This window comes from Arabidopsis lyrata (genome assembly GCF_000004255.2).
Source record: "Arabidopsis lyrata subsp. lyrata unplaced genomic scaffold ARALYscaffold_3, whole genome shotgun sequence".
In the NCBI taxonomy this organism is placed as follows: Eukaryota; Viridiplantae; Streptophyta; class Magnoliopsida; order Brassicales; family Brassicaceae; genus Arabidopsis; species Arabidopsis lyrata.
Window position 1 is genome coordinate 14290944 of NW_003302553.1, and position 71717 is coordinate 14362660.

General features: G+C 34.6%; 6 protein-coding genes and 1 long non-coding RNA gene across 8 annotated transcripts; 6 read left to right on the forward strand and 1 right to left on the reverse strand.

The window, feature by feature from the left end:
- The first annotated feature begins 7938 nt into the window (after window positions 1–7938).
- On the forward strand, window positions 7939–19112 carry LOC9319777 (protein VACUOLELESS1). 2 transcript variants are annotated; one of them, XM_021033784.1, is made up of 14 exons: window positions 7939–8235; window positions 8352–8633; window positions 8884–9023; window positions 9093–9198; window positions 9280–9319; window positions 14268–14320; window positions 14429–14518; window positions 14614–14727; window positions 14853–14960; window positions 15060–15133; window positions 15207–15735; window positions 15818–15920; window positions 16037–16134; window positions 18748–19112. In XM_021033784.1, exons 1-11 carry the CDS (start codon window positions 8197–8199, stop codon window positions 15289–15291), a joined length of 1131 nt encoding a protein of 376 aa, XP_020889443.1. In that variant the 5' UTR covers window positions 7939–8196; the 3' UTR covers window positions 15292–15735; window positions 15818–15920; window positions 16037–16134; window positions 18748–19112. The 2 variants fall into 2 exon arrangements, with proteins under 2 accessions (XP_020889443.1, XP_020889444.1); XM_021033785.1 differs by having other exon boundaries at window positions 8534–8633.
- Window positions 15393–18897, forward strand: LOC110230103 (protein VACUOLELESS1-like). The gene is made up of 5 exons (XM_021032093.1): window positions 15393–15502; window positions 15606–15735; window positions 15818–15920; window positions 16037–16134; window positions 18748–18897. The coding sequence occupies exons 1-5, from the start codon at window positions 15393–15395 to the stop codon at window positions 18895–18897; spliced, it is 591 nt and encodes a 196-aa protein (XP_020887752.1).
- Window positions 19113–21746: 2634 nt separating the features above from the next.
- On the reverse strand, window positions 21747–25549 carry LOC9319778 (armadillo repeat-containing protein 3). Its single transcript, XM_021032202.1, has 2 exons — window positions 23558–25549; window positions 21747–22147 (listed from the first exon to the last, which is right to left on the reverse strand). Exon 1 carries the CDS (start codon window positions 25293–25295, stop codon window positions 23559–23561), a length of 1737 nt encoding a protein of 578 aa, XP_020887861.1. The 5' UTR covers window positions 25296–25549; the 3' UTR covers window positions 21747–22147; window position 23558.
- A 567-nt stretch (window positions 25550–26116) lies between these two features.
- LOC9321868 lies at window positions 26117–28323 on the forward strand. Its single transcript, XR_002333475.1, has 4 exons — window positions 26117–26274; window positions 26454–26513; window positions 26942–27028; window positions 28070–28323. It is a non-coding gene; the product is annotated as an uncharacterized LOC9321868 (long non-coding RNA).
- An 11945-nt stretch (window positions 28324–40268) lies between these two features.
- Window positions 40269–42919, forward strand: LOC9321869 (methylthioribose-1-phosphate isomerase). The gene is made up of 9 exons (XM_021033059.1): window positions 40269–40474; window positions 40552–40607; window positions 40711–40869; window positions 40970–41069; window positions 41242–41384; window positions 41584–41689; window positions 41953–42091; window positions 42186–42454; window positions 42565–42919. Exons 1-9 carry the CDS (start codon window positions 40403–40405, stop codon window positions 42628–42630), a joined length of 1110 nt encoding a protein of 369 aa, XP_020888718.1. The 5' UTR covers window positions 40269–40402; the 3' UTR covers window positions 42631–42919.
- A 3170-nt stretch (window positions 42920–46089) lies between these two features.
- Window positions 46090–48527, forward strand: LOC9319780 (proteasome subunit alpha type-6-B). The gene is made up of 9 exons (XM_002883667.2): window positions 46090–46253; window positions 46337–46431; window positions 46582–46663; window positions 46750–46846; window positions 46939–46997; window positions 47132–47214; window positions 47652–47747; window positions 47966–48025; window positions 48231–48527. Exons 1-9 carry the CDS (start codon window positions 46178–46180, stop codon window positions 48321–48323), a joined length of 741 nt encoding a protein of 246 aa, XP_002883713.1. The 5' UTR covers window positions 46090–46177; the 3' UTR covers window positions 48324–48527.
- A 7542-nt stretch (window positions 48528–56069) lies between these two features.
- Window positions 56070–59380, forward strand: LOC9319782 (F-box protein At2g14500). Its single transcript, XM_021033786.1, has 2 exons — window positions 56070–56389; window positions 56480–59380. Exon 2 carries the CDS (start codon window positions 58231–58233, stop codon window positions 59053–59055), a length of 825 nt encoding a protein of 274 aa, XP_020889445.1. The 5' UTR covers window positions 56070–56389; window positions 56480–58230; the 3' UTR covers window positions 59056–59380.
- Window positions 59381–71717: the final 12337 nt, after the last annotated feature.

A 71717-nucleotide genomic window follows, 5' to 3' on the forward strand; every position in this document is an offset into this window, starting at 1 on the left:
CCCAGCAGGAGGAGGGTCGACGGGGTAAGTAAGGCCCATTTTGACAGAAAATCCGGCACCGTGAATCCTTTCCAAATTAAAGGAATTCCAATTAACTGGCCTCTCCAAGACGGCCTTGTAGAAGTTGAGAAAATCGATGGATGGGACCGGTCAAATTTGGGGACCTGCGAGAAAAGGAAATGTTAAAACGCAGTTTGAAATAACATAGGAAATTTATTTAGTTAAGTCCTAGTTTCTACCCAAATTCAATGACCAGTGGACTCGAAGGAGTTCAGAAGAGCTCTGAATAGAAAAGTTATTTATGCGGAAGAAGAACCAAAACTTCCTTCAGGCGTTGTCCTTTAAGGGCAGGCTGTCAATAAGATTCCGATCCGTGATCGGATAAAGGGCATAATACCCAGAAGTTCGGGATTCGCGAGCCTGGAAAAGTTCCAAGAGTTCGCAAAGTCCCAACGAATAGCGAGCCTCCGCCGCAACAGTAAAGGTACACAAAAGATACCGGAGCATGTTGGGCGACATCTGAGAGAAGGCAATTCCCAGATGGTTGAGGTAGGTGAGAAGTATCTCGGGAAGGGGAAAGAATAAGCCGCACCCTTTGAAATAAATTTCATAGGCACAGCAGTAACCATCTCGCCCCGACTCAGGAGACTCGAAGGGCTCTGGAACTATCATCTCCACCTCAGGAGGGATGTGACATAGTCTGCGAAGATCGTCGAGAAAATCAACAGTCGATTCACTCTGAGGGTGAAGATCAAACTCATCTCCGGTATGGATTTGAGGTTCGGATCCTTCACCCATGAGAGCTTCGAGGTCATCAACCTCATACTCGTGAAATTCGGAAAAAAGGTTCGACATTTTACAAAAAGGATTTTTTACCGAAAGGAAACAATGACTTCTGTAATAAGAATGAAAGTTTTCTAGGTAAAGAAGATAAGATGGAAAAGTGATTTTACCTCTTAGAACCCTAAAGTATGATGGAAAACCGCCTCGAGAATATTGGGAAGTGGGACAGTTTTCCCCGTGGTATTAATATAAAATTAAGAAATTAATGATGACGGTTGTCAGGGATATCAAATCATCTGATTATCCAAGATCGGCGTAATAGCGTAAAACATGGAATAATTCCGGAATGCTAAAGATCTTGTAGACTTAAAAACTCATGTGTCTTGTCTTAAGGGCAGCTGGACAAGTAGTTAATTAGTTATGTAATGTAAGGAGATAGAAGTGAAGAGTTAAAACTCTTAGTCTTAGTTGTTGTGTACTTGTGTAATTGTGTTTCACTTTCTGTCAAATTAAAAGACAAGTCTAATTATCTGTTATGTCTTGGAGATTTTAGTTTCTAACATCTTTATACGGAGTTCATATCATGTATTTGTGTATATATGAAAATTGTTAAAAATTATTCTTGTTTACACTTAACATTCTGTTTTTTTTCTTACATATCTTAATAAATCAAATTGTTTTCTTTTTCTTTAGGTGAGTTAGATGAGTTCGAAAACAATCGATCGGTTTTAAAAAAGAAAATCGCCACCGCCTAATGATAATTTGGATGACTTGCAAAGTGATCCGGCTCATCGAAAAAGAATATTGGACTATCATCCTAATCAAAGAGATGATGTAAGGCGCATATATTTGACTAGAGGACCTTGTCAACCTCGTGGACATATTTTTCCACAAAGAAAGATAGGAGATGTTCAGAGGCGGTTTAATCCACAATGGTTTGATAAATATGGTGATTGGTTAGAGTCATTGGCGGAGGCACGTTGAAGTTAGTGGGTGCATTTGACACCATTAAAATTTGTAAAAACGTTTTAATTATATTAAAATTTTAATATATATCAGTTTTAGTATGAAGCTTGAACCCAACCAAATTTTTAGAACCCAATTCATTTGTAAGTTTGAACCCATTCTATATTTATATGTATAAATATTCAATCCAAATACCCAATTCAGTTTTGACCCAATTCAAATAATAAAAGCAAACATGAAGCCCATTTATTCAAATCATAGAGTCCATTAACTTTAATCAAACCCAATTGTAATATGAAGCAATAAAATAACCCAATAATGAATATGTCCTTTAATTGACGTTTGGTTTTCTCAAAAAAATTACTTCACGACGTCTTCATCTTAACCTTCTTTCTTGCTTCTGGAAGAAACTGTTGTTGTCAAATTTCAATTTTAGGTAACAAATTTTCAGTCTTTCGTACATTAAAATTGTTTGATATTTGCTTTTTGACAATCACTTAGCTTATAGTATGATCTGTTGCCAATTGCTATCGATTTAGTTTTGTTCAGTTTTTCACTTTTTCTTGTAGACTTAAAAATTCATGTGTCTTGTCTTAAGGGCAGCTGGACAAGTAGTTAATTAGTTATGTAATGTAAGGAGATAGAAGTGAAGAGTTAAAACTCTTAGTCTTAGTTGTTGTGTACTTGTGTAATTGTGTTTCACTTTCTGTCAAATTAAAAGACAAGTCTAATTATCTGTTATGTCTTGGAGATTTTAGTTTCTAACATCTTTATACGGAGTTCATATCATGTATTTGTGTATATATGAAAATTGTTAAAAATTATTCAAAACTCAAAAGAAAAGTCTGTGTGTTGTGTCCATTATTCTTGTTTACACTTTACATTATGTTTTTTTTTCTTACATATCTTAATAAATCAAATTGTTTTCTTTTTCTTTAGGTGAGTTAGATGAGTTCGAAAAAAATCGATCGGTTCTTAAAAATAAAATCTCCACCGCCTAATGATAATTTGGATGACTTGCCAAGTGATCCGACTCATCGAAAAAGAATATTGGACTATCATCCTAATCAAAGAGATGATGTAAGGCACATATATTTGACTAGAGGACCTTGTCAATCTCGTGGACATATTTTTCCACAAAGAAAGATAGGAGATGTTCATAGGCGGTTTAATCCACAATGGTTTGATAAATATGGTGATTGGTTAGAGTATAGTATAGAGAAAGATGAAGCATTTTGTTTGTGCTGTTATTTATTCAGAGATCACGTTGCAAAACGAAGTGGTAATGAAGCGTTTGTAACAGAGGGTTTTTGTGGTTGGAATAAGGCACAGAGGTTGGCTACTCACGTTGGTGGCGTGGGAAGTTTACATAATAATGCCAAAAACAAGTGTGACTACTTGATGAGACAAGGTCAGTCTATCATACATTCTCTACATAAGCAAGCTGATATTGTCAAAAATGAGTATCGTATTAGGTTGAATGCTTCCATTGACACTTCAAGGTTCTTGCTACACCAAGGATTAATTGCCTTTTCGTGGTCATGACGAAACAGAAGATTCAGCAAATAAAGAAAACTTCTTAGAGCTTGTGAGATATACTGCTCGGCAAAATGAGGCTATAGAAAAAGTTGTGCTGAATAATGCTCCTAAGAACAACCAAATGGTGTCTCCTCCCATTCAAAAGGATATTGTCAATTGCTTTGCTGAAGAAGTGATTAAATTTGTTATTCAAGAAATTGATAACGATGTCTTTGGTTTGCTTTTGGACGAATCTGCGGACGTTTCCGATAAAGAGCAAATGGCTGTGGTTTTGCGTTTTGTTGATAGATATGGGATCATCAAAGAAAGATTTGTTGGTGTTGCTCATGTGAAAGATACTTCTGCGATATCTCTGAAACATGCTATTGATTCTATGTTTTCAAAATATGGATTGAGTATGAAAAAAGTGAGAGGGCAGGGATATGATGGAGCTAGCAATATGAAAGGAGAATTCAGTGGATTGAGATCATTGGTTTCAAAAGAATGTAGCTCTGCACATTATGTTCATTGTTTTGCTCATCAACTTCAATTAGTTGTTGTGGCAATTGCAAAAAAGCATATTGAAGTTGGAAACTTTTTTGATATGATTTCAGTTTTGATGAATGTTGTTGGAGCTTCTTGTAAGAGAAAAGACAAGCTTTGAGAAATTCATAGAAAGAAAGTAGAAGAAGGAATTAGTAATGGTGAAATTAAAAGTGGAACGAGACAGAATCAAGAGCTTTCACTTTCAAGACCCGGAATTACTCGTTGGGATCACATTATAAAACACTACTTCGACTTGTTGAGTTGTTTTCTTCCATCATTGAGGTTCTCAAGTATGTACAAGATGAAGGCAGTGAGACTACCAAAAGAAGTCAAGCATATGGCCTCCTCAAATATTTTCACACGTTTGATTTTGTCTTCTATCTTCAGTTGATGCTACTTCTTCTTGGACTCACTGAAAACTTATCAATGGCTCTACAACGAAGGGATCAAGATATTTTGAATGCCATGTCATTGGTGAAGTCCACTAAACGATTGTTGCAAAGTCTTAGAGATGATGGGTGGGATTCTTTTATGGAGAAAGTTAGTTCCTTTAGTGAAGAAAATAACACCGAAATGCTCAATATGGCGGGAGACTTTGTGGATTCAAGAATTCCAAGAAAAAGAACCAATATAAGCAACTTGCATCATTATAAGGTAAACTGTTTCTACACCATTCTAGATATAAAGCTTCAAGAGTTTAATGACCGTTTTAACGAGATAAATTCTGAATTACTTGTTTGCACGGCGTCCTTAAGTCCGATTAATTCATTTAGTGAATTTGACAAATCAAAGTTGGTGAGATTGGCTGCATTTTATCCGGATGACTTTAGTTTCGTGGAGCGAAAATCTCTTGATCATCAATTGGACATATATCTTGATAATGTGCAACACGATGATAGATTTACTAATCTGAAGAGTCTTGGAGACCTTGCTATGGTCATGGTGGAGACAAGGAAACATCTTTCACATCCTTTGATTTATCGACTTATGAAGCTATCTTTAATTTTACCCGTCGCAACTTCAACCGTTGAGAGATGCTTCTCAGCAATGAACATTGTGAAGACAACGTCGCGAAATCGTATTGGTGATCAGTTTTTAAGTGATTGTCTTGTGTGTTACATCGAAAAACAGGTTCTTGAATCTGTGACAAATGAGAAAGTGATCGAACGTTTCCAAAAGATGAGTGAGCGTAGGATACATCTTTAAGATGAAGGTCTTTGATATATCGGCATTGTAATGAATTTTCATTGGATGTTATTTATAATTACAGTTTTTATCGGGTTGTATATTTTTTTGAACAAACTTATTTTGACACCATCAAACAATTTTCCTAGATCCGCCACTGTGCATGACCTTTTCAATGGCGCCAATGAGCTGTTCAAAGTTCTTCTAAACAGAACACGTTTTATTCTTTTGTTTTTCCACTCTTTCAATTATTGATTTAACATTTTTTTTTTGTTAACAACTACTCCTTCCGTTTCGTTTTACTTGTCGTTTTAGAGTTAAAATTTCGATCCATTATAGTTGTCGTTTTAGGTTTTCGATGCAAATGTTTGGTGAAAATTCCAGTTTTATCCCTACTGTTTTAATGTTTCGGCCAATGATTTTTTTTATAAAATATATTAATAAAGGGTTAAACAGAAATTTAATGTTTTTCTTAATTTAAGTGAGAAAATTTTAAACGACAACTAAAACGAAACGGATGAAGTATTAATTAGAGTTAAAAGAGTAATTCTTGAGGAATGTTGTTTACATATGTTATATGATTTAACATTTATATGTTTAGTAATTATTTGTTTTTCCTTCTTTCTCTAGTGGTACTTTACACTATTTTTTCTATCTCCCCACATGAGAGTTCGATCCTAGACATGAGGAGTGGTGATATGGAGGATTTACCGGTCATGCCATCTAACTCCATTCTTCAAGTGAACCAAAAAGTAACATTTTGCAAAATTATGATATCTCGACTATCCACAAATAATAAAAAAATCCAATTAACACTACACAATGACAGTACAAATTAACGTTTTAAGTTTATTTTTTAGTTTGACAAAACAATTTGAAGGAAGTATTATTCAATCATGGATTTAAAGTTAATTCTTGAAGTTTTAAAATTTTAAAGATTTGAAATTTAATATTATTTTTTAAGAATATATATATATATATATATATATATGTGGATTCCCTAAAAAATAAATCTATTTTGTTTTGAATAAAAGAAATTTTAATAAGGGAGATAAACACAAATAGCGCCAAAAAAGTATTTAAAATCTTAATTGAATAATACTAGATTTTATAATCTCCCAAACATGATTTACAAATATAAAATTTAATAGCACTAGAATTTCAAACATAATTCATAATCATTAATTAACTGATATCAGATTGTGATTAATTTCAATTTTATTAAAACACATGATTGCATAGGTTACATAATGGGAGTAGTATATTCGGGAGTCGGGGCGAAGTGTTAGTAGGATGGGTTATGCATGCCAACAGATGGATGGATTAAGCTTAATACAGACGGTGCCTCTCACGGGAATCCGGGCTTAGCCACGGCGGGAGGAGTGCTGAGAGATGGGAATGGAGATTGGTGTGGTGGTTTTTCTCTCAATATAGGTCGTTGTACGGCACCATTGGCGGAATTATGGGGGGGGTCTACTATGGTTTATATATAGCTTGGGAGAAGAAAATCACACGGTTGGAGCTAGAGGTGGACTCGCAGCTAGTAGTCGGATTTCTGGAGACAGGGGTGAGTGAGATGCATCCGCTGTCGTTCCCAGTACGCTTGTGCCATGGTTTTTTATCGAGGGACTGGATAGTCCGTATTTCGCATGTGTATAGGGAAGGTAACCGTCTTGGTGACGAGTTAGCGAACTATGCGTTCTCTTTGCCTCTTAGTTTTCATTTTTTTGATGTTGTTCCGAATGATGTTGATTCACTTCTCAGTGATGACGTGATTGGGTCTACGCGCCCAAGACGTATTCGTTTGTAATTTGTTTTTATTTTTTCTTAATAAAAGGGAGACATAATCTCCTATTCCTTACAAAAAAAAAAACACATGATTGCAAAGGAATTAGAGGAAAAAATTATGTTTTGAGTAGTGTGACATGTAGGAGGTTTTCTTAGGCCGGATTTTGTCCTTCGGAATAAAAGTTTTTCTGGATTCTTCTTTGCATTTATTCAAGTAAAACAAATGTAAAGAAAATAAATTAGGATTTGGACCCAAAAAAAAAAAACAAAATATTGATTATATGTATAATATTACCATATATTGATTATATGTCTACTGTATTATCATTTGAAATATGTGATATATATTTCTCCCTATGTCAATATATTTCTTTTTCAAATAGGCTAAGTTATGAAATAAATCAAAACTATTAAAAGTAATGTAAATCTCATCATATATTTTCCCAATTGTGATACAGGTATAAAATCTTAAAATCACTTTTAATTAATTACATAGAAATTGAATACAATTAGGTATTTTTAAAAAAATGTCAAAATGATTGAATGCATTTGCCCATTTGTTAAAATTTTGTAGCATTTTTGGCTTTTCAAATTGAAATTTGACATTAAATTAGAAAAGAGCATCTTGTAAGGAAAAATACTAATAAAAAAAAAAACTAAAATTACCCGATCGCCTCATAATGTCTACAATTTTCAAAACATTTTATTATAATAATAAAAAATATTCGTTCATAATTTCAGCTAACAAATTTTTCATTTTGAAAATGATTTGTTTAGATATATCAACCAAAACTTTTTAAAAAAATGTATGTTAGTACATAAAATTTGTTTACCTTTTTAAATACTAGTATAGATTATTAGAGAGAGTTTTTTATTACATAAAAGATAACCATATTAAAGCTCAATTAATTGAAATTATATTTTAAAGATAGTTTGAAGAAGGGCATGTATATCATTAACAACAAATTTTTTTGAAAAAGCACGCGGATTATGTAAGAATTCATTTAATGTTTTTAAAATAATATTTTTGATATATTTTTATAGTAAGCGTTCTCAAACCACAGTTCTTAACCTATGATATCTTTGTTCTAAACTGAAAGATAAATAGTTAATAAGAAAGCTAAGCAGAGGTCAAAGAAGCTAAACAGATGATCTGCTTCAGCCAATTTGCTTGACTGTGAGGGAACCTAAGTACACGATGTCTGGCATTGCTGAGGTGTTGGTAGCAGTTGGCGATGATATTTTTCTTGTGGAGGAGGACATGGTTCAAACTATTAGGTTTGATGAGCCTAGTGTTGATGACTCTGAGATGCAGAATGATGATTCTGGGAATTTGATTGGAGTGGTCCAGAAGATAATGGAAAATTTCTAACACTCTTCACTCATGATGGCCGGATTGTTGTTGTTGACATGGAAACAAAACAAATTGCTATTAACTACTCTTGTGAGGTATGCATCATTGCCTCTTGAGATGCTTGGTTCTTTGTTATAGACTGTATAATAAACATTTGCTTGTCGTTCTGTAGTATGGTGACTTAACTGTGTCTTTTATCCTACTTTTCTAGTCAGCCCTTCCTCCGCAGCAAATGGCTTGGTGTGGAATGGATAGCGTGCTGCTATATTGGGATGAGGATTTAATGATGGTGGGAGACCCAGTTCACTATTTCTATGATGAACCTGTAATTCTTATCCCAGAATGCGATGGAGTGAGAATATTATCTAACACGAATCTTGAATTTCTGCAAAGAGTACCTGATTCTACTGAGTCAATCTTTAAGATTGGAAGCACATCACCTGCAGCTTTGCTATATGATGCTTTGGATCATTTTGACAGGCGAAGTGCTAAGGTAGGTTTAATACTGTACACAACAGCATAAAGCATATGCATCTTAATGGTGTTCTGTAGCAGATGTTGTGCATTATGATGTGAATCCTTCATAGTCAAGCTTTAGTGTCTCAGTTCTTCCTGTTGTTGCTAATATTGTAACAATAGGTATTCTTACTGAAAAAAAAAAAGGAATGAATTGAGAAGAATATTTTATAACTACTATTCCTAGATCTGGGGTGATGAAGTTGATTTGCTCTTCTTTCTGTTAGGCAGATGAAAATTTGAGATTAATTCGTTCATCATTGTCTGAGGCTGTTGAATCCTGTATTGATGCCGCTGGACATGAATTTGATGTAACTCGTCAGAGGGCTCTGGTACGAGCAGCAAGCTATGGACAAGCTTTCTGCAGGTTAGTCTAAAAGAATTGACTTTCAGTAAAATCTAATTTCTGAGACTAACGCTCGGTGTGCTGCAACAGCAATTTTCAGCGTGATCGTGTCCAAGAGACTTGTAGAACGTTACGGGTTTTAAATGCGGTATGTGATTCTGCTATTGGCATACCTCTTAGCATTCAGCAGTACAAGGTTTTTGCAGTTTATATGATTGTGTCTATAAAGAAACATTTGCAGCTACCCTTTTCCTCATGAAATTTATTTGGCGTGCAGTTACTGACACCAGTGGTTTTGATTAGTCGCCTTATTAATGCTAATTGTAGAATTGTATGAATTGTGTGTTTATTCATGAATGGCTTTACAAAGTATTTATACAAGAATGATAAACCCTAAAATAAGCTTGCCGACCAAGCAACAATACAAGTCGGCTTTTCTACGAGTCGGTTTAACGACTAAGGCCTAGAGCCCAATATACAGCCCAATACTCCCCCTCAAGTTGGAGCGTGAGGGTCATGAACGCCCAACTTGGACATAAGATACACGAACTGAACTTTCCCTAACGCCTTAGTCAAGACATCCGCCAATTGCTCCTTAGTACCAACGTGTGCAGTAGTAATCACTCCATCTTTAATGGCATCACGTACCCGGTGACAATCGATCTCAATATGTTTTGTTCGCTCATGGAAGACAGGATTAGAAGCAATATAGAGGGCGGCCTTACTATCACAAAACAAACGAGCTGGTTTACTTGGCGGGAACCCCAAATCAGTGAAGAGTTGTCGTAACCATATAATCTCACGTGTAGCAATAGACATCGCACGATACTCGGCTTCAGCGGAAGAGTGTGACACCACTTTTTGTTTCTTAGTCTTCCAAGAAATTGGAGATCCACCAAGCAACGTAACATAAGCCGTCAAAGATCGACGAGACAATGGACATGTACCCCAATCGGCATCGCAATAGATCGAGAGTTGCAAATCTGAACTAGAACTTAGTAAAATACCTTGTCCCGCCGTTCCTTTAAGAAATTTCACGACACGTAGAGCAGCCTCCATATGTCGCTCTCGTGGCTTTTGCATGAACTGCGACAAAACGTGAACAGAATAAGAGAGGTCGGGTCGAGTGTTGGTGAGATAGATAAGACGCCCCACGAGTCTTCTATACTGTGCGGGTTCTGGAAGAAAATCACTTGTATCCGAAAGCAAATGATGATTTGGTTCCATTGGTGTAGCAGCTGGTTTCGAACCAAGGAGACCCGTCTCACTCACAATATCCAAAGCGTACTTTCTTTGAGTTAACATAAAACCTTCTTCATTACGAGCAATTTCAATACCAAGAAAGTATTTGAGCTTACCCAAATCCTTCATATAAAAACATTCTCCAAGATATGTTTTAAATTTGCGAATTGCCTCACCATCGTTTCCACAAATAATAAGATCATCCACATATATTAAAACTCGAATCTCAACACGTCCACGAGAATAAGAAAACAGTGAGTAGTCAGAGTAAGACTGAACAAAGCCGGCCTTAGTGAGTGCCGTGGTAAGTTTTTCAAACCAACATCGCGGTGCTTGGCGTAGTCCGTAAAGTGATTTATGCAATCGACAAACTTTATTCGGATCCGGATGAGTAAAACCTTGCGGAAGCTTCATGTATACTTCTTCATGTAGATCACCATGAAGAAAAGCGTTGTGGACGTCCATTTGGTGTACTTCCCAATTATGAGCAGCCACAATACGCAACAATCCTCTCACCGTAGTCATTTTTGCAACAGGTGCAAAAGTTTCATCGAAATCTTTACCTTCAACTTGACGATTTCCAAGCACCACAAGTCTTGCCTTATACCGTTCTATACTTCCATCGGAGTGATACTTGATTTTATAAACCCACATTGTTCCGAGAGCCACTTTCCCCGGAGGTAAATCCACAATACTCCACGTTTTGTTTTCTTCAAGAGCACCAACTTCTTTACCCATAGCATTCGTCCAACGCTTATCTCTAATGGCCTCTTTGTAATTCTTTGGTTCGACTTCAGCACTTATGGCTGCAAGAAAAGCCTTGTGGCGAACCGAAAAACAAGCGTCGGATATATAATCAACAAGAGGATAAAGTGAATTACCTTGGACCGTGTCGAGGGAGTTGCTGACGGAGTTATCGGTGGGAACGTGATGGGTCTTGTTTTGTGCTTCTGCATTATACAACACATAATCTCGCAATCGAACAGATGGCATTTTTGTACGTTTGCCTTGACCCAAAGCAGATTCAGGCTGTGTAACACCAACACTACTAGAATTTTCATCTACAACAACTTCCTCAACTCGCCTAGGCACTAAAACAGGACCTACTTCCAAAATGGCGTTATCAAGATCACCCGGACTAGCATCTTGATCTCGTACTACAACGTCATCACCATGAGTAATTAAATTTGTACCATTAGGAGATTCTGGGGCACTCTCCCTGTCGTTGGTACCACTGCCTTCGTTTTCAACAACACTCCCCCTGTTTTCAATATTTCCCGACACGTCCAAAAACCAGTCTTCATCACACGACTCAATAGCAACACGTCTAGAGTTCTCTGGTGTCGTTTCTTTAGAGAAAGGAAATTCACATTCCTTGAAGACTACATCACGAGAAACAAAGAATTCATTTGTTTCCAAGTCATATAATTGCCAACCTTTTTTTCCGAAAGGATAACCCACGAAAACACACTTCCTACTACGTGACACAAACTTATCCTTGTCCCGTATTTGTTTATGAGCATAACACAATGATCCAAACACCCGCAAGTCATCATACGTAGGTTGTTTACCAAACAACACCTCACTAGGACTCTTTCCTTGAAGAATTTTTGTTGGCGTCAAGTTAATTACATGAGCTGCTGTTAGAACCGCTTCTCCCCAAAATTTTGTAGGCATGCTTGCTTGAAATAACAGTGATCTAGCAACGTTCAAGAGATGCCTATGTTTTCTCTCTACTCTCCCATTTTGTTGTGGTGTTCCTACACAAGTAGTTTGATGCACAATTCCTTTTTCACGAAAAAAAGTAGACAAACACATAAACTCTGTTCCATTGTCACTTCTCACCATCTTAACCGTCTTGCCAAATTGTTTTTCAGAATATGCACAAAAATTTTGAAGAACACTCTTCACCTCTGATTTTTCAAGTAACAAAAACGTCCAAACGGCACGAGAAAAATCATCCAAGATGGTCAAAAAATATGCGGCTCCATTAGAGGCTTTGATACGATATGGACCCCAAACATCAACGTGGATTAAAGAAAAACACTCGCTTGCTTTATTAATACTATCATAAAATATCTCTCTAGTTTGTTTAGCCCGAAAACACGTGTCACAATGACTTGGACTAGCCGAAATAGAAACACCAGAAAACAAAGGTAAAGACGACAAAACTGAAAATGCTGGATGACCCAACCGCTGATGCCATAACACTTCATCAACTTTCTGAACTGTGTTTACTCGGGCAGCCTTGACATCCGTAAAATAGTAGACCCCATCACGTTCTTTCCCGGCTCCAATCAGCGTCCTTGAAAACCGGTCCTGCAAAACACATACCGTATCGGTAAAAATTGCAAAGCAATTAGATTGTTTCAAAAGCTTCGAAACAGATACCAAAGAACAATTTAAATCAGGCACATATAAAACATCATGCAAGCTTATACGATCTGATAAACGGAACACGCCCGTTTGTCTTGACAACGTCGTACTACCATCTGCAAAACCAATCGTACAAGGGGAAGAATTCTTGAGATTTACAAGAACCGACAAATTTCCCGTCATGTGATGTGAAGCCCCTGTATCAAGGATCACATCTCCATATATCTTACCAATGAGCTTATCAGAACCACCATTTGATTTTTCTTTCAGCATTTGAGATAGCGCTTGCAACATTTGTTCTGGAGTGAGCTCCGGAGACGTCGCAACATTTGGATTCTGACTTGTTGCATACGCAACATTCACTTGTCCTCTTCCTCTCCCGCCGGAGTAACCACCACGACCGCCTCCTCTGAAAGAACCACGTCCACCTCTGCCTCCTCTCTCAGAGAACCACTCGGGATAACCCACAATCTGCCAACACGTGCTCTTCTCATGACCGGACCTTCCACAATTGGAGCAAGCTCGATCACGGGTTCTGTTTCCGCCTCCAGTCTGTGATGACTGAATCCCGAAACCACCTCCATCACGGCGAGCTGCACTTGACTCTCCGGTCTCCCGTCGAGTCAAAAACCCAACTGCATCTTGCTGCTGTTCACGAACTTTTGCAGAATTCAACCTATCTTCCTCCCGAATGATTTTGTTGTAAACTTTTCCAAGATCTGGCAGCACATCCGCCTCAATGATCGCAGTCACCACATGCCCAAATCGAGACTCGTCCAAACCCATCACAAATTGATGAACTCTTTCATCTTCTCTCTCCTTCTCATAGGCTGCAGCCGCATCACAAGTACAAGCTGGTGGTGGCTTGTAAGTTTGCAGCTCTTCCCACATCTTCGCCAAACGACCATAGTAATCAATCACCGCTTGTCCCTCTTGCCTACACGAGGCCAACTTAGCCATCAACTGATGCACACGAACTTTGTTTCCAACAGAGAAACGCTCCTTGAGATTTTCCCACAACTTGTGAGCATCGGTGATAAAAGTCACTGTCGACCTCACACGCGGCTCGATCGACGTCCTCAACCACCCAACAATCATTGAATTCACGCTTAGCCACGACTCCAAGTCAGCATCTCCTTCAGACGGCTTCTTCAAGGACCCGTCAATGAAACCCGCCTTCCTCTTGGCTTGCAGAGCATTCAACATCTCTGTAGCCCACTCGTTGTAATTATCACCCTTCAGCTGCACCGACGTGATCATCACCCCTGGATTATCAGAGGAGAAGATCGAGTAGGGGGACATGGCAACTTTCTCTCCGGACACGCCGGCCACAACCATCTTTTTCTTCTCGTCGTCTCCCATCTCACGAATCAAGAGAAAAACACAAACAGAAGAAGAAAAGAGCTTTGAAAAGCAAAACTTTTAAAGCAAAGAAAATTTAGAAGCTTAGATCGATTAGAAGGATCTAGTCTCTGATACCATGTAGAATTGTATGAATTGTGTGTTTATTCATGAACGGCTTTACAAAGTATTTATACAAGAATGATAAACCCTAAAATAAGCTTGCCGACCAAGCAACAATACAAGTCGGCTTTTCTACGAGTCGGTTTAACGACTAAGGCCTAGAGCCCAATATACAGCCCAATACTAATTGTCACTTTCTTGCTCTGCGGATATCTGAGTACTTAGATATGAATAAAGTAAGTTAGAGGTTACCGTATTCGTCCCTGTGACGCATTCCTCTATCTCCAATATCTTCCTGTGTAGCCTTAGGGTGATTATAATTTTCTATTTTTGGCGTTATATAGGAAGTGGTGATAATGCATTGGGCATGTGCAAAGATAACTGCTTCACCATCAACTCCAGATTCTCATCTTCTTGAAATTTTACTTGATAAGGTTCAAATTCTAGTATATATAAGTCTTTGCAAGATATATATATTGAGATTGAGGAAATTCGTGGACTTAGAAGGATTGATGTCATTGAATTTCAGCTCCAACTATGCAAAGGAATATCGTATGCTGCAGTGGCCACTCATGCTGATAACTGTGGCCGTCGAAAGTTAGCTGCAATGCTAGTTGAACATGAACCACGCTCCACGAAACAGGTTTGTCTATCTAAGATGACTACCTCTCGTTGGGGTTATTTATACAGAAGTAAAAGACATTCACGGTGATAATTTGTGTAACAACTTAGTTTAACATGTTTCGTGATCACTTTCTGTAATTCTAGGTACCTCTTTTATTAAGCATTGGGGAGGAAGACACTGCTTTAGTGAAAGCAACTGAGAGCGGTGACACCGACCTGGTTTATCTGGTCATATTTCATATCTGGCAAAAGGTATATGACTGTTCTAAATGATGTTAAACTTTAACTATAAATATGTATGTCGTGCTAACAAACAAGAACTATCTGATTTCAACTTGTGGGGTTGACCAGAGGCCTCCTTTGGAATTCTTTGCGATGATCCAAGGAAGAGTTTTGGCACGTGATCTATTTGTAGCTTATGCACGGTATGAAAGTCTGCTATCTACCTTGCTTGATATATGCGAAACTTTGTTGCTTATGATTATTTTCCTATTGTAGGTGTCATAAACATGAATTTCTGAAGGATTTCTTCTTATCTACGGGCCTGATTCATGTACGTTTCATGATCACGTTTTTCCTGTAAACGCTGAAGTTGACCATCAAATAATACTGTTCGTGTACATAAACTGCTGTTAAGCTTGGATTCTTGTGGTAGCTTTTCTTTTATGGAAAGAATCATGGGATATGGGGATAAACCCAATGGCAAGCAAAGGATCTCCGTTGCATGGTCCGCGCATAAAACTAATAGAGAAGGCTAGAAACCTTTTCTCCCAGACAAAGGAACACACTTTCGAGTCTAAGGCTGCTGAGGAACATGCAAAACTCCTGAATTAATAATTGCAAGCCAAAACTTGATTTTCAATGTTTCTTTGCTCTTCCTCTCATGATCTTTTTTAGGATACAACATGAGCTAGAAGCTTGTACGAAGCAGGCTATCTTTGTTGATTCAAGCATCAATGATACTATACGCACATGTATTGTCCTGGGTAATAACCGTGCTGCAATAAAAGTGAAGACAGAATTCAAGGTTCTAATTGGATTTTTCCCCCTTTTTTGCAATGGATGACTGTAAGAACGTGATCTCACCACGGTACCATTTGAATTTTCAGGTCAGTGATAAAAGATGGTATTGGCTTAAAGCATTTGCTCTCGCTAGAATCAAAGACTGGGCAGCGCTTGAAAAGTTTTCAAAGGAAAAGAGACCACCAATGGGTAAGTTTATACAGCTTCTCTAATGAGTACAATGTTCCCTTCTGATGTTAAGACTTAGAGGGTAGGCACATTCATTTCTAGTTTATCTCTTGTTTTAACTGCCATATATCGTGAAGGGTTTCGTCCATTTGTGGAGGCATGCATTGATGCAGATGAGAAAGCGGAAGCTCTAAAATACATCCCCAAACTGTCAGATCTTGTGGAAAGAGGCGAGGTATGTCCTGCATATAAAACATGTACTTGGATTAGATATGTATAAAATATAGGAAAAGTTACTAGATTAACCCAAATAATGACTTTAATTATTAGAATGTCTCATAAAATTAGGGGGTTAGATGGGTTATTTTCATGACGATAATACCCTTTCTCTCTCTGTTAGGAAAAAAAAAAAAAGTCAAATATGCTCTCAAATTTTTTCGAAAAACGTGAAAAAAAACTTCGGGAATTTTTTTGGCTTTTTAAAAGTCTGCTGGATTCGTTATGACAGGTTTATTTTCAATGGCAGACTTATTTATCAAAGACAGATTTTCTGTGACAGATTTTTTATCTCTCACAGACTTAATTTAACAAGTTATGACAGATATTTATTTGGGAAAATTGGAAATAAAGGACAAATAATTAAACTATTGTCCATCTATGCATTCTATATTCATGATTGATCATATATACTTTAATATTGGTCATATATGATTTCATATAATTAAAATCCCAATATGCCCCCAGTCTTTAAAATCTTACTAAACTATTAAAAAAATTCAAAATTAAATTGATTTCTTTCTAAAAACAATTTGGAAAACATATAGGACAAAATAACATTTAATTATATTCTATTATTTGTTTTGCCGTAGATAATTTCATATCTTCTTCTTCTTTGATTCTCTTGCTCATCAAAGTTAAGCTTTCGTAATTGTTCTCTCCTCTCTAATAACGCCATATTAAATAATAAAAAAATTTCTTCTTCTTCTTCAATCTCTCTATCTATCTCACTCCCTTGATTTCAATTTCTTTATGGAGCGCAGCTATAGTTTTCCGGGTTTTGAAACAAGAAATTAAGCGTAATCTATAGGAAAAAGTGTTAAGTATAAAGAAAAATTCTAATTTGTGTTATAATTTATTCACTTAGGTATAAAGAATTTTAAAGTATTCAAAATTCAACTAATTTTCCGGGTTTTGAGACAAAAAATTAAGCGTAATCTATAGGAAAAAGTGTGAAGTATAAAGAAAAATTCTAATTTGTGTTATAATTTATTCACTTAGGTATAAAGAATTTTAAAGTATTCAGAATTCAACTTCTGTAATTTGCAGATGTAATCAAATTCACTATATTCAATTTCCATATTTTAAGATTTTTTTTTTAAAAACTAAATTAGATAGAATGTACTTTCTAATTTTTATAGAATCAAAAATAATCTTAAGAATATGTTTTCTAACATTCTTAGAACATGAGTAAATGTTAGAAAACATATTCTAATTTTTGTAGAACAAAGAACAAAGTATATAATATGTATTCTAAAAGTCGTAGAAACTAGTATTCTAAATACCGTAGAAAAGAAATGACTTCTAAATTTTGTAGAACATGTAGAGTGTGTAGAATACATAATCTAAATTTTGTAGAACATGTAGAGTGTATAGAATATACATTCTAATTTCAGAAGACAAATTCTAAACTTTATAGATCAAATTTTATCTATCTAAAACGAAAACAAAACATTATATTTTTGACATTTTATATATCTTCATGTCTTCTTTATCATTTTAATACATATTTTTCTTAATTATTTTTGAAACAATTGGTTCAATCTTATGCTAGGGGTAGTTTAGGAATAGTTGATATTTGTTCATAGAATTCATATATGGACAAATACTTAAATATTTATCCTTTATTTCCAATTTTCCCTATTTATTTTGTTGTAGTTTTTTACTCCACTACAGACTTATTTTTTGATGACACCACAGACTTTCATCACTTTGACAGATTTATTAAAATTAGTGGCAGATTTATGTTTATAGTGGCCTCAGACTTTTTATTTTCATAAAAATATCTGTCATCAAGTGACAGATTTGTTTTTGAAAAAATAATTACTAGAATGACTTAGTAGTGATAACAGATTTTTTTAATGTTATGACAGTTTTTATTTTTTAAACAAAAAAACTGTCGAGTGATAGCAGATTTGTCATACAAAAAAAAAATTGCTAGATTGACATACAATTGCAAATGAAATATTTCTGTGATGACAGATTTTATTTACATTACGACAGATTTAGGATTAGTTCAAAAAAAACTGTCACATTACAACAAATTTAGTGATGAAAAAAAAAATTGTTGGAATGACTTCATATAGTGATGACATATATGTTTTAAGCAATGACAGATTTTAATTGTTATTCATATTATGACAGATTTTATATACCTATTTGATGACAGACTTTTCATGATGGACTACATATTTTAAGAATGACAAATCGTAAGTCTTCGTCGGAGTCGCGAAAGTGAATGAGTTTTAATCAATGAGGCTGAGAAAAAAAAAATGAGGCTGAGAAAAAAAAACGTGAAAGGCAGTCGTAATTTAGGGCTAGTTGTTTTTTTTTGTTTTGTTAGGGTTTTGTAATTCTAATTTAAATGTTATATTGTTTGATTTTTTTTAAAGCCTAATAAAATTGAATTGGGTTTTTGGTCATTTTACCCAAAATTTGTGTTAGTCTAGTAAAGTACAAAACTAGGGTGTCAATCTAGTTATTAATCTCTAAATTTGAGTCAATCTGGGTAATTTTCAGTAAAATATATCGAAACCTTTTAGTGTGAGTTTTATGTTTTGTGTCATCTCAGGCTTATGCTCGTATTGGAATGGCAAAGGAAGCGGCTGATTGCGCAGCTCAGGCAAATGATGGAGGAGAATTGCTTGAGAGATTCAGGAAGACGTTTGTACAGAATGCTATTTTCGATACCTTGAAAATGCCTTTCCAAGGAGCCTCTTAGCTTAAAGTCCTCAAAAGTTATAGCGAGATGGAGATTTTTGTTTGATTGTAACTAAAACTCACAAGAGAAGTGTGTAAAATTGTACAAGTGAGATAACTATATGACGTGAGAAAAAGTGGAGTTGGTTCTCCAAGTTGTGTAAAACACCAATAGTGGCTTCTTCATTTTATTGACAAATTACATCATCCGGTTGCTGTTGTGTGTAGCACATGTAACTTTTCTTCTCTTTTTTATTTCATAAAGAATACACCATCCAACCATATAATATTATTTCCTACAACTACAAAGGCGCTAGAAGAACTCGGACTTTGATTCACACCAGCATCCAAAAGATCCCATATTAAACCATCACAAAAGAAGTCTCGTTAAACACCATTAAAGGCAGGGTCGTGCCTATGTTGATGAAATATAAACCTTCGTCTATGGCCCACTTGTGTGTCAAGTAAGAATCTTTATGTTTATTTTATTTTGCCAAGAGTTATTGAAATATTTCTGTTAGAAAATTTAAAGCAAACATTAGATTAAAAATATTGGGATGGTTCGTGATCTCTTAATAGATAACCATCTATTTTATTTAGGAAAAAATATCAAAAATATCATGAACTTTCGAATTTAGGACGATTTAATCATGAACTACGAAAAAAACATATAAATCGTAAAGTTTTTGTTGACTTTAAAATTAATTAGCAAAGTTTGGTTGACTAGCCATTTTAGACATAGCGTTAAGTACGCTAACAGAAAATGATTACTGGTGTTACACACTCGTTTGCCTTCTCTGTTATGTCAAAACGATATTGTTTACTTAACGCTATGATTTTTTTGACAATTTTCCCATTTTATTTATATTTTTGGAGTTAAATTTCTTCGATAAAGTTGATGATGTATGATTTTTTTATTTTTATATATTTAAAATGATGATCACATTGTAAATTGATAAATATATTTTCGATTATAATGTTTTCATGAAGCGTTGCAGTGTTTGTGATATATGCCTTGTTCTAATAAACGCTAGGCGCTAGTCGGACGGTCGGGGTGGGCCTAGCGCTTAGCGGGATTACTCGGGGATTAAACGGGATTACTCGGGGATTAACTTTAGATACTTTTAATTTAGATTTATGTATATATATTAAAAAAACGTAAGTGTACAATGATTATAACGTGGTACAGTGGTCTGTCTCCTTCCTTTGACCTTGGGAACGAGGGTTCAATGCTCAATTTTGATATTTATCTCTTTTTTTTTTAAGAATCGCAAATTTACAAAATTGCCCCCGTCCCCTTCCTTTCTCCCTGCGACAACAAAACCCTAGTTTCTGCGTTTTTTTGTTTTTTTTTTCACAATTCCATCGTTTTCATGTTTTTCTTGTAGGTTTATACCAAATTATGATAGATCTATTAGTTAACTATCGATTTCTAATTTAAATCAAAGCAAAATATGAATTTTTTTCTGAAACTCCGATTTGTTGGCCGATTTGGACAAATCGCAACGGTCCACCACCGCCGAGCGCCTCGCCGGCGACTAATCGGCCGCCTAGTCCGCGTTTTTGAACAAGGGATATATGTGATCATCAGTAATATTTATTGCTTCTCATGGACATCAAAATTTTTTAAATTACCAAACTATCCTTAGCACTCCTTGACTAGAGTTTCATAAAATAAAACAAATATTTGTAGTTTGTATAAACTAAATATAATTTGGAACTACAGTTTGGATGCTTGAATGTACTCTAAAGCTTATATATGATAATACCATATTCTTAAAAAAAACCATTGACATTTTATCATAAAATAAATTTATACCGCTTCTGGCCTCTAAATACCTAGGTACGGCTCTCATTAAAGAAGACCGTCAAAGAAAAGATTGTAACTTTACATTTGTTAACAAAAGCAAAACCAGGACGAAGACTTTCCTGACCTTGGACAATGTTTTGCTCAATACCATTGTTTGGACAAAAAAAAAAAAGGTTATCATACCATTGTTGATATACAGTACTGTTTTTTTATGTGTTAATTAAGGTATGCTTCTAAAAGCATAGAATTTTCCTGCAAGTGTGCTTAGAGGAATGTCACCTCATTAACTACTTAAGGAGATACATATAATGGAACAAGATCTTCTTAATTAGCTTTCTAATTAATATGCAACAATTAATGCCTTTACCTTCTGATTTTTCTCACATTTCTTTCCTCAAATTACTATTTTCTCTCTCGGTTACCCGTTGAAGAGAAGAGGCTTGTGCAAGACAGGATTTGCTTGGCAGCCACTCTTATATAACCGTATATTTTATGCAAAACCGAAGCTCTATAGAGCATGAGAGATTTTTCGGGAAAATCATAAAGAGAAAAAGTATTAGTGTGCGGAAATTGCAATTGAAAACCCCCAAAACAGGGAGATTTGGGAATGCTAGAATGGCATGACGTTGTGTCTACAACCAACATAAATGAGCTATATAGTTTAAAGCATGTTCTTGTGACTACCATCTGATGAATATGAATCATGATGATCATGTGAACATTGAATCATTTACTGATGCAAGCAATAATCACTTATAGTGTTTTCCTTCCATTACTTATCATTTAAGTACGATGCATAAATTGTTTGTTGTTGAACGTGAACGTGAATCCGAAGACGAGATGGAGATTCAGTAGAGGATAAGTAACAAATCTCTTTGGGCAATTTCAACACTTTGAAGAACATACATTTTCCATCAACTTATATAATCGGTTGCATATACTGATATACACCGCCAGTCGGCCATCACTTATAAAATTTAGTAACAAAATAGTGTGACCTAAATTTTTTCACATAATTTTCTTTTCAAGGCATTGATCAATAAGGTAAGCAAAAATATAAAGACTGCGAAAAAATGACACTTTTACAATCACATAAAATAGACAGTTACAATATTTAGTACTCCCACAGATCAAAACTCAAGAGTCATTTACATATATATAATCACACAAATAATACATGTGGAAAAAAAAAAAAAAACTCTCCACTTAGAACAAACTTTATAAATAAATAATAAAAACAGAAGAAGGATACTATAAAACCTGCATCCATATAATAGTTAAAAATAAATAAAAAATAAATAAATAAATAAATAAAAATTAAAAAAAAAAAATATTAAAAAAAAAATATTAGGATTTTCATATTTAGAAAAAAACAAAAACAATTGTTTGTTGATGTGAATGTGTTGTATATAGAGTATGAGTAATCGGATTCTTCGCCTTCCACAAATTGAATCCTTCACACCTGTAAATTTAGACATTTATTACACTTCCACTAACAAAATTAACATTGAACCACATTATAAGAATTAAGAACCTTAATTATAATTAATAATTGAATAATCTGTTTTGGCCTCACATAAGTTGAATCTAAGATCAGTCCAATTCTCTAAATCCATAGTAATTAGCAAGATTAAACGAATAAACAATGCATGTCGGTGACAGCTCAATTAGACATGTTAAGTCTATATCAACGTTAATGCAACAATATAAAGGCTGTAAATGGTAACATGTATTTGTGGAATTGCTGAGGAATTCATGTAGAAAAAAATACATGTTACATCATTTGTATATGTGGAATTGTTGTGGAATTTTTGATCTGTTGTCATAGTGGTCCCACTTCAATCTTTGATTTATTGAATTAATCAAACCTTCAACAAATAGAAAATAAGCAAACAATATGAGAGGAAATCAATATGAGTGGATTTTTAAAGAACTAATAATTTTTGATATTTTTTTATAGTTTATGTTTTTTGTTTTTAATTTTGTGGATAGCCTTGGATGTTCCAAGTATTTGGTTCGGTTTCAATCATGTAATTTTTAGTTTTGGATATTTTGGTTCTCGAATTTAGTATACATTCAGTTATTTTAGAATTTCGGTTAAAAATTATTTCGGTTTCGAATATTTCGGAAGTTTCGGTTTTTGAATCAAGAACCGATTAGGAACCAAAACTTTTTAAATATTGTTTACTTCTTGTTCTTACCCAAATAACATTTCGGGTATTTTCGAGAAATTTTCGAATACTTTTAGTGTATAGTATTTTTTGGTTATTCGGATTTTTTATTATTCAGTATAAAACTAACTATAATATTTTAGATATATAATTATATTTTGGTTTCATTCAGGTATCCAAAATATTTTGGTTCCGGTTCGTTGGTAATGAATCTAACTTAAAGTTCAAATTTTTTTTTTTTTTTTTTTTGTGCAAATAAGTTCAAATGAAATTTAAGATCCATTTATTTTTATTATTCAGTATAAAACTAACTATAATATTTTAGATATATAAAGTTCTGTTGTTAATAATTTTAGAAATTTATTTGGGTTGTATAAAAAAAATTCAGTCAGATTCAGCAGTTACCATTTGAACTTTAAATTATTCAGCCGGATTCCACAAAAAAACACAAATATATTCAGCCAGATTCAGCAATTCAGCCAGATTCCTCGGTTACCATTTAGACCCAAAATTTCATAAATCACGTTTTCAAAGGGGACCCTGGAAATTATGTAATATCTTCCCATCTGTATTTCCTAATCAATTAAATTTATTTTATGCGAAAAACATAAAAATTCTGGTCCCATTAGTATCAGAGGGGCAATTTAGTCTTTTTACTCCTTTGATTCAGGAATTGGAAAATTTACGAAAATACCACGCACCTCAGTGATCTTTCCAAGCTCTGGTGAAGATATTCTTTAACCGATTACCGGCGGCGAGTCTCTGAACCGCTTTCTTAGCACCGGAAACTTCCATTTCCTCTAGAGATTGAAGATAACGATCAGCTCCTACACCAATCAACTTCGTCCTCGCCGCGTAACTTCCACCTGATAAAATCGCCGTCACAATCATCACCGGAAGCTCTTTATTCGCCATTCTCTCATTCCTCGGATCTAACATTTGCACTAATCTAATCACACTCTTCTCGTCTCTCATCAACTCTTTCCGATTTGATCTAACCGTCAACAACGACTTCGCCGCTTCCGTCGCCGCTTCTTGTAACCCCGCCGGTTTCGGCGATTCCATTAACCGAATCAACGAGCTTAAACAATCAGCGACGGCTCGTTTGTTACCGTCGCTGATTGTTAAATTCGATAAAAGAGAAGATGAGATCTGTTGAAGGATCACGTTTCCGTGCTTTATTAATTCACCTAATCGGATTATGAACGTTGTTGATGATGATAAAACCCTAGAAATTGTTTCCATGGCGGAGATATGAGTGAGAGCAAGCAAAGAGTGTTCGATTGTATCGGGATTTGATGATTCTTGAACTAAATGAATCAGAATCTGTAATCCTCTTTCTCTAACAATCAAATCTCTGAAATACTCACCGGAAGATGAGATTAAGGAGATGAAATTCGCCGTCTTTTCTTTAACCGACGATGAACCGGAGATTAAGAGAGGGAGAATAACCGGTATAGCTCCTTCTTCAGCTAGTGTTGTTCTGATTTCTTCCACGGCGGAGATATTGCTTATAGCACCAGCGATGTGTTCTTGTACTTCTTTAGATCCTGATCTACAAGCTTCGATTAATACGGTTACGCCGCCGTAAGCTGAGATAGCCCAAGCGGTTTCTGGATCGACGGTTATAGCTTCAATCGCCACCGCTGCTCGTGTTTTCAACGGTGGAGATCCGGTTTCGAGTAATCGTAGTAATGGACCTAATCCGCCTTGTTCGAACACCGTCTTTCTCGAATCGACGCTTGATGAAGTTAATAACGAGACGGCGGCGAGTGCATGCTCACGGATCAAAGGATGGTGATGGAGATCAAGAAGAGTGACTAAGTAACCAACATTACCTTCTTTAGCTATGATTCTTGAGGATTTTTCGTTATCGGTGAGAAGTTGAAGAAGAGATTCTAAAGATTTCTTCTTGAATTCAGCTCCACCGATTTGGAGACGAGTGAAGAGATCTCTGATGAAGAAAGCAATGTCATCTTTATCAGAAGTTGGAGGTGGGAGTGATAAAACGATGGCGTTTTGTTGGTGGAGGACACCAGATCTAAGGAGGAGGTCAAGGTCACTTATGTGAGTAGAGAGGGAAGATGAAGCGATATCGAGGTCGCTTTGCATGAGAAGTTTACCACCGGAGAATGAAGCGGAGGAGCATTGGTCGGAGAGTGAAGTGAGGCGTTGGAGATTTGAGAGGAGAGAAGGGAGGAGAGTGTGGAGGAGAGGGTTTTGTGACCAGTGAGGTGATTCGGATAAGGAAGAGAGAGATGAGTTTAGTGAGAAGAGTTTGGATCGGAGGATTTGCCAACGGCCGATGAAGGAACGGACGGTGAGGGAAGAGAGGAGGAGGAGGGAGAGGACGTTTGTGATTAAGTCAAGAAGTGGTTGGAGTGGAGCAGTTGGTGGTTTTGTGAGTTCGCCGAAGACGGCGGCGGAGGAGTGATGCATGGAGGAGTGGTCACATAAGAGAAGAGAAGACAAGAGAAGGGTTTTGCCTTAGAGAGAAAGGTAAAGTGTTGTTAATTGTTGCCGGGAAAAGAGAGAGGCGTGAGGACAAGCTCTGTTTTGTCAATTTTACTTTTGGTGATGTGTACTTTGATGACAAATCTATTTCTCTTGATGCCATAATTTGTTGTCAGTCTTTAACGAATTTTTTTACAGCGGTGAACGAGTCAAACTGGCGTAATACACGGAACACACACGAATATAACAAAATGAATGTTTTAGAACGTGTATATATAGTATAGTTCTCAAATTTTAACTATTTACTAGATCAAGATCCGCACGTACGTGCGGGGTTTTGGTAACGTACGATTTTCTGAATATAAAACTTATGTCATATAGGTTTTGAATGTGTGTGTATCAGTTTGAAATTGATATGACTATTTAAAATAGATTTATGTAACAAATTACAGGATTGAATATATTAGTATGGGGAACAGATCAAATCGTTCGAAAATATGTATTTCAGTATATTTTGTAAAAAAATATAGTTGGATAATATAACATATTACGTTGTTTTTTTTTTTTTTTTGTAACATAATTATTGTGTTTAATACTTAGTCTAGTAAGGAAAAAAAATTCAAATCTATACTATAATTGGCAAATGTTTTAAATGAATACATTATTTGTCACAAACATGGTCACAGAGACTTTTATTCCATGGGCCAAAGTCTCAAACAAAATACTTGTAATGGGCCGTAAAATTTTCAGAAAATCTTGGTCCAAAGCATTAAAGATTTATGTTTTTTATTATCTGGACAGATAATTGTTCAAGAGTTGTTGTCTGAAACGCAAAAAAAATTACAATCACAGAAAATTCTCGTTGTCGGTCGATCGACGAATCTGTATCGAAATCGATACAAAATCCTGATAATTCGTCTTCGCTTATACATCGTGGTTGACAAGTTATTAGATCTAAAAAGAGGTAAGCTTCTCTTGTCTTAGATTTTTGTTTGTACTGTTTTAAAATCTGTCTATTGAGTTTCTACCATTGATTTTTTGGTGTTGTATTATAGATCTTATTCAACGATTGTGAATAACCTAGAGAAATTTGATTAGTTATTACCCTTAGATCAACTGATCATTTAGTTGTTGATATCACAGGTTGTCTTCGTGGAGTTGTGTTCAAGCCGATTGTCTGTTCTCAAACCTCAGACTTTGAAGGTTTGCTTTTCACAATTTTGATTCTGCTTCTTCTTTCCTATTTGGTTTACTTCTTTTTATATTATGGCCATCAATCATTGCGTAAGATTCTGGAAAACAATCCATATCATTGATACTTCTTTCGGTAGAAGATGATTAATTTAGTTGGTGTCTCTGTCTATATTTATAATGATTAGTGTTGCCAAAATTTCTTTACTAATCACAAAGCTGATGCTGTCTGTTTCTTAAATGAAATTTCTATGATGCATGTACGTCACTTGCTCTATATGCTATGCTTTGGTGATGATATATCACAGATCTAAGTACTTATACACGTTTTAATTTGGTACAATATCCTTTTAAATCATAACAATAATGTTTCTTAGTCTTTAGAAGCTTTATATGGTTGTACAATTAATAAAACATCGATAACTGTTAAAACTCTGCAGACCAAGGATCAGTTGCGAGTTGGATTCTGAAGGAGGACAGAGATTTGGTGTTGTATTTGGAGGTTTTCAAAGATATAAATTTAAAAGGTTAGTAAGATATTCAAGATAACACTTTTGATTAGGTGATAACAATATAGAGCTACTGTATTGATTTTCAAATTAGGTTGAATAAGTATAGATTAACTACTTACTAATTAAATATGTCATAAATTTTTACACAGTAATTTGGTTGCTTGTTATGCTGTTGGAGCTCTATTTTGTATTTGTTTGTTAATAGAAGTAGTAAGTTGTGAGATTTTCTATACTATTATTGATCCGACTGTTTGGTTAGCAGTAATAACCCTTACTACTTCTAAATATGAAATAGTTAATTTCATATTACTGAATATGATGGTATTAGGACAGAAAACTTTTGGAAAACAAAGTTAAGCTGTTATAGTTTATGTGTCTGCGATTTTGTGTAAAAAGAAAACATGAAAATAACATAAAAAGTTGGGTTGGGTATCACTTCTTCTCTGGAAACTTAATTTAGTGATTCCTTTACTTGCCAAACACACGTTTTCATACCTCCTTGGACATGTTCAGACATAAAGAGAGAAGTAATTAATATAGTATAACATAACAATTAGAAGAGTTAATCTATACTATTGGTAAAAAGATGATTACAGATGTATCAGCAAGAATCATTTCGAAAATCTCCACGGAGTATTGGGTGTATTGAGTCCACGAATGGACGATTTTCACTTGGATCTTCTATTGGGTTTTGAAAGGTTTGACTACATTAAGTTCGATGATGGGGAGAGCCATTGTTTGAGAGGTATAGAGGTGGTTTGATAGCTTATTGAGTATTGAGAATGTCGTTTGATTTCTATATTTATAAGGGATGGAGGACGTCTAGGGTTCTTCATATTAGAACGCAATAATATCTTTGCAAATCAATTATTTGAATAGATATTTTAGGTAAATTCTTGATTTAAGAGGTTTTGAATATATTGTTTTGATTTAGTTTAGATATTTTGGTAACTATATAGTAACAAAATTTGTTGTGATATTAATTTGAATTCAAAATTAAAGGGATATGATTGTTTAGGTATTATCTTGACTTATTTGTTTTTGTAATTATGTTAGATTGCCAAATCGCAACGGAGAATATCAATCCAAATAAACCGTGATGCTCAATCCCAATCAACGGTGAGGATCAATCTAAGGAGTGGCCGGGTCAAGTATACGATCCTCGTGTGCCTTCTCACGTTAGCCCATCAGTCTTTATAAATAACCGATCCAATAGCCCATTATCCATGGATCTTTGTTTATCAAATTATGCTTTTAACCTTCCACGTGTTTTTAAATTTAGTCTTTTAATGTAAATTTTCTAATGGCAATCTTTGTAATTTTTTACACTTTATAAGGTTATTTAAGTTAGAATGATTCCCAATTAATAGTATAGATTTGAAATTCTGGATGATTGAATGAAACATATATTTTGTAGAAAATTCGAATGAAATTTCCAACGACAAAAGTCTGGTTGTAATTATTAAGAATTGTAAAAATAAATAGGATTTATAGAAAATTGATCTACAGTATAATATTTATAAATTAATAATGTATTGATTTATATTTTATAGTGGTGTTAATTTATAGAATATTAGTTTATAGAGGTTCTAATTCATGGTTGAATTAAAAGGAAAACAGCAAAATACAATGAGAGTAAAAGATAATATTCAGTTTCATTTTGTAGCCATCCTCTTTTTCTTTTATAGTCTTAATCCTTTATAATTGTCTTAATTGTAACACTCCCAACTCTGTTAATTTTGTCATTTATTTATATTTTCACTTCATTGCATCAAACTTGATTTATTTGGACTGTATAATACTTTTTGTGATTCTTTGGGTTTTATGAGACTTTTCTTCACCTTATGGGAAAAAACCCAAAAAAATCCTCATCTATTTTTTATTTGGATGTTTAATACCTATATTTTTTTGTTGAAAAAAATACACAAACTAATTAAAGCGTACAAATTAATACTCAAAAAATTAAATATTGTTATTTTCATACCTACGATTACAAAACAAAAATAAAATTCCTATTTTACCCTTATCATCTTAATTTTTTATTAATTTTTAATCCTGTCAATTTCTATACTAAAAATGACATTTTGGTAGGTAGAAATGTTATAAATTGACAAGAAGAAAAGAGAAAAAGTTTGATGTTTCTTTTGATTTAACATCAAAAGAAGTAGTTGCATTTTCATCCAACTCAAAGCTCACTCCTTTCTTCCTCACATATTCTTCTTCTACTTCTCCAACACTCTTAGTAGCAACTGTCTCATGCCCACTTAAATCATTACTGCTACTCTTTCCTTCTACGTCATTAACATGATGAAACTCAGACTCTTCTTCACTACTCGAAAACGAAGACACAGTCTTTGAACCAAAAGAGCTCTCCGTAGCCCTTTCTACCATAGGCACTGCCCTTGATGTTCCTTCACCTGAATCTCCTCGTTTCTTGATCTTTCTCTCGTGAATCTCATTCTCCTGTCTGTGTTGTTCTTTCACCTTCTCAATGCCTTTCCTCTTCATATGTTTAAACGTTTGGCCAATCACTTCTTGCTCTGTTTCTTCTTCCAACTCAGGAATCCCTTCCCTCTCTCTCACTTCCCTCGAATCAGGACTGCTTGAATTTGACTTACCTCCACCCATGGCCGGAGAAAACCCAACTCCGGCACCGGAACTTTCACCACCACCAGCTCTAATATAATCATAAGTATCAAACACATTCAAAAAATCCCAACTTGAAATCCTAGGCGGAGACGGAGGCGCTGGAGTCGGTCTCACCGGAGATGGTGGCTCTCTATGTTGCTCCAGGTAACCAAAATACCCAGTATTAGCATTTCAGGGAAAATAATTAGAGTACCCAAATCCATTCTCCGTAGAAGGAAAGAGTAGCAGTAATGATTTAAGTGGGCATGAGACAGTTGCTACTAAGAGTGTTGGAGAAGTAGAAGAAGAATATGTGAGGAAGAAAGGAGTGAGCTTTGAGTTGGATGAAAATGCAACTACTTCTTTTGATGTTGAATCAAAAGAAACATCAAACTTTTTCTCTTTTCTTCTTGTCAATTTATAACATTTCTACCTACCAAACTAAGTATAGAGTTAAAATAATCTTATGTTGTTTTATTTATACTAGATGAATATCCACGTTACGCGTGGGTTGTTGTTTTGAAAATTGTTTAAAACTTTTATGTTGACCGTTCTTTGTTTATAGTTGATGTAATTACAATAAAGTTAGATCCATCTTATATAGTTACAATTTTATAGTTAGATTCATCATTGAGTCGAAATATCAATTATACCTTTTCATATATATATATATATATATATATATATATATATATATATATATATATCTGATTATCTACATACATAAGTTTATAATACTTTTTCACTATCGTAAATACATTCAATAACAATATATGATATATATTGATACAATGATATTTAATTATGTTACTTATGTGGTTTGAAACTTGTCTAATTTGATTCTAAAGAAACAATTCTTTAATTCATCTATTCGCTCTTGATCTTGTATTCAAGTCACGCCATGATAGACTTATGATTAAATACTAAAATAACACAATTTGGATAAAATATGTATAACTAACTACTCATTTTCTCCAAGAGTTTTCATATGAAAAAGACAAAAGAAAACAAAAAATATTTAAAGTCAACAATTTTTAGATCGCTCCCATTGCATTTACCTATAGCCATATAGAAGAGAATGTCGTGTCTTGAATTCAATAGTATATATATATGATGTCTCGTAGGTCCATTACTTAAAAAAACTTGCATGTCATTGTCAATGTTACCAACTTACCATAAGGCACAAAATGAAAAAAAAAAAATCCTATGATCGTATGTGGAGCACAAACATAATAAAAAAACGAGTCAAGATAAAATTACTAAAGTAAGAAGAAGTTATGTAACAAACAAGTAAACTATAACACAAGTAATTTATCGAGTAATAACTTTTGATATAAAAATTTGTTTTTAGTTAAATAAGAAGACTATAATGGAAGTAGTGTTTGATACATTAATATGTTTTGTATATTTTTTTTATTTTTCTTTTGAAGAAATCAGTTAATAGTGGCATTAATGAAAAATTTAATGCAATTAAAGACTTTTGATTTTCCTAACTTAATTTTCCTAATTTTTTATTTAAATAATGTAAAAAAAAAACACATGTCATTTTCTTGTATGATGATGTAGCATACATATGGAGAGAGTTGACCAACTTTCATATATATGATTTTATTCTTTGCTTTATATATTTTTTTTTGTTAAGATAAATTTTTTTTTTTCGATTCTCTTACCATACTTCTTTTTATCTGAGAATACTTACAAAACTTGGTCTCTTCACTAATTTTCTGGGTTCCAAAACGAGAACTTTGAATATTTTCTGCTTTTCTTTGGAAATGTTTTTGGTTTTCATGGATATCTATGTCGACAAATGGGTCTCTCTAGATACCAACATTGTTATCCTACAACAAGAAGAATGTCCTAAGCTGCCCAAACCACATTATTGTTACGCTTTTTTTAGTATAGTTCAAAAGCTAAGGACTTTGTTTAGCTCTTTGCGAGTGCTGGTGAAGTTGATAATCTGACTTATGCAAAATGATATGTTGTGTTTTATCGGTTCTGAGTCTTTGTTTTCATTTCTATATCATATCTTTTATAGAGTCAAAATATATTTTTAGAGTCTTTTAGTCCTTTATCGAGTCTCTACAGGTTTTAGGTTGCTTCGGAGAAAAACGAGATGTTTTTGGATATAAACACACATTTGGAGATGCAGATTCTTTGAAAAGTGTTAGATTTTTTGCCACATATGGAGGACTTACCACTGTTAGATCTTTCTGAATTTTCGACATAAGCTTGATAAAGATGTTACCTTAATTTTATAAGTGATATGAAAGAAATCTAAAAGTGTATTCAAGAGTTATGCCCAATTTAGAGAAGACAGGTCATTCTAGTGAGTATTTGAAGCAGTTGCAGAGTTTGATACCAGAGCAACCAGATCGATCGGTCCATTTTTGGATCGATCGATCCGCTTTCCCTGACGGACATGAATCACTCCAGAGGCTGCTAGACCGATCGGTCCACTCACTGGATCGATGGGTCCCTTCCTAGACGTACTTTTGGCCCATATTTGACATGATCACTCAAGATTTGACCCGGCTCATCTCCTATTGTTTTAAAACCCTATGCTCGACTTTTTACACATTATCTTCATACTTTTAAGTTCTAAACATTGTTCTTTGGTTTGTAAGAAACTTTGGGATAAGAATCCATCTTCTTTGACACTTTGAAAAAGATTTCTAATCCATTTTCTTTTATATTTCATTAATCGATTATGTTTTCTTCATCTCTTTGTGTTGTTCTTTTCAATATGTGTGAGTAGTCTCCTTATTGGATTTTAGGGTTCTACGTAGGGGATTCAATGAATTGATGGTTTGATTATTTTTTAGAGTTCTTTATCTTTAGTTTCTTCGATTTACATGTTCTTAATGGTATAATAGGATTGATCACCGTATTTTAGATTCTAGATTTTTCTATGCATCAAAAGTGTTTGATAGAATTCCTAAACAAATGTCAATTGAGCAATATATTTCTAGCCAACGAAAGTTGATGTTAGAATGCATTGTGGACTTAGTGAACTTGTTTAGTAATGCGAATTTGATTAGAAAATTACAAACAAGAGTTTAGTAGTCGAGTAGTCAAATTTAGTGATTAATGTCGAGAGAGAGAATTAGTTTAAACTTGTGTTCATGTTCAAGAACGATGATTCATTGTTGAATTCCTTGACTCATGTTTCCATTATTCATTGATCTCTCAAATACCCTATGGCCCAATGTCTTTAAATCTTCAAAGTTAACTATTTCGGCATTTTTATTTATAAATCTGAAAGCCAACAAACAACTTTTCTGCTTTACCTAAGAACGAGTCTCGGAAATCCTTAGCGTACCATTGGTTCTTGTGGATCGACCTCGAATTTACTACATTACAGTTAAGTTTATCGAGTAATTACTCGAGCAATCACAAAACTTACTTCAACATTGTCTTAATTTTTATTTGTACTTATATTCATAAAACTGATAACTCTTTATATATAGATGAAAGTCTTCCTAAATGTTAGCTATTACTTTGGATATATATTGTGAAGATATCTTGAAAAGGGGATGACATTTTACCAAATCTGGTAATTATACGGTTAAATCAGGGTATCACATGGCCCGGTTTGATAGTCCGACGTATTCTATAACATGTGGATTTGGGCCAGATATTAAACCCCACTTCAAGCTTTTATGTGGAAGATAAAATGTCCCCCGAAATTAAGATATTTTATGTGGTAAGGCTTAACTGAGTGTAGTTCGGTTACATCAAATCTTCGTAGACGAGGTACTAAATGCGATATAAGATGTGATAGATGTGGGGATTCAGAAGAGACAATTAATCATGTCCTTTTTGAATGTCCACCTGCACGTCAAACATGGGCTTTATCACAGATCTCAACGGCACCGAAGTTTTTTCTTCAGGCTCACTCTATGCAAATATAGATTATTTATTTGGGCGAACACCATCAGATGTCTACACATCTACGTTTCCATGGATTATTTGGTATTTGTGGAAAGCCATAAATGATAAGGTTTATGATAACGTGGATAAAAGTTCGCTTGAGATTTTGCGGTTAGCAGAAAATGAAGAGCAAGCTTGACAGTTAGCTCAGGTGGAGATCTCAGATGACAATCTAGATATGGTGGTGGAAAATACTCACTCTCATTCTAGAATTGAACATACAAGTTAGTACAGACCCGAATATCGATGTTTCGTAGACGGTTCTTGGAAGGAAAGCGATCGTTTATCCGGATTAGGATAGTTTTGTTCTTATCTCAATGATGGAACACAAGACATGAGAGATGCAAATCTTAGAAGAATCTTAACCTCACTACATGAAGAGGTCGAAGTATTAATTTGGGCGATAAGATGTATGATCGGCCAAGACAAGAGAGAAGTAGTTTTCTTTAAAGACTGCTATGACCTGGTGAAGATGGTGTCTTCTCCGCAAAAGTGGCTAGCGTTCGTAACATATTTAGAGGCGATTCAAAGTGACAAGGAAGAGTTTGATTTATTTTATTTATTTTTAATTTCTTGAAATACGAATGTAAAAGCGGATAAACTGGCACGAACTTTCGTATCCAGCAACAATTTACTATCTATGTAAACAATATTTTTTAGCATTGACTTATCGGAATCAATCTAATATAGTTGTTAATAAAAAATAAAAAATTTGCATCCAAATCGTGGGGTGATCTCCGATCTCTCTCATAACGATAAGAAATAGATACCCTTTTATTCTTCTTTCTTTACATTCGAGCTAATATTTGGTAACTTAGACTTTTACTAGTTTGGCTGGTAGTTTGGACCAAAAGCCGACATGCTGTTTCATATGTCTGTTAGCAACGATTTTGGTGTTAACTATCACATAAAAATGACTGAACCAAAATACAATCCTCAAGTATATAAACAAATATTACGTATTTTTCAAGTTAATTATATACATTTTATGTGTTAAATCACTCTTTTAAATTATAAGTTACATTAAAAAAAATTCAAATTATTTAAAATATATGATTCACTTTTTGTTTCATCGGTCGTTATGTATCGGTACTAGTAAATAGCCTTTTAACTCTATCAATTCTGATTAGACTAAGATATCATTGCTGATTATTGAGTGCCGATAAATAACTACCATATATAGAATTGATAAAAGTTAAATTCCAATAGAATGAATAGTTTGATATTTCTAAGTCGTAAAAGGTGAAAATATTAGTTCTTTATGCACAAATCAACATCTTCCTTTAAAATAACGATCATTGTTTGTTATATTGTGAAGTATAGCTTGCAATAAAGGGATACAATCCAAATCGTAGAGTGATCTCCGACGTCCCTCATAGTAATAACAAATGGAAACGCTCAAAACGAGCTAATATTTGGTGACTTACACTTTTTACCATTGTGGCTTGTAGTTTACGTCAAAAAACTTGTCGACATGTTGTTTCATACATTAATTTAACACCGATTTTGGTGTTAACATAAAAAATAACTGAACCAAAATATAGTCCTTCCTTACATAAACAATAAGTATGTATTTTAGAGTCATTTCTACTTATTTTTATGTACTGAATCACTCGTATAAATCATAAGTTACATAAACAAAATTTATAAAACAAAACTATTCGATTAGCTTTTTGTTCCATCTGTCGATCTGTATTGTGACTATTACGTATCGTATTTATCTACTATTGATATCTCTATTTAACTCTTCAAATAAATTTTTCAAGAGTTAAGACACTTGTTAAATAAATTTATATAGTATAATAATTATCACTGCCGATTATTGAAAACTAACAAACAACTAACATATAAATGGATGAAAATTAAATTGCAATAGAATTGTTTGATTTTCCGAATTGTGAAAGAAAAGAATGGTATTAGTTGTTTATAGAGATATTAACGTTTTCTTTAAAATGAGCGATTAGTTTTGGTTATATATTGTGAAAGATTGTGAGAAGAAAAGAAATACTATTTACTTTATTTTGCATCCAAATTGTAGGGTGATCTCCGACCTCTCTCATAATTTATATATATAATTAGAGAGTTCACTCTCCATTTAGGGCGTCCACATCAATATAATTTATTTATTTTTGTAAGTACCACATAATTTAGCTATTAAAATTTGAAAACATGAAAACTAAAATTAATTACATTTTTACATTATTATCTTTCATGAAAAGAAAATATCAATTTTTAAAAAAAATCAAAATATAAAAAATGAATTAGAAATTGGATAAATATATAAATTATATAGTTCCATCTTAAAATTATATAGCAAATAGTAATACTATGTTGTAGAGTTTTTAATTAAAAATAAGATGAAATTTGTTAATATACGCATATTTTAAATTTAGAATAAGTTATATATATGAAAATTTAGAATAAGTTATAAATTTTAAGAAAATCAAAATATAGAGTACTATTTAAAATTATAATATACGTCAAAAACCACATGCAACTCATCAAAGAAAACTAAATATTACAAGATATGAAAGAGAAAATAATTATAACTTGCCTTGATAATAAATTCACATATCAATATATTATATTTGAGCAAATATAAGGTGAAACGAGAGTAGATGGTAGGAGGCGGAGAATGTATCGTATAAAATGACGAAAAAATAGTAATAAAAAGTGTTTTAAAAAATCTACTAAACCTTACAAAGATAATGCACATGACTAAATAATTTTTTTTTTTTTTTTCATAATTCATTCATTATGTGAAACGAATGAGTTTTAAAAATATACATTACATAGATTAGTAGACTAATTGAAAGATTCATCATCGGGTTTAATTGTTTAGCCTCATGTAAGTGATGTATCATAGATTTTAATGTTTTTAGCCATGATATATGTGTCAGTTTTAAAAACTTTTTGTTGTTTTTATAGTCTTTTCTACTCTTTTAAGGTTTTTACACGTTCAAGACAAATTTGGAGATAAGAAATCATTCTTGAGCTAAACCAGAGATTAAGAGCTGAAGAAACGAATTCGGTGTCAGACGACCAAGGCATGAATGTCTCATACCTGCTGATCACTCTGCTTCTAGCGGATCTTTCTAAGCGAATCCCTGAAGGCATATTGGTGAATGTTTAATTTAGGGTTCTTAAGGATGGGTTACATTAGGGTGGAATCTTTAATTTGTCAGGTGGTTAAGTTTAGATTATTTAAATCCTTTCTGGATTAGTAGTACTTAATGCTAATTCTCATCTAATCGAGTAGAATATGAGCCTTGGCATTTCTACACCTAGAAGGTGTTTAATGAAATGTATGAACCACTAATTCCAGAGATTTGCGTCTCTATCCCAAGGGATTGGCCGTTTAGAACGCTTATTGGCTTTAACATGTTGATTCTTAACGTCTGCTTTGTTAGATTTCGTCAATAGGAATCGATTCTAGAATTAGCTTTGCTTGAAGGTTTTTATTACGGAAGTGGGGATTGATATGTTGTTTAACATGTTGTCTAGGGATAGCTTGATTAAGTTTGTTAACCACCTGATAGGTTAAGGAGACCATTTTATTCGATTACCCCATCCTTAAGAATTTCTCATCCATTTGAATCTATGTTTACTTACTTGTTATTTGCTTGTTCTATTGCATGTTGCTAAGTTCTGACATTTCTACCTGTTTTTTCACATCAATCTTTATCACACCTTCCATCTAGCAACAAACTGTGTCAATAGAGTATAGAGTCAATTTCTGTAATTTTATAGTTTTCTGCATGGTATACTCGATCACACACTGCCTCTGACATTGAGTTGTGCGATCGAGTACATAGTAGTATCCTTATAGTTTTATTGCTTTGTGCATGATCACTTAGGACTATTAGAAAACCAAACCTGTTTTGTTTGGTTTGACTTAGTGACATCTTATCATATCTTGATTGATAACATCACTCCTGAAGGGATTGACACCTTAAGTACTGCAATGACATGATAGTAATATAGGATAATTGAGACTAGTAAAAAATCTTACTATCAGTAGTAAATTAAGATCATTACTTAGTGGGTCTAACCACAAACCAAACAAACCTCTAGAATCTTTGATAGGTTGTCCTCTTCTATTGAAATCAACCATAACCTGCCGATTTAGCATGCTCCACACTTCTTTTCCTGAAATCATTTTCTCTGTAATGTTTCTCTCACCATTTAAATCACAAAAACATGACGTTTCAGAGAGAAGGTGGAGCTAAGGAATCTTCATTTCCAACACATCAAGGAAAATGAAGACTATAAACCAACTTAGTGAATAGAATCTGTCGAGCTATCGTATCATGAACAAAAGCTTTTTAAATATGATAAACAAAGAAGTTAAATGATTTTCAATACATTAGTCACATCTAACAGCTGACGTGGACAATTGAAAAAGGCTAAAACATGCAAAAGCCGATTTATTTATTAGATATTGTCAATAGAAAATACATAATTAACTATCAGTAATCTTGTTCAAAAGAACATTAAACAAAACAAAAGGAGATGTTGCAAGAAGAACAAATAAATTTCCACTAGCTAATTCTGGTCGAAAAGGAGGTAGAGCTAAGGAATCTTTATCACGTGAAACTTGAGAATTAAGATAGCGAAATAATTGTTAGAATAAAATTTAAGTCATAATTATCTACAAATATCAAGAATATATAATACCTCTATATTATCAAATATATTACATAGAATCTGACAACTTTCAAGATCTTCTATTTGCTTCACTAATGTAATATTTGAAACAATATCAGATATATTAATTGAACTTTGAACAAGAGGATCTTCAATGAGAACTTTAGAAAGGATTTGATCTTCCATATCCTATAAATCTTTTGGTTGGACGTGTAAAAGAACACTCCATTATTTTTCTTGTGGATGTTCCACATAGCAAACCAATCTTGCCTGAGAAGCCAACACATAAGGCTCATCTTCCTCACCATTTCCAATGTGTATCAAACGAGAAACATTTACCATAGTGTGTGACCAAACTCATCATTCTTATATCCTCAAGCATCACGAGTATCAACACACTAACATTTGAACAACATATCTCTAAATGAATCATAGTAGTTCAATTCCATAATTTCAGTTAATTTTCCATAGCGAGAACTTGCATAATTAATGGTTTTACCTGAGACAAAAATTCCACTATTCTGAGTTTTCAGGTCTTGGTCCCTTTCTATAGTTCTAAACTTGAGTCCATTGATATTATATGCTAAGAACTTTAAAATCTTACGAGATGGACCAGGTGCAAGGCAACGAATATCAGCAGAAATGCTATCGTGGCCATTCTTTTCTACTTTTTGCTTAAGCCATTAACTAAAATGGAAATGCAAATGTCGATCTATATCTATCACAGTTTCTCCTTTTTGACGTTTATTTGTGATCTTCTTAATTCACTCTTAAATACCCCACAAATTTCCAAAGGAAGAAAAAATTTACTATGATGAATGAGCATATATAATAAAATACTTTAAGTATAAAGTAGAAAACTTACTTGCGATAGTCATCTAAGAAAGAGCTATTGACTAGAATATATAGGTGCGCTTGCTGCCTTTCTATAGGAATAAGTAAATCCAAACTAGAAGCACCAAAAGGTCTCCCAAGTGAAGGAAAAATATGTGGAATTTGTGATTCATGACTTAAGTCATGCTCCACCACAAGTTGATCATCCACTCTACAAATACGATTAAATCGTGTTTCTACTCTATCAAGATACGATACATAGAGCAACACATAAGACACTCATCAGCAGTGTACTGCTCACAAATAGACCCTTTACGTTGTGCTCTATTTCTAACATAAGATTTGAAACGTCCAAAGATCCTACAAAGAAAATATATCAAACTTATTTCAATTCTATTTTTGTTAAAGATCTTGTAGAGATGCTTTATTAAGCTTGGAGTGTTGATTGTGTTTGTTGTGTAAATTTCGATGATAGTAAAGAGATGTGTTATGTTAAAGGAGATTATCTATTTGTTTGCCATAAGCAGTACCGGCCCATAATGTTTTGTTTCCTAAAGCAAAAGTCCATAAATAAACATATTTATTCAATCAAAAATAATATTATTGCCATTACTCGGTTAGAACTTGCCATCTTGAAAAACTATAAATACATTTTCTGATTGTCTCAACCATTACACACACTAAAAACATTTTCATAAAATTGATGCCCAAAAAAATTACATTTAATGCCTAAAACACCAATTTTATACGCTTTAACTAAAGAACGGGCTTGACCACAAGTGTTAGAATAACAACTAAAAAGTTTTACTACGTTTTGATTTTGCTTTGTTAATGTGTTTCATCTTGTTACTTAGTGTTTTTTCTTTAACTAACAAATTTTTATAACTAATCAGTAAAATTGTTTAATGTTGAATACTTTTTTTGTTCATAACGATTTTTGCTTAGTATATTCACTTATAATCGTTTTTAACAATCATAAAATACGATTTGGAAGGATACAACTCTTTGTTTTTATAAATTGTCAAAATTATATTAATATCAAGTCGAATCCAAAAGTAATATATTTTTTTTTAACTATGTTTCTACAAAATAATATTCTATTATCAAAAATATTAAACAAAAATTTCAATTACATCGAACCAAAATCAGCAATTTGTTTAAAACCGGTTTGTTTCACGCCCATTATTCCAGAGAAAACGACGTCGGTTGGTGCGTTTCACGCCGGCTTGGTGCTCTAGGCATCTGATTCTCACTGTCACTGACCCAAATCTTTTTCCTTTTGTTCCTCTTTCTCTAAACCAATCTTTGAAACAACTTATTCATCTTCAAGATTACTCCACAAGTCCATCCATGTCTAGTGAAGGAGACACGACCCTCAAAGCTATCTGCTACAAGCCTGGCTCTCTTCAGTTACTCGATCAGGTTCTCTCTTTCACTTGTATAAAGTTGAAAACTTTATACTTTTTCTCAATCTGTTTACTCTGTCTGAATTGGAACAGAGGAAGCTTCCTTTAGAGACCATTTACTTAGAGATTCGTGATGCTTCAGATGGATGGTAAAGTCTTAGAGATTCGTGATGCTTCAGACTATATACTTATAGATTTTATGGGAAATTGTGGTTAAAAAGTTTCATAATTTTGATGTTTTTTTTTTGTTAGGAGTGCTATTCAGGAAATGGTTGTACGTGGTGCTCCTGCTATAGCTATTGCTGCTGCTCTTTCTTTGGCTGTTGAAGTTTTCACCTTTAATGGTTTTGATGGATCAGCTGCAGATGCTGTTGCTTTTCTTGAGAAGAAGTTGGATTATTTAGTGTCAAGGTACTCCAATTTGGAATTTTGGATTACTAGATCAATTTTGCATCTTTGGTTCCTTGGTACTTATGCTAATGTCTTTTGCTTTATATGTTTGTTTCTTCAGCCGTCCAACAGCAGTTAATCTTGCAGATGCTGCATTGAAACTTAAACAAGTTATAGCAAAGGCATTGGCTATTGCCACTGAACCCAAATCTATTTTTAAGGTAACGCGACGTTTCGTAGTAGCCAAAGGTTTTCTTTGTTTTCTTCCTGATACTTTGATTTGGACTTAGGAATGATAGCTTAGGCTTTTTGTTTCTGTATCATTTACCTGCAGAAAGATGTGCCTTTTGCTTTTGTAAGTTTAGTTCATTCTCTGTGCTTGTTGTTCTTTAGGTATATATTGAAGCTGCTGAGGATATGCTTGAAGATGATGTTGCTTCAAACAAAGCTATAGGAACCTTTGGTTCAAGCTTGTTGAGGCAGCAAGCCAAGAATGCTGATAAGCTTTCTGTTCTGACCCATTGCAACACTGGAAGGTATTGCTTTAGATAGATTCTGAATTGCATTGATACACAGACATTTGTATATGTTCTTCAAAACTCACTCAAGTTGAGGCATGTTACTACATATATGTCTGCAGTTTCAACCAATAGAGTTATGTATTGATTTTTGGTGTTATGTTTATGTGGTAGATTACTAGTAAGGCATTAACTAAGAATTCTATTGTCTCTGTAGCCTTGCTACCGCCGGATATGGTACTGCCCTCGGTGTCATCCGTGCACTCCATGCTCAAGGAATCTTAGAAAGAGCATACTGCACAGAAACTCGTCCATTCAATCAAGTAAAACTCCTAAATTAATACTTTTTCTTTCTCAATATCGTAAGAACAAGAATCCGTAGAATACCTTAAGTTGTTAGGGACGATAATTACCTGTATATTGGCATTTGTGTTCATCAAAACGATGGTAAAAGTTTCAAAACCTTGAAGGAAAGTAGGACAGATACTTCTTGTGGCTGCTTCCTGGATCCATTGCTTTATAGAGTTTCCATATCCCTGTTGAATTGTTGAAAGTCTTTTGAATTACTAAAAATGAGAATTGACAGGGATCGAGGCTTACCGCGTTTGAGTTAGTGCATGAGAAAATCCCTGCAACTCTCATTGCAGACTCAGCTGCAGCTGCACTGATGAAAGATGGCCGTGTAGATGGTGTCATCGTTGGAGCAGATCGCGTGGCTTCAAATGGTGCGCTCAAACACGTTAAATAATTCATATTTCTCTGTAATTCTGATTCTTTATGACTGAATTACTTCTAAACCAATTCATTCATACATTCCAGGTGATACTGCTAACAAGATTGGGACTTACAGTCTCGCTTTGTGCGCAAAACATCACGGGATCCCATTTTATGTTGCTGCACCTCTTACCTCAGTTGATCTGTCACTTTCATCCGGGAAAGAAATCGTAATAGAGGAAAGATCTCCAAAGGAGTTGCTGCACACACATGGAGGACTTGGTGAACGCATTGCAGCACCAGGGATCTCAGTTTGGAACCCAGCTTTTGATGTGACTCCAGCAGAGCTGATTGCGGGAATCATAACCGAGAAGGTTCGTTTTTCCAGGCTTACTTGTTCTGGTTTATACTGAGGATTATTGACTAAAACCAGAAGATTTTTATGCTCATTTATCTGAATCTCTCAAAGTGTTTGTATATGCAGGGGGTCATAACAAAGAATGGCAATGATACATTTGACATAAGCAGCTTTGCCAAGAAGATGACATGAAACTCATCTGGTTGAAGTTAGAGTCAGCATTGCGACTTGCGGATGTTCCCCTCTCTATATACTTGCAATAAATCAAATTACTTTGTAATGGAGCTACTAAGTACAGTAGTACACTGTGGTAAGGATTGTCGAAAATAAGAAACAATCGACAAGAAAAAATCCGTTTGATTCAATTGGTTTTTTAGGTAGCCAAAAACCACTTCAGAAACAGATCGATTACTTCCAAAAATAAATTGGGCGTGATTGGAAGCTGCTGTAGAAGCTTTACACAGCCATATTATTATCTAAAGCCATTAATCTACAGCAATAAGACTTTACACATATTTTAAAAATCTACAGCCACTTTTCATGTCTTTCCATTTTTTTTGGCCGTAGAGAACCATATCCTACAACACTAATATTTTGGCTTTAGAAGATTTAAAGAAAAATTAATTATTTTCTCTCTCCTATCTTTTATGTTTTTTACGTAGAAGCATATATTGGTTATATACACATAATTCATGTAGTTATTTATAAAAATAATGACTATCGTTTATTATATATTTCTTTGGTCTAGCTACTATTACAACTTTATCTCTATTATATATATATATATGTATATGTAAAATATTATATTTTTACCATCTAAATATATATTGAATTTATAATTTCTTGTAATTTATATTCCTATTAACTTAAAATAATAATTTTATAACTAAGACAATAAAATACAGAAGTCTAAATAATACAACCAATCAGACTTTCATTTAAAAAAGTTAGAGACAAAATTCCACGGACAACATTCTAAAGCCACAACAAAAAAACCTACAGCCTAAATTTTACATCAAAAAATATAAAGCTACCGCCGGAACCAATCAGGCCCAATGACATTCAATATGCAAAGAATAGATCATCCAAGTATACAACTTAGCCAAAAACTTTAGGTCTATAAGACTGTGACAAGGACGGAGGATATGCTACAACAACACAACTATCATCCCTTAAAGTCTTAAACCATTTAATGTTGCTTATCAAACCAAATCCAATATTTACTTCCTCGAATTTTGACATTTCAACCAATCTTCAAAAACATGGTGTTTAATATGAAGGGATTGTGTTATCTACTGTGTCATTACTGTGTCATCACAATTAATAAGTATTCAGTAATATGGTCATTCTATTTGATCTTGGACACTAATTCCAAATACGGAAACAAAGCTGTGTGGAGGGAGCCCCCAATCTATATTTACATTTTTGGAGTACATTTAGCAAATAAATCCTGGAATTGGGAAGTATTTATAACTTATGCCATTGGTGGGTCGGTTTTTTTTTGCATTCGTTTGACCCGGTTTTGTTGCAATCGGATACCTCCGAAATTTTTTCCTACAACAATAAATCAAAATCGGCATTAATTAGTTAGACAATGTTAACAACCAGATTTAGGAAATATAAACCAACTCACTAACTCAGTTTAGTACCCTAATTAATATGACAACATTAATTTACTTTCTTAAATTAAACCACATTAAATTAAAAAATATTTCCACAATACTATCAATCCAATACTATGCCCAGAAAAATCTCTTAAATATATTTAAGGAAAATAAGAGTTGGTTCGAAACCGTTATACGAAATCACAATACAATATCTCTTAACTTTCTTCTTTTTCAACACAAGAAATTCAACAAATTTCCAATCAACCCACTCATATTCCTAAAATATATCTCCGAATTCTAACATAGATATCCAAACTACCCTAAATTAATATTGTGATCTATATAATACCTAATAATCCACGAAATCTATTTATATTGACCATCGAAAATATATTTTCATTCCAATATCTACCTAAAATTCTTCCACATTAATTTTTAACAAATCAACTTGAGAATTTAAATAGCATAAAATTGGTATATTCCTAAAAAAAATAACAAATTCAAAAATATTCTTCCAAAAAAAAATGTTCACGTCAAATCTACTATTTACTAACTACGCATAAATAACCTAATTATTTGTCCCTATATATACTCTACTACTATACACCTATTTATATCACAAAACTCAAAAGCTCATAAATCCGGATGTGTATACCTTTTCACTCTTAGCAATGACTGCTACTTTTGTCTTCCTCAAAGATGTGCGCCCCTACAAGACCTCTTGGAGGGTACAAGTGAAGATCTTGCATTCCTGGCGTCAATCCATGCAAAACAGAGATGACAATCTCAAGAGTTTCACCAGTGCTTTGAATGTATTGACACCAGAAATGGAAGATCTTCACTTGTAACCTCCAAGAAGTCTTCTAGGGACGCACATTTTTGAGGAAGGCAAAAGTAGAAGCCATTGTTATGTTTTAAAAGGTATAAACGAAAGTTTTGAAGGAGATGTTGAGTTGTTGTGGTAGAGAATATGTGGTATAGTCGTAGAGTATTTATAGTTGTAAGTAATTAGGTTAATAGGTCGTAGAGAATAAGTGGAGAATATTCGGCTAACAAAATATTGGAGAGATAATCTTTGAATTTGTTAAGAAAGAATTATATATTGAATTTAATTTATTAAACGTGTAAATGGGTTTTGTTATGATATTGTGATTATTAGATCTTTCAATTTCGTGTAGAAAACGTGGCAAAGGAAATTCATATCTTTCAAATGGGAAAGAGGAGACAATTTTTTAAAGGAAATCATGTAGTTAATTATGTCGTTGGAATTAACTAAGGAATATGGGATAAATTTTTCCGGAGTTGTTTACTTATTGATTGGTAGATATGAGAGATTGGAGGGAGAAAATCTTTTGAAAAAGGTATTATGAAGAGATATTGTTTAGTGAATCTATTATTGTTAGTGATTGTGTAGAATTGAAATAATAAATAGGGTAATATACATTAGAGACATTTTAGGGAGTGAATAGATATAGTAGTTTTAAGTAGGCTAATTAACGGATTTTTTTGATATTGTCATAATCATTTTGTTAAAAGATCATAACAAATGTCATTTTTTTTTTTTACAGAATTTAATCGAGATCCGATTGCCAAAAATCCGGGTCAAACGAATGAATTAACTCGACCCACCAGTGACATTCCATTGAAAATACTTCTCAACTTCAAGATTTATTTGTTAAATGTACTTCAAAAATGTAAATATAGATAAATTCTTGTATTTATATTATTTATAGGCTAAAACTCTCATGGACAAAAGTACAAGAAAAATAAGTATAGCAAAAATATAATAAAATATGTTGAATACATTGAAACAAAATATAGTTAATAATTAATTTTTTAATTATTAGAAATTTAACATATGTGTTTATTATCAAATAGACAAATACTACTATCAATCAACCCATCCCGGATGGCCGGATATCTAGCCGGTTCGCTCGATCCGGTTCGATTGAGTTTAAAAAGCATAAATGTAATATCAACTATCTTCAAGGGTATTTTGGGAAATTAACTAACCCTTTGCAATTTTTCTTATTTTCTGTCTTGAAGACAAAGAAAGCTTTCTTCTATAATCCTTCTCTCGTCGCATTCCACAGATCACAAGAACCAAAACTCGAATCTTCACTGAGAAGAAGATGAGCAGAGGAAGCGGAGCTGGTTACGATCGTCACATCACTATTTTCTCACCGGAAGGTCGTCTCTTCCAAGTGGGTCAGGAATCGATTTCTCCGAGCTTTCTATCGTTTTTTTTTTTCTCCATTTTTAACTTGATGTTATGGTTACGGATTTTGTAGAGTATGCTTTCAAAGCCGTGAAAGCAGCTGGAATCACATCGATCGGTGTGCGAGGGAAAGATTCTGTATGCGTCGTTACGCAGAAGAAAGTTCCGGTGAGTCCTGTTTTTTACTCCTTAGTGTTTTTGGGTAGAATGCATATTCGAAAATCGATATTCTTAGTTATCGAATTAAGGGTTTTTGTTCAAGTGTGGGTTTTGAATTAGGGATCTGATAAAGTTGAGATTTTTATTATGATTGTGCAGGACAAGCTTCTAGATCAGTCTAGTGTATCTCATCTTTTTCCTGTTACCAAGTACCTTGGATTATTAGCCACTGGCATGACAGGTTCGTAAATCTATCATAATGCTTGTTGGTTTTGATGATCAAGTTTTGATATTTCTGAAATCTATACCCTTTCAATGGAATTGCAGCTGATTCAAGGTCATTGGTACAACAAGCAAGGAATGAGGCAGCTGAGTTTAGGTTCCAATATGGATATGAGATGCCTGCGGATATTCTTGCTAAATGGTATACTTGCAAACTTATATCACTCTATCTGCCTCTACAGTGATGAAGTATGTATGTGGAAGTTACTAATGATTGAGCAATTGGGCTGACAGGATTGCAGATAAGTCACAGGTTTACACTCAACATGCTTACATGAGACCCCTTGGAGTAGGTAAGTTTGCTAGCTCTTCCTTGCTTAATGCCTATTTATACATTTGGTTGTGTTTGTCTGTGTGGTTTACTCCTGGTTATAGTTAGTTGGATATAGATTTATTTTATCCTGATTCTTGTTTTCTTTTTCTGAAGTTGCCATGGTTCTGGGTATTGATGAAGAGAGAGGACCTCTACTTTACAAGTGTGACCCAGCTGGACATTTTTACGGTCACAAGGTAATACCACCTACTTGTTATAATTAGATAAGCATCTGCCTCTTACATGCATATTGATATAGACTACTGCCTATGGTAACATTGGAGAAAGAAACACTATATTGCACTTGCTTCTTTCAAGTCATTAGTTTTCTATCAATCTTGCCTAACCAGATACTGTACTGAGAAAAGCTATAGATGTTTATCTTATTTTCTTGTACCATTACATAACTTATCTGCTTTTAAGAGTTACTGGTTGACCATGGAGGTGAAACCAAAAGATCTATACATTGTAAACCTGTGAAATATGATGTAGTCACATATGTGGTACATATGTTACTTCTGGACCACATACCCACCATTTTAGGAGGCTACAATGTACAGATCTATTGTTCCATGGGATCAGAGGCTTCTAGATAAAGTTTCTCAAATAATAAGTAAGCAAACATATGATGCAGGCAACTAGTGCTGGTATGAAAGAACAAGAAGCAGTCAATTTCTTGGAGAAGAAAATGAAAGAAAACCCTGCCTTCACATATGATGAAACAGTGCAGGTAATTTTGGATAATCCTCCTTTGTTTTTTTCCTTAACCATAATTTTCTATGGGAAGCAGCATCTGTTTGTGTATCAGGGTGATAGTAGATTTGCATACACCTTAAGAAGCTTTATTTTTTTATAGTAGATTTAAAAACTGTAGGAACGCACAAAGCACCAATATTCTAAAACAACTTAGCCCATAATTTCTGACTATGAGTTATCATACTTTTGTAGACTGCTATATCCGCTCTCCAATCTGTTCTTCAAGAAGACTTTAAGGCAACTGAAATTGAGGTATCAATCCTCCACTTTCTGTACTCCTTTTTTGTATTTATGTTGGCAAGAGTAGTAGTTTGTATATATGTTGGCCAGAGTCGTATCGTGTTAGCCATATTTGTATCGTGGTTAGGAATAAAGGAGAAACCAATGGAAATGTAGTTTGGTTAAAGCTTTGAGAAAGTCATGTAAATATTTATGCTGGCCACTGTTGTGTTGGCAGGTCGGAGTTGTGAGAGCTGATGATCCTCTCTTCCGTTCCCTGAGAACAGAGGAGATTGACGAGCACTTGACGGCCATTAGTGAACGTGACTGATCACTTTTCACTGGAACATTTTAATCAGACTTTGCATCTCTTTCTCTTGCTTTAAAGCTATCTAAGATGATTCACATATCATAGAAACTTGTTTCCATTATGAATCGTGTAGTTTCCATTTGAATCATCTGCTTCCTCCTAATAGAAGTTACATGTAAGGTTGTCACATTAAGATTGAATGAGATGGTTTAAGGTTTTTGAATTTTAGAAAGGCAAAACAAAGAAGTGATTCACAAGGCTAAGACTCAGAACAGGGAATATGAGCAATATATACCTTCAGAATTGGGAAATCTGCAAAACCACGACACTTGTCTTTCAGATAATCACCTAAAGGAACTCTGCATTTTGATGTTCGAGTCCAACTCAATGAACAGAGCATGACTGAAAAGTTTTTGGAGGTGAAATTCCTTTCTTCATAGGCTTGTTAAAGAGTCACCACTATGGCTTACGGGAGAAACTTATCAACTCTCGAGCGGCACAACATATTCAACAAGTTGACTGGTCTGCACGGTTCAACATAGCTGTCGAAATTGCAAACGGACTGAAGGTTTCACCAATCCTTCACCGCAACATCTATCAGAGAATCTCATGGACTCGGATATGGAGCCTTCCGTTTCAGATTACAGACTCAACAATTACAACGGCTACCATTACAGGCAGAACTGGGTACATTGCACCAGGTACAGACATGGCTCTTAGGTGTACTGAGAAGAGGCCGGTGAAAGATTCGACTGATGTGAAAGTTTTGGAAGAACACTTCTGGTTCAGTTGACTAGTTTCGGATTTTTGCAGGTATACCATATGTAGCAACTAATATAAATATAACTCCATTGAGTAACCTTGAAGATTTGAGAAACCTATTTATCCAAAGAGGCTTATTTTATTGCATAAGTTGAAATTGTTGGGAGAAACAACAACTACAGAGGCTTCAAAATTATCACATTTTGGAGATAATTCCTTTAAATTTCAGCAAGAGCATCTTACTGACTCGTTAGGAAGTAGCAACTTTATTAAGCATAAAACTGATTAACTCGTATCGTTTCGTTTACTATGCATAAGTTTTCCATTACTCACAAGCGATAACGTTCCCTATATTTGTCGGACATGTACACAAGATCAAAATGAAAACAAACAAAACATAGCCAAACTCGGATACTGACATAGTTAAGAATAGGACTCAAAAACTTTCTGGTCTCCTCGAGACTCTCCACTACCCTTTTCTCGTATATCATTATGATGAACCAAGCGTAACAAAAATTGTCTAAGAGAATAAGACTCGCATGTAGCTAAAGCAAGATGCCCAAAATAAGAAACAATGAGACTGATAGATCTTTTTTTTAGCATCTTTACAGCCATTTGCTCTCACCATGAAAATAAAAAGTATCCCTCTTTCTCTACATTAGAGACAAATTGTCTCAGACAATGTATTATAAATAAAATGTTTTTCGGGCAAGTAATTATTATTTTTGGAGTTTTATGTTTGAGTCTAGCATATAAGAGTTTGTAGATTTTTTTAAATACCACAAATTCGATTGAAAACCAATATTTATCACTACAGAGAGGAAGACAATAAAGATAGTTAGACCGATGCTATATAGCTCCAAATATTAAGTATATAAAATATGATTTTTTAGTTTTAGTTTGAATTCATTTTTATCAATTTTAGGTCTTATTGTTTGATATAAAATTAAATGGTAATCATATAAATATGACTCAATTTAGATTATCATGTTCAAAATCTTTTGGTGTTATGCAATTATGTTTTGGTTTTTGTTGTTGAGAATAAGCATTTGAATATTTTTACGGTTTTTATGTATTTAGAACAAACTAATTTTTTAGAAGTAAGAGTTTGGTGCGTATTAATTAAAATATTTGTGGCACAAATTATAAAAATCTGTGGTTGAATAAAAAAAATCTGTCAAAAAAAAATAATCTGCCATAATTTTTTTTTGTCTGTCGTAACCATATTTTTAAAAATCTGTCAAACAAATAAGTCTTGCCAAAAGAAATATGTCATAGACAAATAAGTCTGTAGTCCAAAAATTAATCTGTCATAATTAGACAGTAGACTTTTGTAAAATTGCTGGAATTAATTTAGAAGGTTATTTTTGTACTTTTTTTTTTTAACACATGAGATAAGGGTATTTTAGGCATGAAAATAACTAATTTAACTCAAATTATTTGTGAGTCAATCTAGTAATTAAACTCAAAATTTAGGTCAATCTAGTAACTCTCCCTATTTAAAACTTCAATTGAGCTTCTATTGCTTCATTCATAATTTGCATATAAGTTCTTCTATTTCCATGGGTAGTAGTCTCTTTTTTTTTTCACGGCAAATCTATTATACGATCTTTATCTTTGGCTATCACCCATACGATGAAATTCCAAGATCCTTGCCGCATATTCTTTATTAATGGCAATTGTATCTTCTGCATCTCCTTGACCAAGCCTCGCTTTGATTTATGAAGCATATTCCAAATAAGAATCCAATATATTAATACCTCTCGTTGATACATGTAGTATTGTACGATACAGAAACTCCCTTTGTTGCCACTTCGTCTATGAGTCGAACCTTTCTCCATGGTGGTTTCCATGGTCGTTTTTTCCATAATAAAGCCATTAAAAGGAGAACACATAAACCGCTAGGAATGGCCAATAGATATAAGCCACTGCAATTTGGAGACAAAAGACCATTGATAACTCTATATATATATTGTCAGCCAAAGAAAATTCTTCCCTTCAAAGTAAAAGCGGTTGAGACAAACGGTTTCCTTTAGAACATGATTCTCGCGAGCATTTGTCACTTTTTCGGCAAGACGCAAGAAGAAAAAACGGGGATTGATTTGGATTCCAGATTTGAGTGACATGGGTCGGGTAAAATTAGGGTTTTGAAAAGAAACAGTTACCTCATCGAGAATCATCGGAAACCAATGACTTCGTCATTTGAGTGACTTGGGTCGGGTCGGGTAAAATCAACCAATCTGTCCGACACAGTAAATAACGACATCGTCGTCGCCGGAGAAAGAGCACTCTACTTTGAGAGAAAAAACAGTTACCTCGAAATGATACGAGGAACAAGAAGACGATGATAGATTTCAAATAATTCATCATCGTGATAACGGGAATACGAGACTTGAAACGAAAGCGGTGGCCTTCTCTTTCAGATTTTCCGGCGATAGTAGTCTCTTAAAAAATAGAATATAAATACAATAAGTAGTAAGTAATATATATGTCAAATATAAATATCTACTTTTAACCAATTATCTGACTTCGTAGTACAAACAAATAAATTTATTAATATTACAACTAAAAATAAATAATAAATTAAATCATTAAAAACACACAAATAATTTTTTAGTTTTATATAAAAATATAATTTTGGTTTTTTTTTGAGTAAGAAAAAAAAAATGTTTGAACAAGAGAGGGATCAGATGGTATAATGATTGGAGCGCCCAATTAGTCGTAACAGGCTTTGAGCGAAACGCTCGTCACACAATTAACGTGAGATTAAACCCATTCCTCATTTCCCCTTTAACTTGCCTGAAGGATCATATTTTCCAATGTCACCACCTCTTCTCCTTTTATAATAACCCCACAAGTTTCTTACTTCTCTACATAACCGATGTGGGACAAAACTCAACTTTTTGTTTTTGTTTGAAAGTCTCTGACTTGGTCGGAGGGTTCCAAAATATAAGGAAAATTAATGTTGAAGAGAAGCTAAGACTGAAGATACAATGTGAAGTGCACCTGTGACTATACCCATTCCTGAGTCACTACTACTGGTTGTGTTATCGCTGAGAATCTTATAGGCAAGCTTTAAGGAATCCAACATAGTTTTGTTTTGTTTTCTGAAGCTTTTATAGACACTAAACCTAACTCATCAGCAGCTTTTAACCATTATGATTTCAAACCGAGCTCGCCGTTGATCTAACCTTACCACCACCAATGTCAGCTTCTGTTAGAATAATTTCTTCTGGTTTTAAACGTGAGAGAAGTTCTTTTGCAAAGGACACATGGTCTTTGTCGCTAGCCATTGCAACCACAAACACTAATCTTGTAACATTCCGATCTATATAGGCTTTCTCTTATTTGGACATGAGGCCCATCGAAGCCCAATAACCAACCCTAAAGGCCTAAACTAAGTATGCATGTGTCGTGGATACATATACTTTTTTTTTTTTCGTGGATACATATACTTATGTAAGTTCTTCTTCACGGGCCGTCAAAGGGAAACGCACACCTAAACCTTAAGATCAGACCATCACCTTGATGAGCTTTGAAAAGCCATAATCATGTTCTTATTGTTGTTGTCCCTCATTCGTAAGAGGAAAGAGATGGAGGCGTTGTTGCGATCAGCCCCGGCCCAACATTATTACAAGCCTTAGGGCAAAAAAATTTTTTGGACCTTTTAATTTTTTTTCAAAAGAAAAAACTGAATATTTGGACATATTTTAAAATTGTTTGGGCCTATTGTTGACAAAAAAAATGAAGTGTTTAAATATCTGGGCCTAAATTTAGTATTTTTAATGAATAATTTTAAAATAAAAACGATTGGGACCTTTTTAAATACAAAAAAATAAATTAAACGGGCCTTTTTATACATCAATTTTTTAAAGTTATGTATGAGTCCAGCGGTCGCACTTCTGCCCTACCCACTTGGGCCGGGCCTGGTTGCGATGTCGTTAGCATTGTCGTTGTTGTTATGTGTATTGGCTACTTTGGATCTGTGATAAGGAGGGAAAATAGACTAGAGAAGATGAGAGACATATCGGAGCCGGTGATGTTGAGAACAGAGCGAGAAAAGGAGAGAAAAGAAAGAAGAAAAGAATAATAGTTGTAACGAGTGGAGATATTGGAGAGATATTTCCCGTCTGACCATAACGGCTTAGCTCAAGATCAAGGCATGATTGGAAAGTTCACGGTTTCAAGAATCCATAGCCACTGGCGGAGCTTGAATATCGGTATCATGTTCATGAAGTTATGAGCATTGCTTTCTGCACAAGAAACCAATGATCCTGCAAAATAAAATGGTGAAGCCTGGAGCCCTAGAAATCAGTTCTGTTGCAGTATCTTGAGGAGAACGTGGGAGGCTCATTTGATGTCTGATCGAGATGAAAATTGGTGGAGTGCTTCATGGTACTATTAGCTAGAGATTCAACGGTGGGATCGTGGTTCTAACGGTCAGTTGTGGTTTTATTCATGAGTTTTTGAGGCACATCAATTTAGAGTAAATGTTGATATATTCTATTGTTTGATATGTCAAATGAGGTGGGATTGAGATGAATCTCTATTGGAGCATTTATGACGCATGTATCTATGTCTCTGTTGATGGAGAACCAAGTTTGAAATCCATGTTCGAACTGTAGGCTTTCCGACAAGTTAAGACTAAGGTGAGAGTGGTAATTGTGGAAACACAATGGTTATTTCTTACAGGACAAAGACAAATGATGGTTAAAAAAGAGTTTATGTGATCAATGATTCATTGTGATATTGCAATCGTTAAAGTATCATGTAAGTAGTGGAACAAGTTCTTGCCGTTTCATTTTTGTGCACACAACTAGATAGTAATCGAGGTTTTGTAAAATTTTTTAGGATGTTAATGGGGTTCTTCAAGAATTTGGCCGACACCCTTTAACAAGCATCTTTTCAAACAATATGTTTTCCCAAAGCATTTCTTCAAAGCGTTGTATTTGGTCCAATCAAGGTTCAATCAATTTTCTTGCATTTCCTTATTAAATCTCAAATAGGCTTTTTGTTTCATCTAATTTTATTTTCAGTAAATCTTTGTACTAATATAATATTACAAACAATTTAGTGTTTTTATCTATTCAACATTTCTATACATAATACTAGAATAGGACCCGCCCGATGTGCGGGTTTAAATTTATGAAATAAAATTAAATTTAACAAAAAGGTAAATTAAATTTTTATTGTGAACATAAAATATTTTTAAGAAATAAGAAGATAAATTATTAATTAGAGAGAAATTTTGTTTATATATTCATCTTTTTACTTTAATTCACTTATTTGCATTTCTATATTTTATATTTTTAGTGCATTTATTATAATAATCAAGTTAATTTAAATTACCAATCACCAAACTTTTTGCAAAAATATTCATTATTATTATTTTCAAATCTCAAAAAACATGGTTTGCAATTTTGCCTAAAATATGTTTTCACAACTTTTTCATGAAATATTTCACATAAAATCAGCATATCAAACCGTCATTTTATTTACATTTCGTTACAAATTTAATAGTGTACCACTCAAAATTTATTTTTCACATTCAATCATATTTTAGTGTTGCATGAGTTTACCACCACTTAAAAAAATGTCTCTATTAACATATTAAGCCAACGATATGTTTCTTTACTTTCACTTTTACATAGTTAATATGAGTAACTAACTTTAAAACCATACTTTATATAATAAGATTGTTCATTGGTTGTTTAAGAAATAAATTTTTAACTAATTTGAAATTTACCCAATGCATCGCATAGGCTGTAATAGTTTAATACTACTTATCCCTGTTCAAAAACGCGGCCAAGGCGGCCAATTTCGCGGCGGCTAGTCGCTCGGCAGCAAGGGACCGCGGGGATTATAGTCAAATCGGCTCAAAAATCGGAATTTTTCAAAAAATTTGATTTTTTGTTCTTTTGAAAAGTTGAAATTCATAGTTCTTTAATGGATCTAGCATATATAACAATAAACAATAGAAGAAAATAAAAAAAAATGATAAAAAGTGAAGAAAAATTAAGTGACGGCCGAATTAGGGTTTACAGATCTCGTTTTTGAGAGGTTGAAGACAAGGGTATTTTGGTCATTTATTATCAATTAAACCTAAAATGAACAAAACAGGCATAAATGTGAGCGGGACTACTCAAACTCGGCACCTGGGAGAACATTAACACGCTTATAACCACTGGACCATATTGCATTATTAATTTTTGTTCCGCAAAAATAATATATATATACAATATATAAGTAAAAAAAAAAAAACTAATCCCGATTAATCCCCGTTTAATCTCTGATTTTTTGGCTAGGCGCTAGGCCCAGCTCGAACGCCCGACTAACGCCTAGCGATTTTTTGAACAAGGCTACTTCAATACTAATAAAAGGGACAATTTGAGACTTTTCAGAATGTCCACCACAGCTTTTACAAAATCTCTCCGAAGTTGCCACATAAGCGGTCGTCGTGAAAGCTACTTCTCAAAGGCCACGTGTACCTCCATTTATAGCTACAAAGGGTTCTCACTTCTTAAAACGTCAAAAAGCTTTGATATAAAATCAAAACGTTATCACTTCTCTAAACTTGGTTTACGTTTCGTCTCCTCCATCTATCTTTCATCTGACTATCCAAGTTCTTCATCACTAATTTTGAACATTTTAGAAATTCTGATTTCTTTTGGTTCTCTAGGGTTTTTACTTTCAATCTTATTTATTTATATATATCAAAAAATCAATCGCTCCTTTCCCGTAGAAAAGTGGTCGTTGTTGATCTCTAGATTTGAACATTGAGAATTAGAGAGAGAGTGGACAGAGCCGAGAAGAAAAATAGTGAACCTAACCTACGGTCGTCTCGGGATGCATGCTCACTCTACAACGAACAAAAACCACAAATTACGTCACTGACAATCATTATCAAGCCGGATATTTTTCTTTCTTGGTTCAAACTTATCAAAATACAGCAATTCTAGGTATGTTTCCTTTATGGTATTATTTGATCTTAACGTCTCCAGTAGTGGCTAATATTACTTTAGAACCCATTTGGTATATGGTAGTTTCTATCCACTGATCACTCCCAATTTAATTAACTTTTGGTTTTCTTATGTCGACGCTAGGATTTTGGTATGAAAGCATGGTTAGTTCATATATTCATGCGGAATGGAGAAAAAGATATCTTGGATTAAATATACATCTTTTTAAACCCAACATCTATTCTTCGAAACTTAAGATTCCAAGGAAGAGGATCTATGTTGCAGAGACTTATGGTTTCAAATGTATTGGCGTGAATTGGAAGCAAAAAAGAACTTATGTTGGTCTCAAATGTATTGGCGTGACTTGTGAGTAACCATGCACCGTAAGTTTCATCAAGTTTTATATGTCTTGACTAAGAAGACGATGATGGACATATAAGCACGCATTATTTGCAGGAACTCGAGAGGGTGTTCCATTTAAAGGCGTGTTTGGTTTAGTTTATGATGCAAGGGTTCTACTTTGCCTAATCATGCAAGGGTTTCCTTTAAAACCAAAAAAAAATTCCAAGAAAAAGGATTATTGGTCTCATGTTCCTCCATCGACTTAGACAAAGTAAGTGTTACTCTAATGATTTACATAACTTCTTAGAGATATATCTATATACGTTAAGGTCCAGATATTTTCTTTACACCATTGTCTTTTGGTTATTCTACATGTAGAATATGTGCTAATAGATATGTGAATTATCAGCAAGCTGACATCATAAAATTTCCAGACTTCTCGCCAAACTGTTACTATCCCATGTATCATTGAGAACAATATTCCCTTAAATACTATATCAAGTGAAGAAAACTCGAGGACAACGAATGTCGATTGTGAGATTGTTTTCACAATAAGAAAAACAGAGCAATCATGGAGTCCATGAACTCAAACAAGCCCACTGCAGGAAATAAAAACAAATGCGCCTGTCTTGACAACTAAAAACACCCTATTTGTGTCCAGGTTTTCATGGGTGTTCCTTTCGTTGTGTTTTCATATTTCCAACCAATTGATTTATATTCCTAAATTCCACAACTACCCATATATCGTTACGAAGAGTGACTAATTTCTCTCCAACATTTCTGTCTTTCATATGCATGCCTCTGGGAGTTGACATGTCTAAATTCTTCATTAAAGGTACATGCATGTCTAATGTCTTCTCTTCTCATGTCATTTACTTTTTAAAACAGTAGACAAAATATATGGTTCATGGTTAGGGAATTGACTTTGCACTCACACAATGTACTGAGGTAAAATTAAAGGAAAGGGAAAGAAAATAAAATATTTGAGTTTTAGTTAATTAAGCATCAATAAGGCCACCTTCTATCTTCATTTTCTACTCACCAGTGTAATAGTTGTTTTCTGCTATGACTCTGAAACGTTTGTCTAATTGTGATCCTTCTTTTAATATTAAGCCCTTTCTTCATTAAATCTTTTTTGTTGATCTCAAATTATGTACATGTCTTTAGTCTCTGTTTTGTTTGCAGGTTTGAGTCAAATTGTCGGATGAACAAAATTCACATTTAGATGTTATTCGAGATCATGGAAGTGATAATAGGAATTCTTTTGGAGAAGGATATGATTAACTATACCAAATCGAGAAGTTATATAATGGAATTCAACGAGAAACACAACTATAATAACCCCAACAAAAGATGGTTAAGTCATTCACATTTATTCGAGGATATGGGCAACATTACAATGATTTAGTAACACTTATAAACTCAAAGTTAATTGTCATTTCTCTGCTTGAGTTGAAAAAGCATTAGAAATTGATAAGATTTATCAAAACATTGTGGAAAATAGCTCTTTAATTTGAACTCATGTCTTATCTCATATAGAAAACTAGAGTTGGTAGTACAAAAATTAGAACATAAGTCCCACGCGTAGCGTGGGATAGCCCCTAGTATGATATAAAACAGTGAAATGTGTTTATGACCATTCATTGGGTTAAACACGCTAAAGATGGAAATGGATATTTTCTTAGTTAATCACGTCGGTTATCATAATTATTTATTTACGGAAAGCATAGAAACCCAAACGCTCCCCAACAAACCTATCAAACAACATGGAGACTCCTAACCCTGTCAACTGGTCGAAACTCCCTCTCGATATCCTCAGATCTGTGTTTTAACTTTTGAACTTTGTGGATTTCCACCGAGCTAAGATGGTTTGTTCCAACTGGTATTCAGTTTCGAAACAAACAGTTCCCCGGAAAAGCGGATGTCCATGGCTAATGCTTTTTCCAGATGAAGGTGATTACGTGCTGCACAACCCACACGAAGACATGGTTTACAGGAGAAGAGGGATAGACTGTTCAGGGAGTCGATTCCTGGCAAGCTGCGGTAAATGGTTGTTGATGCTAGATTCTCGATCCAGATTATATATTATACATGTGTTTAGTGGGAATAGGATTGATCTTTCTCCATTAGAGTCGGTTTTATCGAACGACTCTGCTCTGAAGCGTATGGTAGATAGAGATAAGGAGTTTGAATTTGAATCTACTGATGGCTCTTATTACTCATTATTATACGCGGATGAAATCAAGGGACGTTTGTGGGTAGACGAGGAGTCGAAAGAGGTGGCTTTAGTGTGGTACTTTGACGCCCCTGCTTGTTTTGTATGCCTTTACAAGAAAGGGAATGCTCATTACGATCTCATTCCAATTACCTATGGAGTTCCCAGGAAGTTAACTGGCCTATGTGGTCTGGTTCTTTGGGGTTACCGTCTATACATCTTAACAACTCGTAGAGTCGTTAGAGTCATAGATTTTTCTGGGCAGCAAGGTTTCGAAGAACTCACCCGGAGTTACACATCCCCAACGTTTTCTCATCTTGGATATAATTGTTATTCTAGCCTGGTGGTTACAACAGCAGGAGAGTTTTTGTTGGTCACAATCACAACCTCTGAAAGTAGCGAAAGAGCCTTCCGCATCTACTACAAGGATCCTAATGCTGAGCCAGAGACCAAATGCCCGATCTCGTTGAGTTAGAATCTCTTGGTGATGAGGCCCTGCTTCTCGACTTGGGTATCACTGTGCCTGCTAACCATACCCTTGGTATCAAACCAAACTCTATTTATTTCACTCGTCAGGACCCTATTTCTTCCAAGACCAACTGGAACCAAACCGCCCATGTCGTGCCCCCTTCTGAGGTGGACATCTGTGTGTTCAATCTTTCAACCAAGACCCTTGAACCCTTCCCTGCTCCCTCCAACATGAGTCTCAAGAATGCTCGATGGATTTTCTCCATGACTTGATTCCAAATTCCCAGACTCTTTTGCCTCTCTTTTATTTTTTTGTCTTTCTCTAGTACCCTTTCTTCGTTTCCCTTATGCTCTTGAATAATTTATGACATTTTTTTTTGCTGGCTTTTTATACTCTTGGTAGACTTGAACGAATGTTTGAAAAGAGGAATGTGTTCTCATTTTCATTTAGTAAGTACATGCTCTTTTAACCAATTAATACGTTGACTTCTGCTTTGTGCAGCAGAAACGCTAATGCATTTAAAGTTCTATATATAATTGTACATTTGATTCTATTCTCTGTGCATGGCTGCTCTCTTCACGATTTGCTTGTAACAATTTCTTCCATAACCAATGTTTCCTCCATTGGAGTGTCAGTCATCTCTTCAGTTAGCACTCCTTTGGTCTCAGGTAATGAGAAGTCACGGAAACCGAACCAGTCAAGTGTTAGAGTAAAATTCTTTTAGAGGTAATGGAGAAAGTGTTTAAGTGTTTGAGAGAGAGTTTTAGGAAATAGAACTTTTATTACTTTGATTTTAACTTGAAGACAACTTCATAACATTACAACAAATGAGAGAGGGAGGAAGTATTTATAGCCTCCAAACTACAAAATATCTAAAATATATTAATCCTAAATCTAGAGAGTTCTTAACATAATATTTAGATTTCAATATTCTAATTATCTAGATTATTCTATAAAAATATCTAGATTTTTATGTTTAAGGAGGTGGAAGATGATTCTAGAAAATTTCTAGAACATTTTAAGGAGGTGGTAATTATGATATATCTAGAGAAAACTCTAGAACTTGGATTTGGCCCATCAAATGATTATTGGGTAATTGACCCAATAATTAAACTTGATTCAAAATCAAGTTTAACTTTCAACACCCCCTCTTAAACTTGATTTTGCTACTCCAAGCAAACTCCTCATCTTGATAAAATCTTCGTGCTTGAGAGGCTTGGTGAAAATATCGGCTACTTGATCATGTGTCTTCACATACTCCAATTGCACGTCCTTCTTGTTAACACACTCTCTAATGTAGTGATAGCGTGTGTCAATGTGTTTACTTCGATCATGGAAGACCGGGTTTTTCGCCAATGCTATTGCCGACTTGTTATCCACAAAGATCTTCGTTGGTTCATCTTGTGGTAAGCTTAGCTCCTTTAAGAGGTTTCTTAACCAAATAGCATGGCACACACATGAAGTAGCCGCTACATATTCTGCTTCACAAGTGGATAGAGTGACAATTGGTTGCTTCTTCGACATCCATGTGAAAGCCGTATCTCCAATGTAGAACACGAAACCACTTGTGCTTTTTCGGTCATTTATGTCTCCACCCCAATCGCTATCGCTATATCCAACAAGCTTGTAATCATTAGAAGTAGAATAGTGTAAGCCATAGTTTATGGTACCTTTGATATAGCGAAGAATCCTCTTGGCCGCCTTGAAATGAGTTGTTGTTGGATGCTCCATGTAACGACTAACAACTCCGACGGCATATAAAATATCGGGCCTTGTGCATGTTAAGTATCTCAAGCTTCCAACCAAGCTCTTAAAGGTTGTTGGATCCACTCCTTCTCCTTCTTCATTCTTTGATAATTTGATTTCGCATTCCATTGGTGTGGTCACCGGGTTTGAGTCATCCATCTTAAACTTTTTAAGTACCTCCTTAGCATAGCCTTCTTGAGTAATGAAGATTCCATTGTCTTCTTGTTTTACTTAAATTCCGAGGTAGTAAGACATCAATCCAATATCCGTCATCTCGAACTCCTTCGTCATCTCTTTCTTGAATTCTTCGAACATGCTTGGATTGTTACCCGTGAATATCAAGTCATCTACATATAAGCATGCAATCAATATATCGTCTTTTTGAATTTTGATATAGAGTGCATGCTCATATGGACACTTGATGAAGTCTTTCTCCTTGAAGTACTTGTCAATTCGAGTATTCCAAGCTCTTGGGGCTTGTTTTAATCCATAAAGCGCTTTCTTTAGCCTAAAGACTTTGTCTTCTTCTCCTTTGACTATATAGCCTTGTGGTTGCTCAATGTAAACTTCTTCTTCAAGGTCTCCATTTAAGAAGGCCGACTTGGCATCCATTTGATGTATCTTCCACTTGTTTTGAGCCGCTAGTGAAATGATTAGCCTAACCGTTTCTAGACGAGCAACAGGAGCAAATACTTCGTCATAGTCGATTCCGGCTCTTTGACTATAACCTTTTTTCCACCAATCTTGGTTTGTATCTTTCCACTTCTCCTTTAGAATTTTTCTTTGCTTTATACACCCACTTCACACCTATCTCCTTGTGTCCATTTGGAAGTGAAGCTAGCTCCCATGTATCATTCTTTTTTATTGCCTTTATCTCTTCATCCATGGCATTTCTCCAAGTCTTCTTTTCAATGGCTTCTTGGAAGTCAATTGGTTCGCACTCCGCAAATAGACAAAACAAAGTAAGATTATCTTGATTTTCGGTTACCTCGTAGAGCTCTTGTAAACTTCTAAAATGAGGAGTCCTCTCGCTTGAGCTTTCTTCTCCTTGAGAACTTGTTGGTGAAGTTGGTGGTGTAGTAGGTTCTTCTCTTGGTGGCTCTTCTCTTGTTAGCTCCGAGTCATCTTCTTCAAAGTGTGGAAAGAAGTTATAATCTTTTTCATTTGATTTCCAATCCCATTCTCCTTCTTCATCGAAAACGATATTTTGACTAATTATTGTCTTCTTCGTATCGGGATTATAGAGCTTGTAGCCTTTGGAGTTGTTATCATAACCAATGAAGATGTACTTCTCACTTTTGTCATCTAGTTTACTCTGCTTCTCATCCGGTACATGAGCATGAGCAACGCTTCCAAAGACTCTTAAATGAGAAACACTGGGCTTCCTTCCGCTCCATGCTTCTTGTGGTGTTTTTCCCGAGACACTTTTTGTTGGAGATCGGTTTAATAGATAAACCGCACACACGACCGCTTCCGCCCACAACTCTTTTGGTAGTCTTTTACTTTTAAGCATGCTCCTCGCCATCTCAAGAATTGTTCTATTCTTTCTTTCCGCAACACCATTTTGTTGAGGGGATCTTGGCACCGTTAGTTGTCTTCGAATGCCGTTATCTTCACAATACTTTAGAAACTCCTTCGACGTAAACTCTCCTCCACGGTTGGATCTCATGGCTTTGATTGCAAGACCACTTTCCTTCTCAACATGGGCTTTAAACTTTTTGAAGTTCTCGAACACCTCGGATTTTTCTTTCAAAAAGTAAACCCATGTTTTTCTTGAAAAATCATCAATAAAGAGAAGGAAGTAGTTACTTTTGCCAAGTGATTTTGGCTTGATCGGACCACACACATCCGTGTGTATTAGCTCCAACGGTTTTTGGGCTCTTGTACTTGACTCCTTTGGAAAGCTCATTTTGAATTGTTTTCCAAGTAGACATCCTTCACACACTTGATTTGGATGATTGATGCAAGGTAGTCCTCTCACCATTTCTTTCTTCGAAAGCAACTCCAATCCTCAAAAATTTAGATGCCCAAATCGAAGATGCCAAAGTCAAGACTCCTCCTTGTAGCACATCTTGAGACATTGTGCGATGTCATTTCGAATGTTAAGGACAAACATTCTATTTTTCGACATTGGCACCTTGGTAATGAGATTGCTTTCTTGGTCTCTAATAGAAAGGTTATTATCTTTTAGTCGAATATCATAAACTTTCTCTCCCCTATCCATACAGGAGGGATGAAATGATTGGGGGGGATAGCGTAGAGGCGATAGAACGCTATTTGTCCAAGACTCAAGATATTCGTCTTCATGCTCGGAATATAGTAAACATTTGAAATAAATTGATGATCTCCATTCTTCAATCGGATGAGAATGTTTCCTTTGCCTTTTACCTCCATCTTCGATTCATCTCCTAAAGCCACATTTCCTCTCACCGATTCATCAAGCTCCGCGAACATACTTTTTCTCCCGCACATGTGATTACTTGCACCACTATCGAGGTACCACTTATGATTCTCTTCTCGTTCATCTTTCTTGTAGCTAGCGAACATACTTCTTCTTGGATTTTTTCTTCAACGTTGTTGGCCTTCTCCTCGACTTTTTTGTTGCTAGGAGCTTTACATTCAGAAGCATAATGTCCAAACTTCCCACAATTATAGCATTTGACACTTGACTTATCATATCTTGACTTTGGACTTCCTCTCCCACGACCTCTTGATGAGTTTTCTCCTCTTTGGTTTGTGTTTTCTTCATATGGCCTCCAACCTCGTCCATTTCCATATCCACGACCTCGTCCTCGTACTTGACCGCCACCTCGTCTTTGGTAATTTTGGCCATTTTCTTCTTTATTAATCCGCATTTTGAGAACTTGTTCGACGATATCTTCTTTCTTCTTCTTCTTTTCTTCATAAGCTTGTAATGAACCAAGAAGTTGCTCTATTGTCATAGCCTCTAAATCTTTTGTTTCTTCAATGACGGTGACAATATGCTCAAATTTTGGATCCAACGATCTAAGAACTTTCTCCATGATTTTCACGTCATCTAGCTTCTCTCCGTTTCTTTTAAGGTTATTAGTAACCGTCAACACTCTTGAGAAGTAATCGGAGACGAGTTCACCTTCCTTCATTTGTAATGCTTCAAATTCTCCTCTTAGAGTTTGAAGACGTACCTTCTTGACTTGATCGGCACCTTTGTAAGAAGTTCGAAGCTTCTCCCATGCTTCTTTAACCGACGTAGCTTCAACGACCTTCTCCAACGTATCTTCATCTAATCCTTGATAGATTAGACAGAGAGCTTTCTTGTCTCTCTTTCTTGAGTCTCTCAAACCATCCTTTTGAGTTTGAGAAAGACTACCTTCATTCTCCGGTTCAATGAAACCTTTCTCGACTATCTCCTACACGTCATGTGCTCCTAAGATAGCCCTCATTCGTAGACTCCAATTATCGTAGTTGCTCTTTGTGAGCATTGGAACTTGGAAGGGAACGTTGTTACTCGCCATCTTTAGGATCTTCAAGCTCTGATACCACTTTGTTAGAGTAAAATTCTTTTAGAGGTAATGGAGAAAGTGTTTAAGTGTTTGAGAGAGAATTTTAGGAAATAGAACTTTTATTACTTTGATTTTAACTTGAAGACAACTTCATAACATTACAACAAATGAGAGAGGGAGGAGGTATTTATAGCTTCCAAACTACAAAATATCTAAAATATATTAATCCTAAATCTAGAGAGTTCTTAACATAATATCTAGATTTCAATATTCTAATTATCTAGATTATTCTATAAGAATATCTAGATTTTTATGTTTAAGGAGGTGGAAGATGATTCTAGAAAATTTCTAGAACATTTTAAGGAGGTGGTAATTATGATATTTCTAGAGAAAACTCTAGAATTTGGATTTGGCCCATCAAATGATTATTGGGTAATTGACCCAATAATTAAACTTGATTCAAAATCAAGTTTAACTTTCAACATCAAGCAAACGAAAATTCCATACTAGGTGATGCAGACAAGTTTTGGGAATGATGAGGGAGGACAGCAGAGTTGATACTTTGCCCCTGCAGAACTACCCCGATGTCATATCCATAGATGTACCCACCAATGGCTGCAACAAGCTAGGCAAGTATTGATGACGAAGCTGGTGACTAGTGTCCCTTGGCATCGCTCAGCCCTCTCATTGGCCACCTCGGCTGGCCCCAACGACCACCCCGCCATTTTCTCATCTCTCGTCTTGTCCAGTTTACTCTTATGATATGCCTTTTTTTAAGTGATAATCTATTCAAATCCCCAAGCATGCAAGAAAACAAAAACAAAGGAAAAGCGACACTTAACATCTTCGTCTCATGTTTTCCGGTTCAGTTCACTTTGTTTTGATGATCTTAGTTTCCTCTAGGAGATGGTGATATTTGTGTGCGGGGAGTTTTAAGTGTTGGCTCGGATTTAACAATATAAGACTTATTTTAGAGGGAAATCTTACATTAATAAAAGCAACCAGTCAAAGCCAATATATTTACGACTCTTCGCTTATCAGCCAAGAGAACCCTTCAAATAATTGTAGCAATAAGTTAAAACAGATATTCAGATCTCAGCTTTAGAACAAGTGGTATCACAACTCTAGTTCACGTGCTCCTGACAACTTGAATTGATTTCAGGTGAAATAACACTGCAAGTGAAGTGATGAATTAGATTAGCTAGGATGTAGTGTAAGTACTCCACATAAACTAATGTTTTTGCTCGTTCTACTTTAAGATTGATGAATGAGAAAACTAGTCAGAGATAAAGCTTTTTTCCTTTTAGGTAGATCAAAACATGAGAAAATTCTTAACCTCTATCTCTCTTATCTATCTTCATTTCTCTTCCTGATTCGATGAAACAACACATTCCCAAGCATCACTGGCTAAAACTTGCGACGTTCCTCCCCATTCAGGACAAAGCAAAAGTCAACGGATACAAAGAAAGAGAAGGAATAGATAATACCTGAAGAGTCGAGCAAACATGGCTCCAAACCTAAAACTAGCGCACAGATAACAAGCTTCAACACAACCTGGTTCGAGTTTTAACAGGTCCTGAGAGTCTGGATCAAACATGGCTACAAACCAAAAACTAGAGCCCAGATTACAAGGTTCAACACAACCTGATTACAATGAATTCTATCAATGTTTCAGCTAAGTTATCATGCAGTTCCTATTGAAGACTCCCATTAATTAATCCGTTAAGGAAGAGAAATTCTCTAAACACCAATGTGGTGGATGTAACTTGTTACCTGTTCCTGTTGTGGAAAATCACCACTCTCCATCTGTGCATCAATCAAGTATCTAGCAACCCAGTATTGGCTTTTTACCTACCTCGGCCTAATAAGAACACACAAAGAGATCAAAGTAAATATGGAAAAAGAGACAGAAAAATAATGAGCAGATAGCAAAATTTGGAGAGTTTTTTTTGATGTTTTTCCAACAGCTACCAGCCCTTTCACGCATCTATTGGTTCACCAACAATCTCCTTTGGGAGCAAAAGAGCAGCCTGAAGACGTAATAACAAATCGATTACCACCAGAAAAAATTCATGAAAGTTAACACTGTCAAATTATATTATTACTTTCAGTCCTCGTGCCTGCACTCGGAGATGGACCAGCCATGATCTGCAGTTGAGAAAGGCCAAGCCCCTTTAGAAATGTGGCAATACCAGTAAGTCAGACAACAAGAAAAATAATGGCTAGCACACTTTTAGAATTCTTTTTCACAAAACATTTAACATAGCAAACACATTTCCCAATTTAACATAGTAGCAATCAAAACCACAAGCATATATAATAACCAAATTCGGACAATACAATCATCAACTTTGGTTCAAGCGTGTCAAGATCATCATTACAGTAGAAGAAAGACCATCACCGATATTGATGATGGGCATTAAAACCTACAAAAACTATGAAGAAAGACGATTCACTACTCAATATTATAGATCAAAAACAGCATCTCTGCTAGTGATAATTGTAACACCCGTCCCACCATACAGGCCAAGACAACGTGTAATTCATCTGGTCCCGGCAAAACGTTTATTTCTTTAAACATTCAAAACTTGTTCTACGTCTCTAAAAGCTTATTAACCTGAGAGAAAAGATAAAAGGGTGAACACAATGGCGAAATTCTAATCACACTCAACAATCAGTGCATAGCATAGAATCAGACTCCACATTCTCAAACATACGTCTAACAAAATAACATAAATATTCTTACATTAACCAAAGCATGTATATACAAGTTCATCAACAATAACGCTAAACCAAAATCCCATTGGCTTAGCATGGCACGAAACCAATCCCAGGCTCGACCAATCGCCAGGCACAAAACTAAACCATCGAGGAAAGTCGCAGAGAGAGGTAAACGGCGAAGCTTTGTTTCTCGAGTGAAACAATGGCTAGAATGCCACTTTCTCCATAAAACTAATCGTATTTGCCACCCCTATATTTTAATTTTATTTTTCATTTTCTTTTAAATCAAAATATATGGTAAAAGTCCAAAAACCCTTAACCTAAACCACAAATTACGTACACTTGTCATTTCTTTTGCTAATCCATATCTTCTCCACATAATTTTCACGCTTCTTCTTATCCTCTTCTTCTTCTTCTTCTCTTCTTCTCCTCTTCTTCTCCACCATCATCAATGCCCTAGATCTATTTTGCTGGATTTTTTGAATCTTTGATCCCAGATCTCTTCTTCTCCATCATCATAAATGATAGATCTCTTCTTTTTCATGGATCTCTCTTCTCTCTCTTTGTTCTTTTGATCGATCTTTGTCCTTGTCTTCGTTTCCATCATCATAGTTTATGCTCAGATTCGCAAATCAGATATCCAACAACAATCTAGATCTAGATCTCTCCAAAATCGGCTTTGTAATGCATGGGTAAGAAAAAACGGTTCACAAATCAAGAAAAAACGGTTCACAGAAGTGTGACGGCGGATAATCGGCAACGATGACGGTGAACAAAGCAAGAAGAGACGAATTAGTGAGTGTGACGGCGCTAGGGTTTAGAATTACAATTGTTTTGCTTCAGTTTTACCTAACTATTTGTACCAGTTGTACCTAACTATTTGTACCAGTTGTACCTAACTATTTGTACCAGTTGTACCTTGTTGTATCCATTTATATGTCAGTTATACCAATTGTTTCAATTGTACAATTATCTTTCAGTAATACCATTTGTACCAGTTGTCCAATTATCTCTTAGTTATACTATTTGTATCAGTTGTCCTATAATCTATCTGTACCAGTTGTACTATTATCTCTTAGTTGTACCGATCGTCTGTCATTTCATTAAGGGTAATTTGGGATATCACATTTATAGTGGCACTCAGGTCACAAAATGGCAGGCCAGATTCATTTTTTCTATTTAGTGGCAAACTAGCCTCGGTCTCTTCTCGAGTTGCAGTGTTATGTTGTGTTTGATTATTAAACCGACTTAAACCAGCTTAAACCGGAAATCTTTATGTAGCTAACGTCCATAATCGAAACCATGAATTCGTGGTGACGTGATCAATATGGTGACGTGAATTGGTGGTCTGTGGCGTGGGAGAAGTGTTGACGTATTGTTGATTTTAGGAGTTATTAAATTAGATTGGTTTAATCTCCAAACCGAAAGAATTAGATAATTGTAATCAACTATAAAACCGTGATTGGGGATAATTATAAATAATTGTGGTGTTATTAAATTATTAGATTATTATTTGATTTAATTATTAAACTAAGTCTAATTAATTTAATTGGCAAAATACCAAAATCAATTAATTCAAGTTTTGGATATTAGATTAAATCATAGATTATTATTGGAATATAATCTTTGATTGGTTAATCTAAACCATTGCAGATTAAGATTGTCGTTGAGTCGGATTCCTGTTGTTGCTAGTATTAAGCCGAGTAATCCAACCGAATTTGCTAAGGTGAGGACGAGATCGTGTTTTCTTTCGTATATGAACATGTCTAGTTGATTACTTAGTCTAGGGTTAAGCCGAGTATACCTGCGAGTTACATATATATGAGTAACCGTATTTGTGTGTATTAATATTTTATAAGTATATAAATATTATATTATTTAAAGTTTAAAGAAAAAGACTAGTATATTAGAGATGGAAATTAAAAATGAATATTTTAATGCGGGTTGCGTGATTCGTGAAATGCATATTTGTGTGATAAAAAATGAATTGTCTCCGTGAGGGGTTAGTGTGCCATGGAGAGTCATGCCAGGAGAGATCCTTGTAGTTTTATGATGGTCTATGGACGTGGTTTCCGAATAGATCAGGATGGCTGACGAGCCGACGAGTATGAGGTGCACAGAAGAAGTGCAAGAGGCACGAGGGATCCGGTTGCACGGAAGAAGTGCTTAGGCACGAGGAATCCAGTACGTACGGGTAGACGACGTGTGTTATATGTTCGTATCCTGCCTGCTTTTATGGTAGTGGTTATGGGATGTAGTCTCATTTGTTTGATGTGTGTGTGTCTTTGACACGTGATTGCTTGCTTGTCTTATGTTTAGACTTTGTGATTCTAGATATGTTTATATATGGAGAATTCATGAGCCCTAAGGCTTACCTTCGCTGAGTAATCTTAGATTGCTTATCCCTCTCTTTCTCTTGCATGTAATGATGCGGAGTAGTGGCCAGAATTGTCAGTTGGTGTTGGTTTTCGGAATTTGCGTTTTATTATTTTATTTTATTGGATAATCTGGAACATTTATTAATTTTATGGATTGAAGGACGTTTAAGTTGATTTAATGGAAGTATGTTGGTTATTTCCGGTTAAGTATGGATTATTTGAGTTATAAGTTAGATCGTGACATGCCTTGTTATTTAAGTAAAATCCGGATGTCACAATTATCATCTTCACATAAACATACAAAAATATGATGACAATGTAATTGATCCAAAAACACAAAAAAATTCATATCTCCCTTTAGATTTTCATGAGAACCCGAAAGACGACAATTTGAATGTGAGAAATTTATAACCACACATAAAGATGGATATATAATAAATGAATAAAAACTTTCAACTATTACTTGAGCTCTTCAAGCAAGCAAAACAATTTTCTGTAAGTATTACTTCAAAGCAAGCATAGATTTCCGATCCTTGTGTGAATTTAAAAGAATGGAAGGCTGACTATATCAAAAGGTAAGATGGTTTTTATTGGGAAACTGTAAAGATGGTGATGTAGATATATATGCATCACAAAAAATCCTTAGTATGACACATGTCACAATATTATTGATTATGAGTTCTTTTTTATCATCCAAAATTTAAATAAAAATAAATTAAATTACATGTATTAAAATAATATAGATGAGAGACTTTGAGTGTCTCTACCCATTGCACATGCTCTTATTCATCTAAATTATGAGAATCCATAAACTAAAATTACACAAATGATTCCATACAAATACCTTTTAGAATGGAAGGTTGTGGACTAAATACATACATTAAGTGTGAAGCAGCATTGTCTACAAGGATCATGTATCAACAGCCTCAAGTGTTCTGAATCTTACTCCTCTTACGTGAATATCTTGGAGAAATTTCAGAACATTCGCTAATTTCACATAATTGGCGAGAGTCCCACAACAAATCATTGGCGAATGTTATGAAATTTCTTAACCTTTTTGAGAGACTCACATAATTAAAAAATATTATATATTATCTTATTATTATTTTTGTATATGAGAGAAACTATGGTGAGAGACTTGCATTACACATGCTCTTATAATCTCACAATTAGAACATGTGTAGCTCGATTACTTTCATTATCGACCATTTTTCATTATTGATGGGTTTCTCTCATCTTGAGAGATGGCTTGAAGATCATTACTGCGTTTTATGAACGTTGTTTGATTACGGAATTATATATAAAGTTGTTTCATGTTCGTTTGAGTTGTGTGAGTCGAAGTTGTGATTTCTCTGTATTAGCTATGTTCAGGTTTACAAATTGTTTCAAAATTTACTTCACTTCACTTAGCTGTTGAGTTCTCCATCATTGATGGTGTTCCATTTCATAAAGTACTAAGGGGATGGGCATTCGTTCCTAACGGGTCGGTTCGAGTCAAACTGATAATAATTTTGGATCAGTTTTGGTTATGATAAAAATGTTTATGGCGAAGTAAAAAATTGATGAATCTGATTTTATTTGGTGTTTTTGTGGATGTAGGATTCACACTCGATTGTCTTTAAGTATTTTTGTGGAGAAAAACTCTAAAATCAAGAAAAGAAAATAAGGATTCGAAAAGGAAAGTAACCGAGAAACTAAATAAAGCGAAAGAATTTGAATTTGATAAGAATAAAATAATAAAAAGCTTTGGGAAATTGTGAAAGAAAAAGTATGTTGTATTGCTTTGATCGTAAAAAGTAAAAGATTGTCTGTCCCCAAACACATACGTTTGAGGTTGTTTTTATAGAGAAAACATGATTAATGTGGCTATTTACTACTCGTAATCATATTGATCCGCATTAATCACATAAGTTACATTTTGACCGAAACGGCTTGAATTTGAACCTTGTCTTGGGCTTCGCGTGGGCCTTCCGAACTCTTTCTTGTTGACTCCGAACTCCCGTGCTTTGATGCTACCGCGAGCCTTGAACAATATTCCCCTCGCTTCGGTCTTTCTCTATGCGAACTGTATGTTGAATAAGAGCGAACTCCGTACTGGTAAAGATCGAACTCCGAACCGGTCAAGTCCAATGAAGTATTTAGAAATCCAAGAGGATTATTGTGTAATAATGACGTGGACAGATCCAAGTGGATCCTACCGAAAGTGTGTGGGATCCGACCCCAACATTTAGCCCCCCAAGTCTTGCGAGCTGAGTGCTCGGCTTGGAAGACTTAAGTAAACAGTAATTAATGACTCGAGATCTTTAACATTCTGGAATTTCTCCATGTTTTACGCTGTTAC

Bases quoted from the DNA above. Each gene is read 5' to 3' on its own strand.
- LOC9319778 (XM_021032202.1), bottom strand. From the start codon at position 25,295: ATGCATCACTCCTCCGCCGCCGTCTTCGGCGAACTCACAAAACCACCA.
- LOC9319780 (XM_002883667.2), top strand. From the start codon at position 46,178: ATGAGCAGAGGAAGCGGAGCTGGTTACGATCGTCACATCACTATTTTC. The intron at 46,254-46,336 runs GTCAGGAATCGA...CGGATTTTGTAG, and splicing joins AGGTCGTCTCTTCCAAGTGG to AGTATGCTTTCAAAGCCGTG. The intron at 46,847-46,938 runs GTATACTTGCAA...TTGGGCTGACAG, and splicing joins GCGGATATTCTTGCTAAATG to GATTGCAGATAAGTCACAGG.
- LOC110230103 (XM_021032093.1), top strand. From the start codon at position 15,393: ATGGGGATAAACCCAATGGCAAGCAAAGGATCTCCGTTGCATGGTCCG. The intron at 15,503-15,605 runs GTCTAAGGCTGC...GATCTTTTTTAG, and splicing joins ACAAAGGAACACACTTTCGA to GATACAACATGAGCTAGAAG. The intron at 16,135-18,747 runs GTATGTCCTGCA...GTGTCATCTCAG, and splicing joins ATCTTGTGGAAAGAGGCGAG to GCTTATGCTCGTATTGGAAT.
- LOC9319782 (XM_021033786.1), top strand. From the start codon at position 58,231: ATGGTTTGTTCCAACTGGTATTCAGTTTCGAAACAAACAGTTCCCCGG.
- LOC9319777 (XM_021033784.1), top strand. From the start codon at position 8,197: ATGGAAACAAAACAAATTGCTATTAACTACTCTTGTGAG. The intron at 9,024-9,092 runs GTTAGTCTAAAA...GTGCTGCAACAG, and splicing joins TATGGACAAGCTTTCTGCAG to CAATTTTCAGCGTGATCGTG. The intron at 14,519-14,613 runs GTTCAAATTCTA...ATTGAATTTCAG, and splicing joins TTGAAATTTTACTTGATAAG to CTCCAACTATGCAAAGGAAT.
- LOC9321869 (XM_021033059.1), top strand. From the start codon at position 40,403: ATGTCTAGTGAAGGAGACACGACCCTCAAAGCTATCTGCTACAAGCCT. The intron at 40,870-40,969 runs GTACTCCAATTT...TTGTTTCTTCAG, and splicing joins TTGGATTATTTAGTGTCAAG to CCGTCCAACAGCAGTTAATC. The intron at 42,455-42,564 runs GTTCGTTTTTCC...TTGTATATGCAG, and splicing joins CGGGAATCATAACCGAGAAG to GGGGTCATAACAAAGAATGG.